The sequence below is a fragment of the Drosophila ficusphila genome, unplaced genomic scaffold (genome assembly GCF_018152265.1).
Source record: "Drosophila ficusphila isolate 14025-0441.05 unplaced genomic scaffold, ASM1815226v1 contig_791, whole genome shotgun sequence".
Classification (NCBI taxonomy): Eukaryota; Metazoa; Arthropoda; class Insecta; order Diptera; family Drosophilidae; genus Drosophila; species Drosophila ficusphila.
Genome location: NW_025064737.1, coordinates 3110204 through 3182292, shown reverse-complemented (window position 1 = coordinate 3182292; position 72089 = coordinate 3110204). Strand labels below are relative to the sequence as shown.

The window sequence follows — 72089 nt, the reverse complement described above, 5'->3', positions numbered from 1 at the left end:
ATACTTATTTTTATTTTAATCTCTTCAGCTTTAACTCTTCTATTTCTGCGATGGCCATTTCCATGCTTCATTCTCCCCAATTCAAGCGAATTTATTATGTTGGCTCGGCTTTGCCCACGGGTTTCGGATTAGATTTGACTTTGCCGGATAGTTTGACTGGTTTTTTGCAGCTTGCACATTTGGCATTGGCGTGCTCGCAAAATTATTGGCCATATATTTCGGCGCTTATGGCCGCACGAGCTGTGAAGGTCGTGTGGGTGTTGCTCTTGGGGAGGGAGTGGGGAAATGGGGGAAATCAGATATGCAGCAGAGCCAAAATCAATGCTGCCCCGCCACACACAGACTCTCTCTCGATTGTGTAAGCCAGAGATTGGAAACTGTGATAAATGCCATCTGAAAATGTTTTGTAATGCCCATTGGACAATAAAGGCAAATTGAATTATATAAATGGAATATGCTTATGGAAATCGAAGCTGGCTCTGCTGGAATTTCCCTTCGCAGAAGTGGTTAGCTAACTTTGGCAGAACTATTCTCAGGGTGAAATAGTAACTAAACTGCTTTTAGCATCTGTTCATTATTATATTATATTATTTTATTTTTAGTTACTTATTATAAAATAAGCGTATGATTGTATGATTAGATCATCGAGGATATTCCTAGATATATATTTAATTTATTTATGTATATTTAACGAACTTGTAACGAATAGCAAACGAATAGTTGAATTATTAGAAGTACAATTACAAACGAATATTCCGATAGCTGGGTGCCATTCATATTCAATTAGAATAGATTGGGCTCCATTGTGAGCGAATTAGACCATCTGCGAGTCCCCATTGTGTCTGCTCCCATTCCGTCCTCGATGGCTTTCTTCGCAAGTTGACAATTTGTCAAGATTTCCGTTGCGTCAGAAAGTCAGCAGCTCTTCTGCCCAGCTCATCCAAGCACATCGCATTCACTCGAAGGTCCACTTAAGCGCCATCTATATATGTTTATATATATATATATGGTAGAGTATATATCTTGGTCCCCGTTTGTGGGTGCCGGCAATTGAACAAATTGCCAAGGGTAGCGTTCCAACAACCCACGAGCTGCGAGCTGCGAGCCCAAGCTCATAAATAAAATGCCAAAAATCCTAATTGTAAAAGTTTTCATTTTTATGACAAAATTATACCAATATATCACGGGCGGGGGCTCAACCTCGACCCACCGCCCACTCAGCTCTTTGGTAGCTCGTTAGGCCAATAAAAACGACGGAAGAAAAATGAAATCAATGGCAGGGCAATTCGGAACACAAAGTGCTGCGAGGAATTCCGACTCACAATGAAAAGCTAGAGAGCCAAAGGAAATCCCACAGTTCGCACACAACAATGCCAAATAAATTAAATTAGTCACAAGCATATTTCAAAATCATATATAATATATAAGCCAGAACGGCCTCATCCACGACATGTATATATAAATCCTATCTCGTTCAGTTGGGCCAAGGATGCGGGCCAGCAAATAAAGCATAGAAAACGTGGAGGAGGGACGTTTTTATATATCATTTTATGTGCGCCGTGGGCGAATGTTACATAAAACTCGTTTATGGCCGAAAAGGGTTGGGTCCGAGAGTTTTACGATAGCCGCTCGCCAGAGTTGCCAGAGTTGCAACTATCTATCCGCCGACTGACTCCCTGATGTTCAGTCAAATTGCCTCCCAAACGGGGAGGGAGATATAAAAAGAAGCTCTACTTATTGCCGTGTTTCTTTTTTTGGGTCGCGCCTTTAAAGGAGTCTCTCCCAAGGACCAACTCCCCCGACACCGATACAGATACAGATACGGCTACGAGCACACATACAGATACAAATACAGATTGAGATACATATACACACGGAGCAGCCACCCACACATGCAGACACTCAACTGAACCTAACGACATAATAAAACCGGCATTTTTATGCATGTCTGAGTAACTTCATGAGCCAGACCAGACCGTTTTCCCCCTCCCGCCGACCCCACCTGTTCTACCGCCCACCGCCCACCGCCCACCGCCCACCGCCACGCCTCGCAGAGTTTTCCTGCTCTTCACTTCCAGCGCAGACAGTCGGCTTTTCTGTTTCAGGTTCACTGGAAGCGCCGCCGATTCCCGTGGGTTCAGCCGCAGAGTTTTCCTCCGAGGAGCGCTCCTGCGCACTCCCGCTCGCTTTTCTCTCGACTTTCCCCGGTTTTCTCTCCGGCTCTCCGCTGAATGACCAAAGGAACCTGCGCAGTGGAAAGGCGTGTCACAGGAGCAGCCGGAAAACAAAGGAACCCGAGGCAACAACAGCAACAATCGCCGCATTTTGGGAAGGTCGTTTGCCAACAGTTGTAAAACGGCCCAAGCCGCACAGCTGGGCGGCCAGGCGAAAGAGACGGGGATAGTGGAAGAGAAAGAGACGGAGAGCACCCGCAGAAGAGGGTCACACATTTATGCAACGAGGCGTCGACCGGCATGTAATTAACTTAGGCCGAGCCAGCCCGACGACATCGGTGGGTGGATGGGTGGATGGGCGGAACTCGGGTGGTGGGTGGGTGGTGAATCCCCCTCCTGCGAGTGGAGCTCTGAGGCTCTGGCGGAGGAATCCAGACGGGGCTTCGTTCGCTGCAAGTGTGCTATGTAGCTATGTATCTATATATCTACGGCTCGAGGTCGTTTGCCGGCACTTCTCAAACAAACGAGCCAGCGCTCCTGCCAAGATGAGCATGTACAATTGCCGGGGCCTAAAAAGAACTGGGAGCCACACAGGGGGAGCCAACATGGTAGCCGGGCTGCCAAAGCCATCATACAAGTGAATTAATCAAGAGGTAAACAGCGATAAAGCCGACAAATATCTGACATTTATTTACAGAAAGGACCATTTAGGGATCACATCCTAAAATTCAGGGCCATTTAAAAATCTATTTATTTTAGGAGACGAAATGGTGTGAACAGAAAAATGGGTAAAAATAAATCTAGGAATATGCAACAAAAATCTTAAATAGTACCTTAAAAGGTTTTTGTTCATATTAAGTTTGTATTTTTGTGCCTGTTGTTGTTTTTGAATAAATAAATAGTAATAAAAACACATAAGTTATATATATATATGTATATATATTAAATAAATGCTTTCCAAATTCAATAAACCTACTAAGGATGGTGTTTTCGCAAGCTCTTACATAAATTCTTAGCAACACTTCACGATTCTGGGTTCAAGTCAAAAAAAAGGATATGTTACAAATCAGAGCCATTTCTTACAGCCTTTACATCGTTGTTACTATATATACTATATATGTATAGTATAGCCATGTGTGTTTGCGTACAAAACATATGTGCTCGCGTTGGCCCAAGTTAAGAGAAGTGGCGGGCACATTTGCCTTTGTTGCCACTGCTGCTGCTATTATTCTTATAAAATATGCTGCATATGCCGCACGGATGATTGTGCTTGCACAACTTCGAAAATAAAAGCATACAGCGAGAAGAACGAAACACTTGCGACAACATTGCCGAGCAGGAACCAAAGGCCCGGGAAGTTCACTTGGCTCGGGGCACAACCAACCTCTTCTCCATCGCCACACACCACACCACATGTGTGTACACAACTCGGGAACTTTGCAAAGCCTTTCTCGACACGAAGTGACGGAGTCTCGAGCGCATGAATATTTCACGGAAATGATGATGAAACTAAGGAGGAATTCCATTAGCCTGCAACATGACGAAATTTGGACATTGAAGCATATTAATGGGTTTCTTGAATATTAAATAAAAGAAATAGCTGGCGGAGATCTTGAACTTTCCTTATGGACGTCTGAAAATTGCGCTTTGAATTGTTTTAATATTTTTATTCTCTCAAAAAACTATTTCCAAATGTAAAAAAAAAGATCGACTTCAAAGTTTAAATACTTGTTTGCTGGAACCAATGTGGATTATTTAGTTTGTTTATTACATCGTTATTAAGACTATACTCTAATCATTTGGTTTTAAATGGAGAGATCTTCGCTGCATATTTAAATTTAACTACAAAGTCAACATAAATAAACAAGCTCATCATTATTTAGGTTAATAAGCTCTTTCGAAAGAGTTTAATGAAAAATAGCAACTCCTTGCATATAACTTGTACTTTCGAATAAAATGCGTTCGTGGAAATGTAGTGATTCTTAAACAAATAAAATATATAAATATTCATATTTGAAAAACATCAAATTTCAATGGTTTGACTTAAATAACAATACCTTCTGAAATATTTTCTTACTAAATGAGCATAACTAAGAAAACATGGTTGTCCAAAAGTTTTCAGGTCGAGCCGAACAAATTACTAACTGCTATTTCTTTACTTGTATCTCCCAACTACTTTGAATCATCTATCAAAATTCGCATCAATCAAACGCCCCTCCACTCAGCATAGTTCCCAACTCAATCAACCGAATGGCAGCCACACCTTCCGATCGGACGACCTACCTCTGCGATATCCACCATTCATCTCCCCTCCCTGCCAACTCCAGAATTCCATTCGCAGGGCCTTAATTGAAAATTGCTGTCATGAAAAATACTCGTAAACTACGCTTCTAAGAAGTGGCCCAGACAATCGAGTGTATTGTGTGTGCACAATATAAATTTCTCATAACAATTGTACAATATGCATAACAACGCCGAGTTCCAGTTTCAATACACCGCACCTCATCAAAGTCTGGGGCCCAACAAAGAACACAAGTGTTCCGGTGGACACAAACTCGATTGGAGGCCCAACCGATCCGAACTCGAGCGGTACGAACCAAACCGAGCTGGAAATCGTAAAAGCCGTGCTGGGATTATGGCTGGAAAACTATTGTCTGGACCAGAGCTCTAAGGTAGTAAAACGTATGTATATTGCCGAGCCAAAGATGAGCTCAATATCAGCTGCACTTTAATCTTACACGGCGAAAAGTGATATATCTGAAATAATCAATGTGAAAACAGGGACCAGAATTGAATAGAACTTAATGAAATATTTTTCCAACAGGCTGTATTCATTTATTAATCCTTTGTTATGTCCGAGGGATAGTTATTTGTTTCCTGTGTAGAATTTTCGAGTGGCGAATGGCACTTCAACCCGTTCTCCGGGTCGAGGCCCCGCAGTCCGGCCAAGACGCACACTCGGGCGTATTCGAGTAGGACAAACAATACAGGCTTCAAAAACGCTTCGTTGCATATCAAATTAATTACAGAGCAGGCCCGAAAAAGAGGAGAGCGGCGGACCCGACCGGCCTGTCAGACAACCCTTGAAGATTGTTTTCTTCTGCAGGGCCGAAAACTTTTTGCACAAAGGCGAGTTAAGCTTTTGTGACTGCACACGGTGAGGACTTTCTGGGGTGGCAGGAGGAGGAGAGGGGAAAGGGGAAAGGGGGAGGAGGAGGACGATGCGACAGCTGACAGCCAACAACTCATGCACAGTGAGAACTGAAGGCATAATTTATGCCTTCAAAGTGGATTGTTCAAAGAAAACTTGGACCATTTTTCCCCTGAACAACAACATCAGCGGCAGCCAGAGCACGTCCTGTCCTCATCTTAGTCCTCATCCTCGTTGTCCTCGGTACGTTCTTGTCAACATTGAGAACAATAAAGTCGAAAACAAGATGAATAGCCAGCCCGGGGACGACGTCGAATTGGATATGCTCTCTACCTCGTTTGTTCCAGGGAATCTTCAGGGATTTCCCCTCAGAGGATGACTGGAAATCACGTCCTTTGATCGAAAATGAAATAATGCGATAGGAAAACATAGGCTGTTCTTGGGTAGAAGGTCTCCCTTTCAGGACTGGTTTTAATTACAATAGAGTTTATACTTTGAATTAGTTATTTGTGCATGCCCAAAACTGAAATGGGGATGAAAGAGAAACTTAAAATCAGGTACTTCCTATGGTATATTGGTGAACCCTTTATTAGTTAACTATCGTTTATTAAAAATCTAATAATCATTTCAGTAGCAGTCTTTACGCGCCTTGAAAGGGCATTTGCAATCCGCGGAGACAGTTTCCAGATCCGTGCGGTTTTTGTGTGTTTTTCGGTCATGACAAAACAAAATAAGAGCCGAGGAGAATGCAACTAAAACTGAAAATTTGAAACAAAGGGATGTGCGGCTGCAGAAACAAACCGAACCAGCAACAACCAGGACAGAGCCCGTCGAGAAACAGAAGCGAAACCCGGAGCAGAAACTCATTCACTCCCAGTTTGCTGTTCAAACAGAAGATTCTCGGGAAATGGGCCGAGAAGTGTACTTCTGTGGATTGGGGATTGGGGATTGGGGAACTGGGGGACTGAATGGGCTAAGCTCACGCACAGACACGCCCCCAGTCCCGAAAATGTTATTTTAACTACATTTCGGCTTTTTATGGCGCTGCCCCTCGAACCGTCGTCTTTTGTCTGGACGTTCCTTATGGCGAAATATCGTACATTTATTAATACATAATCATCTTTGTTGTCGAGCAGCGGCAACATGAGAACCGGCCGCATGGAGATGGCGATGGAGATGGAGATAGAGGCCCTCGAAGGTCCCCGCGGACGACTTTTGTGTGCTCCCCAGTGAGCTGTGGCCCATTCAGAAATAAAGCAGTAAAATCGTAATAGATATGAGGGCTCCTATCTCCCTGGTCGAGCCTGCGGTCTATTGTCGTCGTCGTTGGACGTGTTGTTCGGTCGGATCGGGTTCTGGGAAACGCAGCCTAGTTAGTGAACTCGAGCTGACTGGCCCGAAAATGTGTTTTTTGTTATTCTCCCTGGCTCTGGATTTGCCTTTGGCTTTTGTTTTTACTTTCAGTTTCCCCTCGCAGCTCTTTGTTTTTGTTCGGAGTGGTTGCTTAGTTGTGCAGAAAGGCCGATTACTCGAATGAGTATAATTTGTTCACGTTGCTCTGGCTTACTAGATGGAGTCGAAGTCCGCTTCCCCGAAATTTAGACTGGCGAGTATCGTATGAACACAGGCCTGGTAAATGTTTTCGTTTGAATGCATTAATCTGGGAATTAGTCGCGGAGGAAGCCGACACCGCATGTGGAGTACGAGGTTTAGGGGGCGGATCATCCCAAATTGACGAGCTGCATTGACATTCATTTCAGGTTTTCCACAGAATGCTCTAACATCTGTCGGGTTAAATAATAATTGCATGTGTACTTACCAATGGTTTATGTTGATTAAACCACCCGCATCATAAAACTAGATTTTAAGCGTTATAAAAAAAGAATACAATATGCAACTATGAGGATATTTATGGATGGTGAAAGTGTTATATTATAGATATAACTTAACACAGATAAAGGTTGTGAAAAATCACTGTTAGTGAAAGTAATAGTTATAGCAATAATATTGGAATAAAATTTTAATCCTTGAATAAAATGGTCTCCCATAAATCCCATAAGCACGAAAAAAACATTATCATTATAATTTTCCAACCTTGAATATGAACAACAAACAAGCTATAAAGAACTTGCATCCCGAGTCTTCCCATGGCAACTTAAACTATTGTGAGTATACGGGTATCCCATTATGTTAATGAGCCATTGTATAATCTCTTTCAGGCGAGTGTGCAAATCATTTCCGGCCATCTGCGAACGGCACACAATTAGCTGGCCACCAAATTATATCCAGATTGGAGAGCAGATGAGACTATACACAATCCGATCCGATCCCATTAGGCAAAGCTTGGGACGGGACAAGCGGCCAGTTCCTGTCGCCCGAAATTGGCAAGAAAGCGGCTCAGTGGTCCAAAAAAGAAATGCTAATGAGCGGCGGACAAGCGAGTCGAAACGAAAACTGTTAGCCAGTCAGTCCATTGTTGAGTGACTAGTGAATAAAGTAAATGCACCGAAAGAAAAATCGGGTTACAGAAAAACATCAATATTATAATATATTACAGTAAGGATTTTTAATAAGTTTTAGTCAGGATAGCTGTTTTTCACACTGACACTTTTTAAGAAGAACTAAATAACAAAGCTAAATTCGCTCAGTGAGGAGGTGAAGTATCAACCTTGGAACCTGTGCCTTTTTTCTGCCAGTGCCCTCGACTGTCTGCTGAATGCCCAAATGACCGACTGAGTGAGTGAAGGAGAAAGAGAAGCCAACTCCGTGGAGCGACGCACAATTCAATTGAAACTGTTGCCGGATCGGGACTCTGCTGGGCTCGAAGTGGGTTTTGGAAGTGGACGTGGACGTGGAACTGGAACTGTGGCTGCAAGAACTGCCGGCTTACCTTGCCTCTCAAATTGATGAACAGCAACAAAGGCTGTCCGGGGACAAAGGAAAGCCGGGCATAGAAAAGCGACTTTCAAAGTTTCCATCGCGACAATGCGAGTGTGTTTTATATACATTTTTCTTTCTTCTGCGAAATTAATGAACTATTCAAATGTCAAAGGATCCGAGGGCAAGAAACGGCGACGGTGACGGCGACGGCAAACAGTTGGTGACAACAAAACGGGCCAACAATAAAAATGAGTCCAGCGAAGGGAAGCCCATAAAAAGATTTTTCCCGTTTCATGAGGCTTTCCCCGATCCCCCCCTCATCGCCATCCGCCGATTTCCTCGGTGTGAGTATGCGCTTTTACGAAACTCAAAAAGCAATTTACCCCGGCATCGTGAGAGGTAGTCGCTGCCCCGCGTCTTGAGCTCTAAGTGCCTCCAAAGGACGATGCTCAGGTCGAAGCGTCAAAACTCGAAGAGACGAGGCGTCGCGAACCAGACAAAGCGAGTCTCCGGCGCACAGATACTCGTATTCTTCGTAAATGAGTCGTCGGTGCTGGGTTTTTATTGTCATTGCGTTTTATGGACAGTTTTACGAGCCAACGAAAGTGGTTCTGCCTGCCGGCGAAGGAGAGGTCCCGCGATAATGCCCCCCGATCCGATCCTATCCGGCATTTCGGGGTTTTACGATCGCGCAGCCATCGTATATACATCGTATATATTGTAAATCACACTTGCCTACGGAAAGAGTGTTGCCCCACTTTGGGGCAGACCCCCTCAACGATAAAACATCGCACATAAGATGTATATTAGCGTGTCCGTTAAATTGTTTTTAGTTGCCGACGCGTCTGCAAATGAGCCATTGTTGAAGGAAGGGGTTTGGGGAGGAGGGAATTGGGAGGATGGGAGAGGGGAGGGGAGGGGAATCTGCGGGTGCAGGGTAACACAGGGTACTTCAGCATCGACATGAGGTCTCCCCCTCCTCCCCCGAGTGGCAGTACGTAATCGTTTTGTGCATCTGCCACCCATTCATACCGACTTCGTGGGGAAGTGGGTGCCAAATGGAGGTGGGGAGGGGTGTGGAATGTGGGTGTTGCATGGTGTGAACTCATTGTGAATGGCCCTTCACCAGTGCAGTTGTGTTTCCAGCTCGCAACTCCCGCGGTTTTCGATAATTTACAGCGTGCCAAGTTCCTCATTCGCGAGTTTTCGTTAGAGGAGCGCCAGGTGAAAAGGCATTCCTTCAAGTGTTGCTGAAAAAATAATGAAGAAATGTTTTGATATATATTGGAAAAGTTATTTTGCAATAATCTCATCAGGAAGCTTTGAAGTTTTAATAAATATTTTCAATATCAAGACTTTATTTTTAAAATTCCTTTTCAACGCGAAGTTTTCTGAAGAGTTTGCAAATGAAATGAGCGTAACGTTTCTTTTAAACTTGTTCTTCCCCTTTAAATTAATCTTAGTTTCCCCTTCCGTATTCTGTATCTTCGCACACACTCAATTACACTTAATATGTCAATTTAGCCCCAACTACCCGACGATTCCCGATGGCCTCCCATCTTCTCCGGATTCGCGCGTTTGAAATGTTTTGCAAGCATCTGTTAATTGTGCCGCATGCATTTTTAATGTCATTTACCTGGCCACCGCCACTGGCCCTCGGCTGATTTCTAATTAAAATGCACATCGGCGGCGGAAGAAGCAGGAGAATCTTCTTCGCCGTATCAACAACTTTCAACCTCATCAAAGCGACTGGCACTTCGGAAATTAATTGCTGACTCCGCCTCACGCCACTGGCACCCTCTGGATCTCTTTTCATCTGGCTCTTGAAGACACTCGACACGTTGGCGCAATAAAAATAAAACTCATTACGATAAATTGCCGGGAAGAGGGAAACAGAAACAGAAAGCGAAGCGAAAAGGTCGCTGCCATAATTCAGGGAAATGCTCAGAAGTCGTTTCATCTTCGCTCGATTCGCCGTTCGGTCGGTCACTCGAAGCCATTCAGATTTTCATTAGAATTTTGAATTTCCAATTTGGGCTGTAACGTGGCTGTAATGAAGCAAAAGGCATCGCAATCGGAATCGAGAACCGGGTTGTGTGCAATCTACGGCTTCAAGAGAATCGGGTTTGCAAATCTCTTTCGCATGAACGACAGCACAGATATTGGAATTCTCCCCCGACGACGACCTTCCCGCTGATTGCTCGAAAACTTTTCATTTCGCTTTGCATAATTTACAATTTATTATTTTGCGTAATTTATTGTACGTGCCGCAATTTATGCACAAAATGTTGAACACAACGCTTCATTAATCAGAGTCCGAGCTTTCCCACAGTCCCAAGAGTCTACTGGCTACACCGGGAAAACTCGATACGTGCTGGTGAAGCTGGTTACAAAATTGTTAACATGGGATAGCTTGATTTCAATGGTTAAAATAGTACGCTGATATTAAGCTATTGCGTCAGGGAATTTCATGTACTGCAATCTATAAAAAGCTTTGACCTACTACGTCATTAAAATTTAATTAATGCATTCCTGTTCTGTAATACTTATTAATACTTTAATGTGTTTCTCTAACCAGATACCTCTTCAAAAAAGGAGAGTTTAAGAGTAAAATATAGTTAGAAAGATATATTCTATAGCTCTTACCCCATTTTTCTCAACAATAAACATAATAGTGACTGGTTTCGCTCTGTGTAGAAACTGCCGTTTCCTCCGGCAGGCAACTCTCTGAAATACTAATTAAGCTTAATGTAATGCACATATGCGATAAGTCGGCGGGGTTAGCCTATCCGAGATTATAACGACTGCGGACTCCGGCTGGCCTCCCTGCCAGCTCAATATATTTATATTGTATTTAGGTGGCTTGTCAGCCGGTGATTGATGTGGCAGCGACTGCTGGCTGCTGGCTGTTGGCTGCTGGCTGTTGGCTGCTGGCTTTGGCTTTTCAGCCATATTCGGCGCACAAAGCCGGGCTTCAATACAATCCGAGAGTCTGGCGGTGATAAATTGTTGCCCAAACAATGCGTATGACTTTTCAAAATAAATTCATAAGCTTGTAGTTTGAGAACGGAGCCTGTTTCTAGTGAGCTCATTGTCTGGGTTGGGTATCGTGTATATCTTACCGTATCGGATGGGGAAGATTACTGGCGCATCAAATGTGAGTTCACTGAACAAATCAGCTACCTAAATTCTAATTACATTCTTTTACACTTACTCATAGTTAACGAGTGTTAGATACTTCCACCGAATCTTTAAATGTTTGTAATTTAAAGCAGATAGTTATTTAAATAACACAGCTGAAAACATTCTTCTCCCTTTTTATTGGTAAATGTGATGGTGCCAAATCAATAATGAAAAGGGCTGCCATCACGCTACGCAAATGCCTCGATGCTTAGTGGCATAAATATTCATTAGACCGACTTACGAAGACTTCTTTCCGACATTTCAAGGGGCAACCCGGAGGGATTACGGACTTTAAATGAGCGCACAATGGGTCATCTTTCAGGCCCACTCGCCTGTGTCTCATAAGCGGGCAAATGCTATCTGCCGCCGCCAGTATCTTATGCTGATTCCATTCCATTTAGCCGCGGACCCAGACGCTTCCTTCCCGACCCTCATCATAACTTTCGAGCCGCAGTTTATTGTGCTCGCGCGTTTGTTTGTTTTCACAAAATTAAACGCAAACAGCGAGTGGCAGACAACTTTGTGTGCTGTGTGGCAGGCGCCCCATATGCGCGATGCGATGCGATGCGATCGAATGTCAAGAAGTTGTGCTCCCATCCGATGCTTCCCCAACTAAAAGCCAAATAAACAAACGGACGGTACGGCATTGAAGAACGCCAGATTCCGAGCTGGGCAGCAGAACAAAGGCCAGGAGACCAGAAAGAACCGGCCCGTAATTCAATTAGGTGCAAAGCGTTTCGAGAGCTTTTCCGTTGGTCGCCTGCCAGAAACCCAGAAAACCAGAAGAGCGCTTCTCCCAAAGGCGCGCTGACTTTCATCTATTAAAATATACAAATTGCTTTCGGTGGGTGGTTCTCTGTGGGGGCGGGGGGCTGAAGGGCGTTGCCTCCTGTCGCCCTTGTCACTTCACACGGTCTGATGCACAGGACGAAATGAGGTGCTGGGTTGTGGGAGGTTGGCAGTGGATGGCTGTCCCATGCGCGTTCGTCTTTGACGGTTTTAAATTGATTTTTTCGCCGCCGGCTCCATCGACAAAAGCCACATCAGCTCAGGTGTATCCGTTCACACGCCACCTAATTAGTTTTGCTGGCAGGTGGGGTCATTCGGTTGGGCTTTGCTCGGGGTTCGAGGTTCGGGGATGGCCAAATTGGCCCAATCATCGGGCATTTTTCATTTACAAACTAATTGCATCTAATTCGAGGCGCGTGTAATTAAAAGTTTCTTCAACAGCAAATGACTTTTTCATTGATCGATTCGAAACGCTGCACAGAGACAAAAAACTGTGAACTGTTCTTGGCTATTTTCGAACTAAAATTGCTAAGTAATTTCCTACTGTTTATAATGACAGGAGAATAGTTTACCTTAAGAGTAATCTTATTTCATCGCTGTAATTGGTTGTTAGGCAGATCGTAGAATATTTTCCCGTGTGCAATTCGATTCGAGGCGAGTTGGAGTCACTGGGGACTGGGTGTGACCATCGGCAGGGCGCTGCCTACAAATTGCAAATTGATTTTTATCGATTTCCCATAATCAGAATTATTATGGAGAACGCGAAATATCACTCGGCTCGTTATTGCTCACGTCTCTGGTTGCGGCAAGTCTCTTGTCTCGAATTGAAAGTTGATTTTACAATTTGATAAGCGTGCGCAAATTACACGAGAGACCTGCCCCGGGCCTCCAATCCCCCCTGCCCCTCTATCCCCCTTTTCCCCGCCCCGCGAACACTGATGTGTTGGCATACGCCTATAAATTTGTTGATTATCAGTCTTTTTTAATGAATTTGGAGAGGCCGCGCCCCATTCGAGTTGTTGAATGTTGAATGCCGAATGCCGCACGAACACATGTACTGCCATATGCAACAATGTCGGGGCAGACTATAGCTCTGGCGATACATATATCTTTCCTGATGGGCGAAGACACGCACGCGACGAGCTATCCGCCTCGTAGGAGATAGACGAGTCGGGCTGGGCGGGGCTTTATGTGCAGTTTGCATGTGGGGACCTCATGGGCAGGTTGCCACCGAGGGAGGGGAAAGGGGGTAGAAGGTGTTGCCCGGCCCCGGGGAAAGATATAGCCATAAAGCCGCCGGCCCAGAGTCGCTGGAGTCGTTAAGAGGTCTTGGCATTTAGCTAAAAGCAATTACCTGGTGGCAGATAATTGGAAAATTGCACCAAAAGCTTCGAACACAGAATTTGAATATTGATTAAAGGCCTTTTACTTTTGATAGCGATAAATATAATTTTGAAATTGGGAAGTACTTATGCCTAGTTAGCTTACTTTTCAGCGGTGATTTTAATGCTGGTTATGTTGTATTTTCTTATAAAATGATTCTTGAATAGCAATTGTCTTATACATTTATTTTCAGATCCTTTAAGTACATATTGTTGTACTTGAAAAGTTTATTTAGTATTTTACTGCATTTACTATTAATGAATTTATTTAAATTATTAACTAGTGATTACTTGAGAGGAATTACTCCGCATCGTTAATATAGAATTATTTATCTTTTGTCGCAAAATGAGCTCCCTTTCACTTGGCAGAGTAATCATTAGCGAACTGGAGTTGTCGAGCCTGTGAGCTTAATTTCCTGCGTCTTTTGAGACGGGTCAGGTCACGTTTCCCCACAGGTCGTTAGCCCCCTTCGAAGTTCCTGGCCCCCGCCTGTCCACGAAGTGCCGGAGGCTTTGTCCTTTGTTCAGTCGATTGCATTGATATCGGGGCTCGGGTTGCCTCCACAGTAGGCCGGCTTACTTCCCCTTCGGTGCACAGAGCTCCGCTTGGAGGTTGGCCTCTTCCCTCCTCCCTACCTTCCCTACACCTTCCCCATCCCCCCTCCGAACGAATGACAACCCTTCCGTGGGCACAAGTCCCTTCTAATTGCTTGCGTAACCCGAGGCGCAGCGAGGGTCCCGGCCAAAAGCGTTCATATTTCAAAATCGTGCTCGATAAATATTTCGCCGGTTCGGAGCAGATATGTATTCGCACAAGTACTACAGGGGAATAAAACATAAACGTGCCGGGGCCTCAGACATTTGGCAATGAGATTTCCGCAGAAGCGAGCGATTCCTGTGCGAATTCCCATTCGAATGGGACTTGGTCGTGTTTCGTGCCCAGAAATGAATGCATGCCACTTGCGAGTGGAGTTTGTCGCCATTCATTTCATTTCATTTCGTTTCATTTGAGCCGGGCTAAGTGTGTGGCAGGCAAAGAGGCGGAGCTGGAGGTGGAGGGGGTTACTCGGGTTCGGTTTGGTTGAGTTCTGCGCGACAGGAAACGCAGCTCCAACTTCAACTTGGCCCAAAGAGGCGCCACGATGCATGATTGAGCATGATTGAGGGCCCGCTTTCAGTCTGCGAGTTGCACAACTGTCGGGCGAGCATATCTAAGTACTCGGGTGTGCTGTGTCTGCCAGTGCAGGGGAACCCCCGTAACCCAAACCAGTAAATAGTTTGCAAAAGAACAGCTTACCGGAGCCATTGCGCTCTAAACAAGCATTGTAAAATACTATCAGGATGTTTAACAAAAACACTCCAAACAAAATCAATGGTATTATTGGACCTTTCAAAGTTGAAATATTTCATAAAACAATGGTAGAGTTATCTTTACTATTTTATTTAAAATTATTGCGATTGTTTTTAAGCAAACGAGTTTGTTGGCCATTTTAAACAATCCCCCCCAATTTAAAGTTCGATTCACAGCCGTACAATGCCCTTCCCCTAAATTATTGAAGAGCCAATTGAGGCCAGTTCGCCACAAGGAAGCTCGACTGTGCTGTGTGTGCGCTTCTGTTTGCAATTCTCGGTGGTGCCCATGAATGGCTTCGTTTATTTTCAACACGTTACTCAAACAATGTTTTTGGTTTATTTAAATTTCTTTCTTACGGCGAGCAACAAGGAAAGCCATGCAAATGCCGCCCGCTTGTATAAGTTTGGCCCCCTCCCCCGCTTCCCCCCACTCCCCTCCATTGAGGAAGCCCGCGCGTTGGGTAAACATTTGAATTTTACATTAAAGGCGGCGCAAAACATTCGCATTTTTCCATTTTCCCCCTCTCATTATTTAAACAAAACGGCGGCCCTGTGCAGAGCAAACAATTCGCTTGCCCCACGCAAACCTGTGTTTACGCTTTAAAGCGCCAATGCCGTCGGGGGTCAGGATACTTGTATCCTCTGCCAGCGCGGAGAGCGGATGCACATCCACCAGATAAAGATACAAAAACGCAATGAAGTCGGCGGTTTTCGGTCGCGGATTCCGATTCGGATTCGGGTTGGGGTCAGCAACTGTGTGCCAAATGCAAACAGAAATTCGAATTTAAAACTTTTTCTGCGTGTGTGCGGTTTGGCAAACAGGAACTTCAACTCCAACAGAATGGATTTTTATTTGCCCACGGTATCGGGCAAACAAGGTCGGAGTGGAAGTGGAAGCAGAGGTGGAAGCGAAGGGTTCCAGCCCTTTTCTTGTCTTTTGTCAGAGGGACATTTGACAAGAGCTTGTGAGCGAATGGGATTGGGTTTCTAGCCAGGCTCGATTTGCTTGACTTCCCCAGCAGCTGATTCCGATTTGTATCTAATTGTATGCAAACAGAATCACATGCGGGCGTTTTGTTCGATTTCGCCATTCAATTTTATGCATGAAGTTGATGGATTACCTATAACTGCCTCACGGGATCTCGGGCGGGGTTGATTGCGAACCGAGGCGGAAGAATAGCAGATTGTTCGGGATAAGCATAATGACCACAGGGAGTTCTTTTCGCGATTCGGGAAAACCGAAACTGGGCTACAGATGACTGAACTTCTCTAACGCGAGTTTTTGAAAAGCAACTGACTCCATAGAAGCCATCTCTCGCAGATGAACAAACAATCGATCAATAGAAAGTCAGTTAAGTGTGTGCTAATGCTAACCTGACTCATTAGGATCCAAAAAGTGCTTTGAAATATGTCACATGAGGTTGGGAAATATAAAAATTCACAGAAGAGATTTGAAGTGTAATTTCAAGGGTTGTAAATAGCAAATATGAATGAACACTTCTCTTGAGAGCCCAAACAAAAGATACCTCAGGGAAAGAAGTATATGTGCACTTTTTAATTTGCTTGTATTTTCTCTAAAGTTAAGGGTACAGTTTTTGTAAGTACGCAGTTTTGTATTCTTATCCTTTATGAACATATCCTAATTCAACGGTCCTCTTTGGACTTCATTCGTTGTACCGTTTCTAAGAACATGTGCTGAAACTTGTGATTTTAATAGGAAATAAGTATATGTGCATATTGAGATTATTCTGTTATTGATAGCGAGTAAGCTAAGAAGTGTGATCTAAAAATATTTTTTAGTCAGCGGAACGTAAGTAAAATATATTTTTTATCTTTGTATAATAAAATAATAAATATTTAGTTTGATTTTACGGTAAAATGCCACGTGGTTTACATTTGTCAGAGGAAGATCGCGGCATGATCAAAGGACTGGCTGAATCTGGCCAGACCATTTCATATATTGCTGCCAGATTAAATAGGCACAGGAATACAATTAGTAACTTCCTTAAAAATCCAGAAAGTTATGGAAAAATAAAGCGAAACGGCAGGCCCACTGAAATCGACGAGCGGTGCAAGAGACAAATTCGGCGTCCAGCAGTTCAAGACAACAAGTCTTGCATGGAGATAAAAGGTCAACTGAATCTTGAAGTATCCAAAAGACGTATAAACCAAATTTTAAACCAAAACAAAATGGTTACATATGGTTCACGCGACCTTGTACCAAGGCTATTAAAGCGCCATATAACCGCTCGTCTACAATTTGCTGAGAAATACAAATTTTGGTCGGAGGAGTTTAAAAAAGTTATATTTTCGGACGAAAACAAATTTAACTTAGACGGCCCTGACTCCTGTCAAAAGTACTGGCGCGACAAAAGGCAACCACGGCAGGTCTGCCATAAACGAAACCACGGTGGAGGATCATTAATGGTTTGGGCCGGATTTGGGTATGCTGGGAAGTCTCCACTTTGTTTTATACCCACTAGAACAAATGCAGAAATTTATATAGAGTTACTAGAAACAGTGCTCATTGAATTTGCTGGAGACATTTATGGGGATGAGTGGATATTCCAGCAAGACAACGCGCCAATCCACACAGCTCGCAAAACAAAAGACTTTCTGGCAGCTAGAAAAACACCGCTATTGCAATGGCCAGCGATCAGCCCGGTCCTAAACCCAATAGAAGATCTTTGGGGAATTCTTTCTAATAAAGTTTACAAGAAAGGTCGGCAGTTCGACACAGTTAATGACCTTAAAAAGGCTTTGATCAAGGAATAGGATCAAATTAATCCGACAACTCTGAAAAACTTAGCAAATTCAATGCCCAATCGGATTAATCAAATTTTTATTAAGAAAGGAAGTCATATAAATTATTAGGAAGTGTACTTAAAATTGTTGAAAAATTTTCCAACATGTATTTCGAATTTTCGGCCAGTATGCACATTTACTTATTTCATATGAAATTAAAATTCTTTATTTAATTTAAAGTTAATCAAAACGTTTACGAAAACTATATTGTTATTTTTTTGTTAATATGTATTCCAGCAACATAAATAAATTAAATCAAAAACCTAATATAATTATTTTATGGTTTTTTTTTAAATAATTTCAATGCACATATACTTCTTTCCCTGAGGTACTCGATATCCATGTTCCAATTCCGCTTTCATACATCTTTTGTTGTAACTGAATAGTTGAATCAGTTGAATTGGAAATTCGTTCATAAGGTAACAATTTAATTGTAGCTATTGATTATTTTTAAACATTTCCCCTAAATTTTGTAGAAATTCTTAGGTTCATAGAATTGTAGAAATCCGTAAATAATATTCAGTTTAATTTTTTCAGTATACAATGTTACGAATAAATTGATTCTAAGGTAACACCACCTCGGTAATCACTGAATTAATACCCTAGATAAACGCCGCCTTATTTATCGATACAAAATAAACAATAGCCACTTTCGTAGCGAACCTTTGGCCTCAGTAGACCGCTGTAATTGACCGTTTTAAAACCGATAGCACAATAGCCCCTGACCACTGACCTCCACTCCCCCCGCAGTGGAAAAATGCTCCATAGGGCAGAATGTTCCGAGGCTTAGTCACAGGTAATCAGGCCATTTATTATCCAAGCCCCTTCATGTATATAATTACAGCCGCGCTGCCTCTCAATTATAAGCCCACAATGCCCCAATGGCCCCCCCCTTGCCACCCCCTCGTTGCTATTTTTGCATTATTTATCAGATCGAGCGGCTGACTTTTACATTTGCTATAATTTGCACCATCATTTTGAGTAACTTTCGTCGATGGCCGCGTCGTCGTGTATACAAGTTAAATGAGTTTCTATTTTAACGGGCGCACGAAATTACAGGGCCGCCAGGAGCTTGTAATTAAGCGCCGTTCTCTTCTGTTCTGTTCTGTTCTGTCCAGGACACGTCAATCAGCCAGTCACCCAGCCAACATTCAGGAGGGTGGCCCAAAGGAATGGCAGCAGCCGGCGATTCCCAGGCTCGGGTTGCCACTGCCACTCGGGGTTGGCCAGGATTAGCGCTTACGTGGCCATTTGGCAGGCCAACTCCCAAACGAGGTCATTAAGCAATTTAATATTTTAAGAAACTGATAATAATCGAACCGAACCGAACCGAGCCGAGCCGCGCGAACTGGACCCATGGCTCAGGTAGGCCTTACCTTTCCGTATCACCCGAGCACTCTGCTAACTTTGCGGTTAGGAGACACTTGAAAAAAAGATTGCATATTTAAAACCTTTAAAAAGGACTTCTTACTTTGTTGCTTGGGTATTATTCTTGTGTGTTTTTGAGAACTAATGATAATGTAGTAGTAATAACATTTCATTTAGTTTACGTTTGGTATAGCTTATGAAAACCTTTCAAACATAACTGTGTATATAGGGTTGAGTTTTATAGGTTTAATCAATATTACAATGGTTAAAATGTTTACCTTTTTACTACCTATTTTATCACTGTGGACGGCATCTAAATTGTGCGAAAGCAAGTTTGTAAGACACACAGCCGCAGAATTTTATATGTGCTAGTCCGATCGAATCACATTAAATATTAATCAACAGATATTTAATGCTCTTTGAATTAAGTCACTTTCAAGGTGGATTTATTCAGGACAAAAAGTGGTAAAAGCGGGACAAGTTAAATCTAGTTATTTTGCTGCTGAAGTTAAATAATATAAAATGTATTAAATTTATAATTTAAATTAGATTCAATTGGGGTGGGTCTTGGCCTATAGTTGTTTTGTCTTAGTGGCTCGAAGGTAGGGTTATGCAACAAATATATACAATTAAATTTATTTGAAATATGACATTCAAACGAAAAAAATAAACCTAAAATAGAAGTAGAAATATACTGAGATTTTTTGGAGTGTTCTCACCATTTTTGGGATTGGGTTACGCGCTCGGTGGCACGAAGCGCTCAGAGTCAAAGTGAATTTTTTATGACATTTGCACGAAATATTAAGGTGTAATGGGTATTAAGCTGCGAACACGGAGTGGAAAGCTGACAACGCCGCAACCGCAACTAGACGGCAGAAACACCGGCGGACAGACGTACAAGTGCGGCTTAGTGACACGTCTCTGTCTTTGCCAGGGGCGTGGAGGGGGATTTCGGAGGGGAAAGCGGTGTCAGAGAGGTGTAATCTTCCACGCACCAAATAGCAAAGTCATATACGTCGGCCCCAGCCTCGGCCGCGTCTCCATTTCCATTTGCAGCCCCGACTTCGAAGATACGGATGGGTTTCGGTATGGGTTCTTGTCAACTTCAGGCCATGTGGTGAATTTCTTAAGAAATTAACATGCAATGCCAAAGAAATAAATCCAACTCAAGGAAGAGAGAGACTTTAAACAGAGATTAATTATCGTAAGACAATCTCTATCTGGGTCGAGTACAATGCTGATAAAACACGAATATATAAATATCCTGTATAAAACCCATTTGCCAGGTGATTTTGTTTTAAATCTTGTAATCCCACTGCCTGCCAAAACCCCGTGATGTTGCACAATGCGAAACAAGACTCCTTGCTTCTAAAGTTGTCATCGTAAGAGAGCTAGAATTCACAGTTCGGAGAATGATGACACGCAGATCTTCGAGTCCTCGGCATTTCGGTGGATTGTCTCCGGCATGGTACAATTATACAAGGTAGTCTCGTCGGCTGCCTAATCGTTCGGCTTTTTAGTCAGTGCGTTCGTGCTTGTTGAAGGATGAGCACGCGTGCGGACGATTTTTTTCAGAGTATTAACCCTTGTGCAAAGATGTCGTTCTGCCCTTGACTGCAAACTTTTTTTTGTTTTTTCACATGTCGTTTCAGATTATTTTAGTAAAACAAAAATGTAAAGGATAAACTATTAATAGCTGCTAAAAAACATTAATTTAGATATTACAAAAATTTACTTTAAGATTGACATTTATTTTGAAATTATAAAACCTAAACAAAGAAATAACTATCCAAAAATAAAAACAACGTTTAATTTTAAATTCAAAACTATTAAAAATTAATTTATAAAAAACTTCAACTCTTTTTATTATAAATGAGCAATTTAAGCCCCATGCACAATCTAAGGGTTAAACTAAAAGCTCTTTTGTCGTTTCACTCGCACTTACTACGCAGACTCCTCTCACTCGCACTTTTTGTGAGTAATGAATAAGGGAGTGCTTTTTGCCGACGAGACTACCTTGTATAATTGTACCATGGTCTCCGGTGCGGATCTCCTGCAGGGGGATATACGGAGATGTTCTCAGGTTATCTCGGGATATCTCACCTTTCGGGGCCCGTTGCCGGAGAACAATAAGACCAAACCCTAATCAGCTCATTAGGCACAGCGATCGAGTCGCACTTTTCACTCCGCAATCTTCGTACTTTGATCTCGGGGAAGAGGAGGCCTTCAAAGGCCCGCTGGTACCGGGATTTTCCGGGCTTATTCAGTTTTATTTGTTTTCCTGCTCGGACGTTTCCCATTTCCATTTCTCATTTCCATGACAATGCCACTCCGTGACCTCAAAGTGTTTTGTCACTCGCAGTGCCCAGAAGACCCGGACGGACAGCCCGAACGGACAAAACGGACGGACAACGGCAAATAGCGATGGCCACGCAACACGTGTGTTGTGGCATATGCAAGTGGCAGTACCTGTGGACCTCGGTGGTAATTAAAGACAAAAACAACATTAACAGCCGGCACAGTCAACCTGTAATTTTGTTTTTATGCGCCAAGAAAAGCCGGGGCGGGACTCACACGGTCGAACGCAGGCACAATTGCTCTGTTCTCCCTTGATACTCTTCTCCTTGGACTTAATTACACGGATTAAATATTATACGGCTTTAATGCCCCCAGGCAGTAGGTAACCGCAGCCGAGCCCAAGGCACTAAACCAACAACTTTTCTAGCTATACACGTAGGGAAAAAGGCAAAAGCTCCGAAAGCAAACAAACAATATTTATCAATTACCCTAAAAAAACATCGAACTCGAAAACATCTTGCAACTCGATATACCTAAATTGAAAGTTAATTCCGTATGATGAAGTTTTATAGCTTTTAATTCGACACTCCCCTTTATATTTTATTTTCTTATTGATTTTAAGAACAATAGGCAACTATTTTCCGGCGTGTATCTAAGCTTCTTCTGCCTCCAAAAGTCATAGGCGCAAATTGCAGTTTTATAATGATCCGCCTCCGTCCAAAAGTCGGCTGGGCAAAACCTCATATTTGGCTCTGATACAGGCTCTCTTAATTGCGCTCCGGCTACAATTTTATTTCGTTTTATGTATGGTAGTTTACTTTTTAGAGTCGGCTATTTGTATGTTGGCCATTTCGAGTGGCACTGTAAGGAGAGTGACGCTTCAGATTGTGTGTCGGCCATGCCAAAAGCGTCTTTCGGATAATTGTCTCTCGATTTGGTCGTGATGTTGAGGTGAAAATTGTTCGCTTATGAGTGTTCCAAGTACTCGGGGTCCCAATTAATGCCCGTGCACACACTCGGGCGCGATTATTTATGGGCATAATTAAACAAACATTTGCAGAGCGGGCTCCAGTCATATCTGAGCGAGGAACCCACTCGACCAGACGCCCACTCCCATCCCCACGATATCGTGGCGATTCGTGGGGACCGAAGGGCCTCCATCGAGTATTTTGGCGTCTAATTGAAGTTCATTAATCAAAACTACGGGCCGAATGATTGCGCTGCGGAGTCGTTGGCCATTTCCAATGGTTCGGGGGAGAGTGACATTTGGCTACCCCACCCACTCCACCGCCCACTCCAGCGCCCACCCACCGGCAATCAAAGTTTTTTCATCCACTTCTGCTTCTTCCGCCGCGCTCCTTGGCTTTTCCACGTTCCGGCCTTATCGCTTTATAACAATCATTAGCCGTGAGCCTTATTTATGCCATTATTGTGGCAACCGCGCTGTCCGCCTCACTGTTTTTGTTTCGGCTCAGGCAGCTTTTTGTGCCTCAAATACCAAATACCAAATAGCGACCAAGTCGAGCCTCATTTAGTTCTGGCTTGCCATTTGTATCTCAACTTTACCCAACACAATACACAATTTTGTTTGTTTATGGCAGGCCTTTTCGGCGAAGTCATTTTTCTGTTTCTGAAATTGAGGAAACACGTATATGTTGTGTTTGTTAATTGCCCAGCATGTAATTCCAAGACTTTCCGCGTCTGAAATGCCACAGCGAATACAGAGAAATAAACACAATAAAATTTGATATTAACGTGCTTATAAAGTATTTCTGGTTTTCTTTGTTTGAACTATTGCTATTCTATTTATAGATGGCTTTCGAAAGTGGTTTTTATCGTGCTGTTCAGCCGGCTTGTTTATCAATTTATGGCTCGGCATTAGAATAGACTTTTATTATTATTACTTTATGGCGGAATCAGTGGAACACTGTTGCTTCAGTACTGGAACTTCTTGGGCGGCAAAAGAAGTGACTCTCCCGCATGAAACTCCCAAGATAATTTCTGATAATTGATAAACCAGTTCGAATCAAACCACTTCCATACTTGTATCGAAATTAAATTTCTATGTATTCCCCTGATTTTCTTTAATGTTTGTCTGCCACAAAGGCAATACACCACATCCCCGTGCCACTCTTGAGTTTTATCAATTCGAAAACTCCGCCCTTCTCTACTTCATGTCAGTCCCCAGTCTTCACTCTTCACTCTTCATTCCTCTGTCTTCTGGCTTCAGTCCCCGTTGGGCGTTTACCGCCTGATGTCCATTAATGTTCGAGAGGGGAAAGTGGGCGTGCGGAGGGGGGGGAAGCACTTTTGGGGTAGAACGACCTCCAACTGCGAGCCATTCAATGCACTCGCTTGATTATCAGCCGGCGTAATCAGAGCCGCAGAACGACATCATCACTGAACGCCGAATGTTGCCCCTCGACTTGGTTTGAAGTTCTTGGGAACATGTTTTTGCACTTACATGCGGGAACATCTCCCGCGACGAAACTGTTTGACGATTGTCAAACGGAATTAGCTGCATCCATGTTGCATTAGGCCATCCACCCATCAACCCATCGGGCTCCATTGGTTTTACGGCCCTGGCTGAATGGTAGAGAACTATCCTAAACATTTTCCCATCATCATCGGTTGGTGGACGGTGATTTGGCATCCGCAGCACGTGTCGTGTGGAGGCGTCCTGGGCAGGGGACACTTTTTGCCGACGTTCAGATAAAATTAATTGCAAGTAAATGCGCAAACTGCTGACCGAATCCCGCTCCGCAACCTCGGATACTCTTTCGCATCCGCAAGATGCCAGCGGCTAGATAAAAACGTCCGTTCAACTTGGGAAGCGGAGGCCTCAAGCTCCATAAATAGAGATGGATCCGAACATGAGCACACATAAAAAGGTTACTGTGTTCGGTAGAGGAGAGGAGAGGGGAGGGGGACTGAAGAGCTGGCAAACATTTATTTGAAGCGTCAAACTCGTTTGTCTTATCAGATTATATGGCCATACTCAGATCTAACTTCTCGCAGATACTCTTTCCACTGGGAGGATGAGGAACGAAGGCTGTTGTTCGAGCTCAGAGTGGAACAGATAATAAACTGCTTTTATTATTTGTGGAATAAGCTCATTATATTTTATTAAAGAACTTAGTAACATGAATTATGTAGTTCAAAATAAATACTAATAGGTAACTAATTAAAGAAAACTGTTCATTATTATTCCATAAAGAAGAGGAATAAGTACCTAAGCATAATTAGAGGTCATTAGCAAATAGCCCTCATGCAATTGAAAGACCAATTTTTGCTATAAATGTTTGAATGGAAATACCTCTCGGGTAACTTTACTTTATTATGTTTTCAAGATCATGCTTTAATGGCATAACACTCGTGTTATTAAGTTTATTAGATAAGCCACCGCAATAAAGAATATTTTAACGGTTGAAAGAATCCCTGAATGCTTTCTGTCTGTTTTGTTTTTCTGGTGGAACGGATAATTTATGCTGATGCGAAGTATCTGCCAGAGTATTCTAACTTCGCCTCGTGACTTTCCAGTTTTGCCCAGTATCTTTTTGCCCGCAGTTGCACGACAACAACGACAACAACGACAACGTCGACGATGACACGACAAGCTGCGCCGGCGATGTCGTAGTTTCGGTTGTTTTTATAGTTGTTGCCAATCTGGTTGTTGTAGCGGGCCAGCGGTGTTAGTCATGCGCCTAACTTGGCCCAGTCGCGGAGCAGGGGGATTGCAGGGGGAGCAGACCAGGGGATCGGAGCAGACCAGGCCAGGCCAGACCAGACCAGAGCCGCACAGCCATTCATTGCAGCCAGTCCGCACTATAAATACACGAGAGCCCCCGGCTATTCCCCCGGATGGCCGGAGATCGAGCGCCCATTCATACTCATATATATATATATATATATATATATACTCATACAGGTAGCCGTCGTCGTCGTCGTCGTCGTCATCGTCGCTTTTGTCGGAGTCATTATCATTTTGTCGTCATCAGCGACGTCGGCGCAAATGAAACATAAATGAAACGCCCCTTAATGGCCGGCCGGCCTTTTGCGTATCTCTCGGATACGTTTTCAGCCGCCACCGTAACCGTATCTGTGTTTGCTTTTTAGCACAAGATATTTACTCTTCATCCGCCTTCCTCCGCGCCTCGGATTTCGTTTCTGTTTGCACTGCGCCAAAAGCCCGAGCAAAACCGCAACTGGCAACTGCGCTAACGTAATCTCCCCTGGCCACAGAAATGGCCCAGAAGTCGGCCCATAAGCTGCGTTATTTGTACTAGCCACCGGGTTCGGTATCCGTATCTGTATCCGTATCTGTATCCGTATCTGTATCTGTACCTGTATCTGTAGCTGTAGCTGTAGCTTTTGCTGTTGCTGTTGCTGTATCTCTAGCTGGCTGCGTGACATTTGTGCCAGTTTTTCGGTGCTTGCACAACTGCCAGTGCGAAAGCGAGCGCGAGTATCTGCATCCGTCAGATGCAGCTGACTGCGACTAATCCAAGATACAACGCGGCGTCTCTGGCGTTTTAATTAATACGAATTGCATATTATTTACGCCTGGCGTTATAATTTAATTAATAAGCCTTAATTAAAACCTAATTAGGCTTTAATTGTGTTGTGTTGCATGTGGCAAAGACATTCCGCCTTGCCACCCCCTTTCCCCTCACCTTCCCCTCCCTTCAAGCGAAAATGTGTTGTGTAAGAGCGATCCTGGCCGGGCTTTTTGCGGCGTTATTTATGATGCCTCCACCCGGTTTCCTCGCCATTCCAACGGGGGTGACTCCGAGGTCTGGCATTGATAATAAATTGTGTTATTGGATTTGCTTGTTGCCTTTGTGCCACGACGACCAAACGAGGGATGGCGGGATGGAGAGATGGAGGGTGTCCTTTGGCCAGGACCACTGGACTACGGCTTCTGGCCTTCAGTGGGCGTTGAAGCCCGTCATTGGGGGTGCGTTTACCCTCCCCTCCTTCCCTTCTTCTCGCTCTTCCTCCCCATTCAATGCCAATCAGACGACCATAAGTGCTGTTTGCTGTCCACACACTAATTGATTAATATTGGCGGCATAAATTAAACATGGATGCTGTCTGGCGGGGAATAGAACGGAATTGTGGTATCCCAGTTTAAATTACTTATTTAATCGATTTAAATTAAGGAGGGAAATTAAAAACATATATAATACATTACTGTATTACAAAAACCCTGCATTTAAGTTGGATAGAAGTGTAAAGAACTGAGGTTTAATCCAATGAATTGGAGTTAGCTTGCAACAATGGAACCTTTTTTCAATAATTAGACATTCCTATGAGGTATCCATTGATAGAGCAACTATCAATTGATCAATTGATCTATTGTTGTCCGCAGACCAATTCAGACTTAAAAGTGCTCGAACCTAAATCGATCCATTGTCCGCTTCATTAACTTCCGCTGGTTCAGAGACCCTATATTATTATGGGATTACTTCGGGGTAACGGAAAGAGCTCGACTTAGCGGCAACCTGGGATTGTCTCCCACTTTCCGTCGTTTTGGTCTAGTTTCCAGCATTTAACCGCCAAGAAGTGGAGCAAGTAACTGAAGAGAATAGGATGAAGAAGCTCCTCGCGGAGCAGTTATGAGCTGGGCAGCTAAGCGACTCAACTGGGTTACATTAATTAGCCGAAGCCTCGCACTGAAACCAATTTTCGGCGAGAACCCCACTGCATGTAGCTCTTATTGCTTTCGGTCTGGTGTGTGGTGTGTGGTGTGGCGACCCCAAACAATGTAATTCCATCATTTATACCAATTTCGCCCATTTATCCGCAAACAGTTTGCAAAAAGAAGCGGCGGCGGCGGCCACAATGGACGGACTCTGATCTGGGCTTGGTTCGGAATCGCCTGTCTGCCTCTGGAAGCTGGTGATGCGCACCTGTCTCTTTTCCAGCCAAAAGTTGGATGGCTCTTCAGCTTTGAAAGTAACGGAAGTGGTCAATTATTATAATTATTATAAGTAAGCAGTACATCCAGATAAGATTTAGAATTGCGAGTGCAGCTGTTAGGTCTAAAACCCATATGAAGTATCACATAAACGGGGCTTGGTAATTCAACACCATGTACGTTTAGCTATTTTAAGTTTTAAAGTTAAGCTGCTTTTACCATCCGCCTTTGGCATCTCGAATGGCAGTGGATTGCCATGTGCATGGGAATGGATATGGGATTGGAGTGGGTATATAGTATGGGTATGGGATGGATATGGCATGGGTATGGGTATGGGTATGGGCTTGAGTTCGACTATGGATGCATTGTGTGCAGCTTGTTTCCGCTGCCTGTCCCGCAATTGCTGTCGCTTTTTGTTGCTGTTGCTGTTGCTGTTGTTGTTGCTGTTGCATTTTATGCGAACGTGCGTTACGTTCTGCTTACAAAACGGATTAAAAGGTTACACAAGAGCGTGCAGCAGCCGTCAATTCAACCAGCCGAGGAGTCTGACTCTTCGCCGGGGTCTCCGCCTCAGTCTGCTTTTGCGTCTGGACTCGAGTCTGCCTCCGAGTTCGAATCGGGCACGAATGCCACATCCATACCGCAGATGCAGCTATAGTCATATGGTCTTAGCCAGCGATTGGTCCAAGCGAAAGGTGCACTTGGAAATCGAATGTTATTCTTGCGTACAACGCTTACGTGATGTTGGTTTTAATAAGCTACTACCAAAACATTGAATAATTTATTTCGAAGTTCCTGTTCTGATATATAGTTGGAAACACATTAATATTTAATTAAATGTAAACACATAATTAGACGTTCTTTTCAGCTATGCTAAACATGGAGTTACATTGTATCTCGTTTTATATAAATTTAACATAGTAAATAAACATGCAGAAACCAATAAATGTTAGTTTCTGCATGTTTTTTTTTTTTTTTTTTGAAATAAAAATGTCTTAAGTCAATCATACTTTGCTAAAATCAAACATCTACTTATTTTAAATTTTTAAAAATACATTAGCTCAAAAAAACTATAATAATAATTTAGGTTAAACAGTATTATTTTTCGTTCTGTAAACGAAAATTATATAAGCATTTATAGCCCTTGCAAATCATGTTGTACCATCCATCAACTAGGTTGTTAAACCAAAATTTCAACAAAAAAAGGTATTTTCACAGTCTGAAACCGAAATACAGTTGTACCTGGTGTTCTTTCCTCATGAACTATTTATTCGGAAGAATAACAAATCCACCTATTTTGCACTCCCAATTTCTCCCAGTGCACCCGTATCCATGGCCCACCACATACAGAGACAGTCACAAATGCAGTCACTTTATTTGCAGGCAGTCGGCGACTGGAGCTGCCTCTCCGCTTCTTTGGCACGCACATGTTGGTCACGTTATCCACTTGGTTGGCACCAGGGGGTTGGGGGTACATAACCGGGGATTGGGGAGGGGAAAGGGAAAGAGAAAGGGGGTGGGATGGGGGGCACTGGACAGCCAGAGACGACACTTCAGTTGTGGCTTGCGGTTTCTTATCTGTCACGACATTGCTCCAGTTGCCGCAGCCGACGATGCAATTTCTTTATGACACTCCAGCCAGTCAGCCAGTCAGCCAGTCGAACTTCAGTGCTCCGTGGTGGTGGCGGCAAACCCTGAAAAATAATCATAATAAAAACAGGGCATTAAAAACACGCAATGACCGAGAGAAGTCCATTAGGAGCGACTGCAGTCTGTGCATCTCCGGCTGCATAATTAATTTGCTTTGCAGGCGGCTTCTCCAGCTTCTCCAGCTTCTCCAGCTTCTGCTCCTCATCTCTTCTTCCGAGCCAAAGGTCAATTAAGTGTTTTGTACGGCAATTAGTCCGCACCCAACTCGCAGCTCCCAGCTCCCAGCTCCCAGAATTCCATTCCTCGAGTGCTTTCCCCCAGCTACAGTGGCTCCTCCTTTCCTTTCCTTTCCTTTCCATTCCGCGTCGCCTTTTATTTACTTTACTTCCGAGCGATTACGCGTATTGACATTGCTCTCGTCGCTTCGCTTTGGCTGCCACGTTTAATTGATAATTCCTGTGCGTTTCTGGGCCGTCGCCGATAAAGAAAATGGGCTCGCCGCCCAGAGTACCTCCTTCCCCCTTCCTTTCCCCTTCCCCTTCCCATTCCCATTCTGCTTACCCCTCCGCGGCGCTATTTATTTATAGTTTATAGTCGCTGCCCCAGGCGTCCTACGATAGATTTAGCAACAAAACACTCGAAATTGTTTCGTTCTTATCGCTCACGTCATATATTTCCAGCTGAAGAGGATTATGGGTTCGGAACATGCAATCTGCGCACTCTGCTATTAACCCATGGCTCCGGGCGAAGGGGAGGGGCTTTGTAATATTTCCAGGTCCCAATGACCAGGTCATCTTCAGGTGGTGGGGCCCTATTCTTCTTTCCGATGACTACAACTGGCGATAGTATCTTTCGCTGGTTCTGTTGTCATGTATTGTAATTTCTGACCATAAAGAAAATATATGCAATTGCGTTTCTGATATATAATAATTTGATTGTAAACCCTTAGAACTACACTATATGTGAAATTTGTTTTGGAATTAAAGGTTGCAGTCACGAGATTATTTCCTCTTTTGTAATATTTGGTCAATTCCAGATATTCTTTGTCACTGCGGCTGGTTTCCCCTCAAAAATACCTCATACGTGAAGATATTTCCCATCTGCATGTTGGGTTCGCATCGCAGCGATTGGAATCCGTTCGTGTTCTGTCTGCAGAGGCGAGGTGTAAATTCCCCGAGCGTTTTGGGTCATCTTTCACTGGACTGACACTAAGCTCTGGAGCATCTTGGCCATCAATTACGTTGGCCGGGGGCAGCACGAACACGTGACTCGGCTCCTCCGGCTCGGCGGTTTAATTTTCACTCGCCGGGGCTTAAAGACGCGACGCAAAGACGACCTCCGCCCCAGATTTGCCCGCCAATTGTTGCCTCACCGTGGCCTTGGCAGCCCACACAGCGCGGCACTCGCTTAAGCAGCGCCATGCTCGAATAATTTATGTGCTACTTAATTTTGATGAAATAATTCCTATAGATACAACAACACTTAATTTCGCACATTAAATATGCCATAATGTGGGGCCGGGGGCCGTGGGGGGCCACTCAATGGCTTGTCATTCATCAGCAGCGCGCAGGCAAATGAAAATGGGGAAAAAATAAGGAAAATAAAAAGCGAAAACGCAGCCGGAGGAAGAACAGAACAGTACAGAGCTGAAAACACCCAGAATTTAATGGTTCATGCGAAAAGCTCATCGCACACCGGGGCTGATGGGGAAATTTCCATATATATATATATATATGGACAGCTATGGACAGACGAATAGAAATGCCTTTCAATCGGAAGTTGAGACCATATAAGACATACAGAGGCTTTCCAAAGTTGATGTAGCACTTAACTATTTTACCGTATGTTGCTTTATGTTAGTCCTAATCAATAAATACCATACAAATCAATTACCAATTTATTCCCTTTCAGCATGTGATAGGTACTTCAATTTTAGTTCTCTTTATGAAAAAATTAGCTGGTGCAAAATGATTTCATTTTAAACAGTGGGGTTCATCTGCATGGAAACGTGCGAACCTTTCAGTGACTGCTGGTATTTTCCTGACCAGCAATGTTTTCCCAGTCTACAACCGCACTTTTATAGTCGCTTGGAATTTATTTGAATGACACCGACTGTCCGCAGGGCAATATAAGACCGCTCGTCGGATATGCGGCTATTATAATAAATGTGAACTTAACAGAATTATGCGTGTAACTAAAATGTGGCATGCAGGCAGCCGCTGATGAAGATACGCAGATCGTGCGCATCAGCTGCTCTGCGCCTTGAATATCTTCATTGTGTGCGCATAACGAATGAGCTGGGTCCGAGTTTTTGAGTTTTTGGGCCCGGAGCTTGTGGACATGGCCTGGGAATCGCCGAGGTTGAGGCCGAAGCTGAAGCTGAAGCTGAGGTTGAGGCTGAGGCTGAGGCTGAGTGGACTGGAGTGGAACCGAGAGAGTGGAGGGCCACGCCAAGTGGAAATAAAGTAATTTAAATATGATGGCAGCACAAAGGGGCCGCAGCCTGAATAACTGCAGTCGCCGACAAGGACTCCTGCACAATGGGCACAATTGTCGAGGAATCGTCGAGGAAGTCTGCGGATAGTCATGGCTGATTGAGTGCGATGCCGGTGATGGTTTTGGGAGCTCAAGTGAGCCGGAAAATCAGGTAGTTTTCACACGGAGCGTTTTGCGGCAACCCAGGTAGCGATGCAGCAGAGTGTGTCGCGCGTATCTGTCGGATATATGGACCAGATACACATCTCGGCCGACGCAGATGCGATAGCGGCTTTGTCCCGAGCTTAGGCTGCATTATCAATCACCTGTGTCTCCGCCAGGTAGTTGCAGCTGGGATCTGGGAACTGAGAACTGGGAGCAAAAAGCAAGCGAAACCGAAGCGATTCCCGGCATTTCATGCTTGTACATCTCTTTCTGCCTCGGAAACCTTTGCGGCGGATCTGGCGCGTTGTTTTCGTTTCTGGCCATCTCTCCTTCCTTCAGACGACATTGTCTGCGGCATTTTTATGGCTTTTGAAAATGGCTCGTGAAAAACTTTTGACCAAAACACACACTGACTGTGCGCAAGCAGAAGGAACAAAGCGACTGTCGAAAATGTTTGAAATTGTTTTTTTGATGGCTGGCGATTAAAGTATCTGGCAGATACCCGCCGCACGGGCATGCAGACGTGTGATAAATACATCCGCATTACCCGTAAGTATCTGCCAGATACACACCGAGAATCGGGCAATAGAACGGGCATAGATGGAGTGCAACGAGCTAAGAGCAGTTGGCAGATAACTCCGCCCGGGCCAATCATTTACTTGGCGTGACTAATTGCCTGCTAAAATCGAATAATGCCGGGATACTGGCGGTTCTGGGGATACTGTGGATACTGGGGACTCTGGGGGGAATAGCTGCAAAAACGCCGCTGGATAAAGTGCCTGCCAGATACAATAGAGCAGTCCGCAGACCAGCGGAAACATAAATGACAAAAGATGAATGACTCCGGCTCTTCGGCGCTGCTTTCCCCCCATTTTTGCCCCTTGGAGTTGAGGCCAAAGTCAAAGGCTAATGACAAATTAAGCGCAGTGCAATTAAAACAGTTGGTTGGGAGTCGGAGCCCAAGAAAAAGCCACTAACCCCATCGCTGACTGTCTTTTGGGTTTGTATCTATATCTGCATTCGTACAGAGAAGAAAATACGTTCTTAACCTGCGGCACCTGACTCATACCAATTATATAGCCATGGGTTTCTTTGCAATCAATGAAAGCACCAGCCACTCAATAATGTGTAATAGCTCTGAAGTTCAAATCACGCAATACGCCGAGTTCCTATTTTTTTTGGCTCAAGATCAAATTCTACAGATTCTGAATGAAGCTAGGCTGTAGATTACTTATACAACTTATTACTTCAAGTATAAGAAAAGCACATACAGAAATGTAATTTTTCCCGGAATTCACAAATATGATTTGTATAATATCTAACTATGTTATCCCAAAAAAATATATGTAACATATATTGAATTGGATTACATCATATTACATTTATGTGAGATTATTGGAATTTAATAATTTTAATTATTTGTAGTAGTGTTAGAAAAAATACTAGAAGTAGTCTCAGAAAAGTAAATTCAATTTGAGATTCATTAAAAATTCAATCTGAAGAATCCGTACCATTATAAATATTGTATGTTACCTGACAAAATCAGTTTTTATTCCCAGTGTGCTTCTGCATCTGCGACATCAACTGGGTGTGTCCGCATCGCCGACAAGGCGATTCGCTAGGAGAATTTATTTTCGCACGCATTTGTCGCAGACGGGACTCCCAGAAAGAGACATACGGACAGGCGAACAAACGGACGGACAGACGGACGGACAGGCGGATGGACGGACTGCGGCCCACGTTCCTGTCTCGTCGGAAACGCGGCTGCTTGGTTATCAGCAGCGAAGATGAAATGAAATTGTGCTAAACTACAAACGAGATCTGCCCGTGTGGGCCGTCGCCTTCAGCCTGGCCAGATAGCGCAGATAGCCGCACTACGTACCCGTACCGCCCACTCACCGCCCGCTTTCTTTGTCCGGCTTTCGGCTCTTTGGCCCCCGGCGGTCGCAACATTTCGGACAGGCAGCACAAAATGCTATTCGCTATTCGCCGTCGCCACAAATCATTTCCAAGTGCCAAAAGACAGAAACAGAGACAAAAACAAAGCACGACCAGCAGCGAACAGAAAGCCTGGCCAAAACCCCCCAGAGAGCGTTAGAACGGCGATGTTGTGAAGGAGCACGCAATGTTCTGCGGGGTGCAGAGTGCGGGCTGGGGAATATCCGCAGAAATGTAACCTGAAAGGAGTGGGGAAACATGTAAAAAGGTTAAGCACGGAAAAACTCTACCTTGTTCGCAGGTTCGTAGGAATGGGTGAACAGTTTTTGTGCTCCAATAAAAGCAGAATTTTAGATTGAAAGATATCTTAAAGTTCTCGGAGAAAATACATTTCCTTACGTTTCACTCTTGATTGACCTGCATTAAAACATAACAAGTCGGTCATTTAACCACACAAGCTAAACGGGAAAATGTAATCTTGTTGAAAATAAATGTTTACCGCCTGGTTGATTTCAGCTTCATTTTGCAACTAAGTACAGATAAATATTGCAGTGAAAATGTTCTACAAAAACAATTCAAACGTCACGCCGTTATAAATAAATTGAAGTGGCAATTGCACTTTACAGACGAATAGCTGACTTTAAAAAGTCTTTAATGAATTAACATCTCAGCGACGTGTGCAATCCGATTCGGCATAAACGAGAAATGATCAAATAGCCTGTCCATGGGAATTAAAAAAACGCACTTAATGCGCACTATTCGAAATCAATAAGTGCTGAAAAGCCAAAGCAATCCCCCCGCAGCCCCTTTTTGCTCCACAATTCAGCTTTGGTCAGGTGATTTACAAAATACTTTCAAAATATTTGCATTTATGCATACATATCGTAAAACAAAATTGTATAATTTTACATTTAAATGCGCTTAAGCCAGCTTTTAATGAAATGTAAGCTCTTGATTTCGACTTGGGGCTTGGGATCGGATTCCGACTCCGACTCCGATTTCGATTACGATTTCGATTCGGGTTCAGAATGGGGTTTCACCTTCGGCATGCGTGCGAGACCTTCCAAAACTGCGGCAAGGCAAAAATCGAACGCAAATGATTTATAATTAAATATTTTATGGTTATCAAGAAAGAAACTGAAGGAAAACACAAAAGCGCCAAGCAATTAGCAGAAAATATACGATACAAAAATCGAATTAAGCGACGTTGCAGAAAATTTATGCTCAGCATAAAATTAAATAATTTGCCTTTTCAGCGGTTTTGCGCCTCGTTTTTATGGTTTTTGTTTCGTTTTGTTTTTATTTTTGCAGCTCAATTATAAAACATTTTCAGCTTATAATTAAGAAGGTCTTTGTGCCGCGCAGCTAATAAAAATGATCAACAAAGTGCAGCTCAGTTGGTAATTCCATTTAGCGCGCATTAAAAGTTAATGCAAACGAAAATAATAAAATCGGCGGCTCAAATGCATGCGCATCGAATTATGACCGTTGGAGAAATGCCACTTCCTTTCCTCCCTCCTTTTCCCCTTTTCAAAATGTCGCACAAGGCTGAAAATTAATAAAACACAGCAGGCAAAAAATAATGATTCCAGTTCGGGCGAGTTCGGTTCATTAGTTTTCCACGCAATTTCCTTCGTCATGCTCAAACAATTTACACAGTGCGAAACACTCGGAAAGTAGGAGGATTAGTTTGGGATGCGAAATCGGAAGTGCCATTATAAATTCTCATAACTTATGGCACACAGATACATTTTATTTCTTAACATGTAAGTTGGACGATGAAGAAAAACTGAAGAATATTTGTTGTTCTCGAAAAGCATTTAAAAATTATTTATATTGTCAAAGACCGATAGCGTTGCATGATTTGCCTTTTAATTTATACTGGTTTTGATTTATTCTTATTCAATAAAAGTTTAAAATAGTTCAACGTTGATCTAGAGTTTTCGTCTGTTACAATATTTAACACCCTATATTACGAATAAAGAAAACGCGGGCTTCGATTTGAAAATGCTTGTGGAAGTTGATCTTTCCCATATACAAAGGCAAAAGTCTGGCAAAAGTTTTTATTTGTGTTTGTGTGTTGATTTTGAAATTTGTATTCAGGCGTTAATTGGCTTTGCTCATTAGCGGGCTTTCTTTAATGCTATTAACTTTATTTGCTGTTTATTTTATTAGTAATGCGGCATTGTATTTCCTGCGGCCTAAGGTCGGCTGGCGACTAATGCGATTGCTATGCCCGCGGTGAATATCGCATGATTGATAAGTTCGGCTGTCCAAACAGAGCGGACTGACTGCCCAAAAACTCCGGCCAAGTGTCCAGAATTTCAAGTGGAGAGCTGACCAAGGTGCCGCATTAGTCAGAGGCCTAAAAAAGCGAGCTGTGTCAACGCCACTGAATTCATCACTCCAAAAAGGCGAAATCAGAGCGAGCTACTTTCCATTTCGTGGATTTTGTGCGCCATAAAAAGGCCTTTCGATAGCACAAATTGACAAGAGTTGCCGCCGAGCCGTCGGCAACCTTCGGTCGCCTTCAATTGCCGCTTTCAATTAGAATCAATCAACTGTCAAATGCATATTGAGCAGCATTTCGGTGAATGCTAGCTAGACCTTTCTATTTCAATCATCGGTCAGGGAATCGCACTCGACTTCAACCTTGGGCACCCAGCTGAAAAATGAAAAGCAGCAGTTGCTCGGCTGTTCGTTTCGCATTGATTGATTTATGCTTCGACTTTTAGGATTTTAGTGTAATAACTAGAGTTATTTGCAGACACAAATCTTTGCATGATGGTACAAAAGAATCCCTTTTGTTGCGTCAGTTGTGCAATCGTGTAATCGCAATCAATGAGTTAAGCTTGAGTTTTGGGTAAATACGTCTTAGCAAAAGTGTTTTAAAAATACAGAGTTGTTTAACTGAAATTCTGCTTTAATGCTATTCCATGAAACACCGCTTATCAAATTATTTACATTAATTTTTTATTCTAAATAACTTAGTATAATGAATCTCTTATGATTTCGAAACTTAATAATAATAATACATTTTAACTTATTAGACTGAGCTCAGAATTATAATAATTTTTCTTAACTTCTTGTAGATGTTTTCGGTCTACTACTAAGAAGTTCTAATCGCATTTAACAATAAATCTGATCTAATACCTCTTACATAACTTAAGTAATATTAAAATTTGTTGAATATTTCTATCTTTTTAATATTCTCTTACTCCAAATGTTATACATCAATTTTACTTTCGATAAGATGTCTCAATATATGTATTCCCAAGCGAATATTTTAAATGCACACATTTTGGTTGGCAAGCCATTCGCTGACATTTTATCTGTGTGGCCCCTGAAATGATCTGAGGATTTGTCATTCAAGTGAGAGGCATCCACGGGATGCAAAGCTGCTCTTCCTGCCCTGAAATGCGAGAGCTGAGATTCGAGTCGGGGAATCGAGGCCCAAGACGCTGTATTTGTTGCAGTTGCATGTCGAAAGTAATAATTTTATATATGGCACGACAAACACACTTATCGGCGACATGCGTGTTCCCCTTCCCGCAGCTCACTTCACCAACAAGTGAGCGGATGTTCGAGTGTGTGTGTGTGTGTGTGTTCCTTTTGAAGTGCACAGCATGTTAAATTCGTAAAATTCATTAAGATTCCGTTGCCGATGCCAACCAGCGACTGGCAACAACAGCAACAGCAACAACAAAAGCAAAAGCAACAACAGCGACAACGACAACGACAACGAAACGGCAACGTTGCTGATGTCGAAAAGTGCCAAGAGCAGAGCCAACAAGCAGCAACCAAACGACCCACAAGACCAGAGATGCCAGCAGCAGCAGCAACATCAGCAACACCAACAACACCAACAACAGCAGCAGCAACATTAGCAGCAGCAATGAGTACACTGAGAAATATATTGGCCTTTGCTCGATTACAATTTTCCTAGATTCAAAAACTTAAATATCAATTGAAAAAAAGTATCGTCTTTAAAAAAAACACTTTTTTTCAAATATTTATAATCAGTATTTAGCAATAACACTATAATTTTAAAGTGGTAATAGCTTTAAATAAAATAATTTACTTGTGTTATCTATTTCAAAGAATATTAACATAGGCAGCTAAATAAATATTAAATATTATTATGTATATTATTTGAGGGTAGCATCAATTCTTATAAAAATTGTATTTAAATTCCGTTTTCCTATGACTGACTTTATAAATGAAAACTTACCGACAGAATTCACATTTTCAGTGTTTGTTTGCTTTTGTTGCTGCTCGATGGTCGTGCTTCGTAAAAAGCATTTGAAACAAACTCAATTATGCCCGGTGCAGTGCACACAGCCAACAACCGACATTCAGCATCCAACTACGAGGAGTCTTCCCCGCGGATCCCCCGCCCACTTTTGTCCCGTCTTGCACTTCACGTGGAAGCACGCGGCTCGGAAATCTCTGAATTAAATGTAGCGTCTGTCTGCCCGAGTGTGACTGTGACTAAAATGCGGTCACATTGTTTGCCATCTGCCCCCAGTCCCCCACTCCCCCATTCCGCCGCCCCTGGAACCTGAAAAGTTTGCGACCCGCATGTGTCACACTATTTTGCATTTAAGCGAGCCTTAAGCCGCCTCAGCTCGAAACTAAATCTGCCGGCAACCCTTGAGCGAACGAAGAGTTGGCCCCCTCTCATCGCCCCAATGAGCGGATCCACTCCCCTGGAAGCTCATTATACGCCGGCAAACGCAATAAAACTTCAAGTTTGGCTATCATCTAATGGGGAGTCTTTGAGGAAAGACACTAAATCATAGATTTAGTAAATGTAAAGCATTAAAAAGGGGAATTGCATCTTCCATATTCTTTTCTTCGCATTTAAGAACTCTACCTAAAAGTATTTCAGATTTTATTTTTAATTATTTAAGATTTCCGGTAATAATATATCACGTCACTTGTTTCGTTTAAACCTTTTCTGTCAATATCAACAGCTGCCCTTCACCGATTTCAAATAATCTTTTCTCATTCGTTGGACATTCAACTCATTTCAACCAGATGCCAAGGAAGGGAATTCACAGTCGCGCTATTCGAAGGCAGTTCCCCTGGCCATTTCTTGGCCCGGTCTTCAACCGCCTGCTCTGTAATTCTATTTGACATTCGATTTTACCTGCTAACAACCATTTCCTGGCCTCGTCTGCGGAGAATCGAACAGGATTGGCAGGAGGAAGAGGGCCGATTCCCCAGTGATTCTTAGAGCGTTCCGCAATCTCAGACTTCTTTGATTTATAAAAATGAACAACGCCCCGAAAAGAGAAAAACGGGAGAGGAAGCCTAATAAATATTCATGTTCGCTGCGACCGACAAACTATTGATTAAAAAATAAAATTAAAAAGTGCCGGCAGCAGCAGAAGTCTGACTTCCATCAGACTCGATGCCAATTTCCAGCCGGCTGCCTTAATGGCTTTTCGAGGCCAGGAAGCCGAGGAAAAGTACGGGCTGGAGCTGAGAAAACCCGGCCAGGTGAGAGTGACTCACTCACGGGCAGAGGGACGTAAATTGCCATAAATTAGGAGTAATTAAAATATTTAAAGGCTGAAGGCAAACAGTGCCAAATAGCCAGCCCCCCGGCGGGCAACTACATATAACCCCTTATCAGCCCCTTGGGAAAGTGTGTCATAAGGCGAAAACCGAAGAGCCCGCCGCCTGATAAGCGCCGGTTGGCGGCGCAGTTCGAGTGAAACGTTAATGCAGATGGCTCAAGTGGTCAAGGCCGCCGGGGGGCGGTGGTCCGCCGGGAGCTGTGCTCCTGCATAAATCATCGGGTCTCCATTTCGTGACCAATCCGGGAGCTCCCTCCCCGGGCGGGAAACATTTGTTTGGGGAGCGCGACCTTCGGCGGGAAGAGGTTCATGGACGGGGGAGGGGGCTGCAGGGCTGGGTCTGGAAAACAGAGTGCAGGGGCCTGAAACTAAGCCGCATTAATTTTCATTAAAAGGGCTTAAATGTCGCGCCAAAGTTACTTGCTTGTTTTATTTTTTAATTAGCAGCCAGCGACGGGAAGCATGATTTATGGAAGGCACCAACGAAAACAAACTGCAGCCCGGAGCCACAGGCATAGTGAGTTAAGCACTTTAATTAATAAAACACTCAACACAAAACAAATTGACTACTTGACTGGCAGCAACACAGAAATAAGCCAAAAACGGGCCTTAAAACGAATAAAAACAAAAAAAATGGGGAATAAAAAACGAAAAGCCTCAAGATGAGGGCACAATGGCTCTCCACAGGCTGAAGTGGGCTTTTGCAATCTTTACGATGCCCACTAAATGATATTGACAAAAGTGTTCAAGTGGGTAAAAAAACAAAGCACCAACAATTATAACCGCTCAAGTGTCTGGTACAATCATCAGTCATGGCGCAAAATATGACGGGCGAAAAGGCATTTGTAGATTTCATTTCCCCAAATGCGATGCGTAATCATGGGTGTATGGAAGGGGTTCCATTTCCATTCAGGCGGTTCTTGGCCCGCTTTCCCATTAATTATGGCAGCTGGCCATAATCAGCTCCAACTGGCATCTGCGGGGCCGTAAACAATTACGACCGTGGCCTTGAGACTGCGGAGTGCCAAAACTTCTCCCGAATCACTTTATTGGGGACACACATCTGCTCCCCTCGCACGTACTATATAGTATATATGGACTTTCGGAACTCCGAATCGGTCGAGGCGGTTGTTGGGCAGTACCCCGGGGAAGTGCCAGAAGTGGGGCTCTTCAACTCGACGAGGAGCTCTCTAGATTAAGTGTTCTCGCCAAGAAAAACCCGACGCAATTTTGTGCGGCGTTTCGAAACTTTGATTGCGGCCCACAAACCGATTTGAGTTATCTTTTATTTTTTAAGGTGAACTTTTAGCGTGAAATTTTTTAAATACTTTAAAAACCTGTCAACATAACTTACCAAAACTCTAATAAAGAGCATCTTTCAAAAGCTAAAACTACTTTATTTACGTGGCCATCTAAAAAGAGGTTTGAAATTTGTTCATGCTGTCATGGGTAAATTAATTCTCCTGCAATGCTAATCAAGAACTTATACTTTATTAGAACTTAAAGTTACAATCTGCCGACCCTCTGCAAGGGCACAATAAATAGATAGATATAAATTAAGCCTTTCATCTTAACTTGAAAGGCCACTTGGTTGTTAAGAATTCTTTTAGGTGTCACGGTTCCTTTAATAAACTTTTATGGCAGAACTATTTGAAGATTTATATTGTGTTTTTTCCCAAAACCGTGTGGGAACTCAGCTGGTACAGAAAAGGCCACAGAGAAAACCAAAAGACGGCGTTACATTGTATCGCGGAGTGCCCCACCTTCGATGGCCAACGTATTCCGGCCCACGTCTTCCAATCAATCCGAGTTGTGACGTGCCCCACTGAAGCTAAAATTGAGTTTAAAGTCGGGGTTCCAGTTACCAGACAACCAGACAACCGAGCAAATGGAAAAGGGGAACACTTGACCAGCTATCAGCGTCATAAATCCCTAAACAATCCACTTGAAATTGAAATGCCGCAAACGAAGGCGACCAAATCGAAACCGAAATGCTGTCGCTGCTAAGTAAAATAAATGAGTTAAAAAGCCCACAAAGCGAAAAGCAGCGATAAGCGGACTGGAAACGCTTCGCTTCTACTAGCCACAATAATAAATGAGCTGGGGGCGGCTATCGGGGGCGGGGGCGGGGCAAGTTCCTCTGCTTAATCACACCTAAGCGCAATTGCGGCTTTTGACCGATATAGCGAGCCACTCGACTATGTCGCCATTCACCTAGACGGCTGCGTCAGCAGTTCCAGATAGTGGCACTTTCGATACCCTTCCTTTATGGGGGGTACTTGGCACTATTCGTAATATAACCCGTAGCTTAAATACTGCATATAAGAACCCTTATACAACGGAAAATAGAACCATGATAATAAGTTCTATGGTTAAAAGTAAAGGCTCCAAACATACAGTCTTCATACTTCTTTTTTATATACATTATTTATAACTTAGAAAATGTTGGGGACTTAGAATGTATATAATAGTTTATATATTTTAATTTTAATTTTAATTAATTTATTTATTTTAACAAACTCTTTCCCAATTAAGTATTTCAATCGTTAATAAAAGGGATTAAAGGGGTCTAGATATAGTTTGGGTATCTAGGGGTATTTAGTTTGTCGCAACTTTAAAACTACCTTTCAATCATGATTCTCATTGCTTTGAATATATATTTCCCCTGTAATCAGTAATTAATTAAGATACTTTTGGCCCGATAATTCCGACAGGCGGGCGAGGCGAGGCGGTTTTCAAAATTACATTTACGTTCGGCGGATGGGAGGCTGGGCGGAGTGGCGAATTGGGGGGCGTGGTCGGTGGGGGTGTACCAGATTTACGAGCTGACGGGGCAGACTTAATTGTATTTGCTTGTCCCGCGTCAGACGGATTTCGGTTTTTACTGTTTTTGCTTGGCCTGGTAATGCCTAGATTTATGGGACAGCTCACGATCAGATTGCGAACGCGCCCCGTGTGGGCAGGTATATGCGTCTTATCGCCGGAGTCCGGTGCTCGGGCACCCAGGAATGCCCCGTCTAATTTATGGACTCCATACTTCCCCACTGCCTTTAATTAGTCGGGAATAAATATAATCGCCAATAGAGCGAGATCTCAATCTGCCCGGCTGCTCGCTGCAACAAAGTCGCCTGCAGCCAAGTTGCCGATCACGATGATATCGCTATCGACTCGGGGGTCTCAGTCCATACCCAAATCGGGAAATCGTAACCAGGGGGGAGGGCAGTGGGGAACGGGCCAGCCTTTGTGCTTAATCACCCGGCGGACGGTGGACCTTTGAAGTGGCCTTTGGGGCCGCCGAGGGTTAATTGCGAGCCGCTCATTGGGTGGCAAATCAATTAAAGAGCAACAACAAACGATGGCCATAACCACGCTACGTGGCCGACAAGTGGAGCTCTGTTCCAGGAATATCTCAAGTCCCCGCAGAATGGTCAGGTGGTCAGTTGCTTCGGAATCGAAATCGGGCGGCCCTCGATGTCAGCTCTTTCGATTTCCAAATGAAAGAAGGCGAAGCCCCTTTAACACCGCGGGAACTCGTTGCGATGCAAAATACCTGGGAATCAGCTGATAGTAAAACGGGGATCATAAAGCATTAAAATACCCATACCCGAAGAGGTGTTTTTGCTTTTATGCTTCAAGTTAAGTAACCTCTTTAGAACCTATTAAAGTTAACAAACAAACTGTAGAGGGATTCGGGTAGGAAAAACTCTATGATTCATAATTTTAATTTCATATTCTTATGGTTTGTCAAGTCGTATATGTAGATTTCCACTTGGAATTGAGGAAGAATGTGGTATTTTATATTTCATTTCCGTTTCTGATTACTATGAATTGGGGCTAGCCCTAATAGCAGTACTAATTGGATTATCAGAAAAGGGTTGCGCAAGAAACCCAAAGTGATTCACGGCCGCATTCGAAACTCATCGGGTAATTAAAATCGCCTCCTTAAAGCCTACTCCGTTTTGGTGAGGCCAACTCCATTGCGCAGTCATTATTGCCAACTCGAAGTGGGCAAACCGAAAAGTCCCGACTTCGCAGAAGACCACATTAAATGGTTTTTATTAATGATTATGATTTTGCATACATTAACCCCCGGCTGTAAAATTACTCTAAATTCTAAATTCAAATCGAAGTGCGGCCGAGGTACTTCGGTCCGCCTCAGAGTCTGAGTGTCTGAGTGGATTTCTTTGCATAGTATAGAGTATACCATGCCTGGGCACGCCGGCGACAACTGGGGAACTTAATTAAAACAAACGTTTGCGGGTCAAATTAGCATATCAAAAGACCCAAGTCAGCCTTAGCCCAGTCACTCAAGTCATCCATCCACTCGGCCAGGAAAGCTGGCTGGCTCGGACCCTCGATGTTTCCCGGGAATTTGCATTACACGTAGATTTGTTTACGCTCCGCGCTCCGTGCGTAGTTTGATTGCACTGGCTCTTTTTCGAGGCTGGGCGGAAATTGCAATTAGTCGTTGGAAAAACGCCGTAAATTAGATTACCAGGCGAAATGCGACGGAAACTTTTGCCGATTATCGCCTGCTCACCGAAAATACGCAAAAAAAACCCCAAGCTACGGCACACATAAATGTAATCAGGGGTTTGTATAACTGGAGGCGCACAATGGGGCCATAATTTAAGGCAGAATGGCCAAAACCGACGGGGCCCGCACCGCACCGGGTAATTCAGAAAACGTTTTTGTAATTTAATAAATTATTTATGTACTCGATTCGTTTGCTGGCGCGGCGGCCTCAGTTCAACGTATCATTTTTATGGTCGTATTATGTGTTTTTTTTTCGCTTTTTACCGAGACATTGCAGTGCCTAAAAATATTTTTATCTCCTTGTTCATTGGCATTCATTAGAGCGCGATTGTTGTGTGTGCGTACGAGTATAGATTGGATTCATTCATTTCGGAATTAAGTCTAAAATTTGTGTGTTTTCGCAGTTGCCCAAACCAGTTTAAGCTGCGAGGGGGTGAGGGGTGTGAGGGCTCCGATCCGTTCAAGAACAAACAAAACAAAGCCCCTTTTTTATGCGAGGCGCGCTATAAAGGCGAACGAACAATAAACTTGCCACATAAAGCATTCATAATTTAATTATATAGACCCCACAGACACAGGCGCAGACACAATGGGCTAATTCTTTAGAAAATAGCAGTCTTAATTTGATGTAATAAGTTTCGAATGCGATATATATTCGAGCCAGAGAAACTGGTGTCTATATCTGGTGAAACAATGACTGCGTAGAGCCAGCATTCTTTTTGAGACTACTGCTTTTGAGGCATGAAACAATGGGTTGGTTGAGGGTCTGAACCTACTGTATTGAGTATCAAAGCTCGACTACGTATGCCTTGTCGACTTTATACTCCCATTAAATGCAATTAGCTGTAATAAAAATCTCGAATCGATTAAAACACCTACGTATGTCTAGATTAATGGCCGTGATTAAACAAGGTTCACCAGCGATTACTTAATCACTTTTTCGGTCTTTGGAAATTCTCAGGGGCACTGCGGAAAATGTAAATGAATTGCAGTAGTTTAAGGCGGACTATTTTACTATATTAACATTTTAATTGGCTCTAATTTGTTCCAAGCGCGATTTCAATACTTCAATCAACGCTGATATTAAGTTGGATGCATTTTGTATCGGTCAAATAAAAGTTTGCTGCTTTATGTTTTATTTATTTAATGAAGCTGCAATAATATAGGTAATAAAAAAATGTATTGAGTACAAAAATGGAAAAATGTCAATTACGAGAACGAGTTCTTGTTCCAAAATATACAAACAGATAAATTTACAAAATAAAATTCTAGGCAGTGGAACATTGCGCTTAATTGCAAAGAGCACTTATAAAATACTCCCCGAAAATAACACCTCTAATATTCTGTAAATTATGAAAACACTTTGGCATGGGAACGACGAAACTTCGTGTCAAATGAACACCACCCACACCCCACGTCACGCGAATCCGAATTGCAGTACGTGACCGGGGAGCGAGTTGGCCAGAAAGATACACTATCAGAATCTGGTGTTCCGGAGAACAAATCGCTCGGCAATCGTGTCACAAGGTTCCCCGATCGCGGCATTCCTTCGCACCCATCTTTGCATGTGGTCGGTCACGTCAATGACCACTATAATGTCGATAGCGATTCACGTGCCCTCTGGCTATCGGCCAGATAAGCCAAATCCAGCTGCGGCGCTTTCTTGCAGTGCAGGCAAATATTTGTTTATGAATTCATTCGCTCCGCACATTTTTCGTGTGACGTGTGTGCTAATGCCGGGTTATTTATTAGTTTTCGGGTGCCAAGTGTTGGCCGAGCTCATTAGACGGGGCTCCAAAGTCTCGGGAGTGCTGATTGAACGTCACGCGATTTTATTAACGCACTTAGGCGATCCCAACTGATCCAGAGACGTGAGCGATTTCGCTGATTTCGATTTCGAGAAAGTCGGCCAGGAGCGATAAAAGCTCGGAAAATAATTAAGTAAGCGCATTAATTGGCCCGAAATGAAACGGGCAATATTTGCATATTCACACAGAAATTCCGCACTAAGGCGATGCGAAAAACATCAATATCAGAGGCCTGGGGAATGGGGAATGGCGTAATATTTGTTCATTGCAAAATCAATTAACGATTTCAGGCAAATTGATATTAACGAGTTCTCGAAATAACAACTCAAATAAAAGCCCCGAACGAATTGCAGCCGCCACACGGACGGACGGACGGACATGCCAAACTGGAAAATCACGAGACGGGCCGGGATATCGAAAACAGAGCCTGGAGAACCAACGAAGCCAAGTCACGCAGGTCCATAATACTAAAGTACGAATACGAATACGAATACGAATACGAATTCCAGCGAGGCGGAGCGGTAATGGAAACAAACGCCGCTAATAATAGCTAAAATGTTTTTAATTAAGTGCAAATGCCAGATTAACGATTACAAGAAAAACACGTTCCATTAAAGCCAACGCAAACACACACGAATAATGACACATGGCCGCATTTGACACGAAATTGGCTATAGGCTATAGCTCCGAACTGGAACCGGGGATCCGATCCGAGTTGGAAGTGTGAGTTTTGCATTCGAGCGAATCGAACCGCGGTCCGCGGTCCGGGAATCGTGACAAGATGATGCTAATCCGATAGCCATCGGAATCGCTCTCCGGATCGTGTTGTAATTGTTGACGCCGAACGAACTTGATTTGATTAACGTTTCTTATTTTTCCATCCCGCTTGCATCGGAAATCGAGCCGGGCCTGATTCTTCGACTGGAATATCGGGTTATAGAATGGCGCAGAAAGCTAGGTGATGATTAGTTGGAATTATTTATCGGGTAGACTTGTGTACCCATTCCATCAGCCAGAAATTAAGGTGGAAAATCAATCAGTTTCAAATAATTTGTTTTTGAATAATTTTTTTTTACCATACAAATAACACGATTTATTGGGACACAATATTCACATATGTATATACTTACGGAGACTTAAATTGCCATCACATATTTTTCCACTAATAAAAAATACTTACTAGGAATTCTGGCATGGACGACTCATTTCTAAGGCAGCCATAAAAAGCGGCAGTCAATGACTGAGAATTGCCATAAAAATTGTTGACACAAAATTTCTTGGATCTGAATTTATGCGCGGGAATCGAGAATGCGTATAAATCATGTTATAATGGCTGTCTTCAATAAATTAAAATCATTAAAAGCGGATTATCAGCATGGGATGGGAAAGTTTGTGAAAGAAGTGAGATGGGTCCGCGATATCTGGATCGTGGATTCGGGTTAGATGTATGCCATACCTGGCCGACATCTGGGGCCTTGTCCGTTCAATCAGCCATCGATTCGGCAGAGCTCCCCGATCCCTAATTACGAGAATCCGGCGCTGCGAAGCGTTACGCATTCGTCAGTTCCATCCGCTCGAAAGAAATCTTAATTAACGCATAAACAATTAACGCGTATCTCATTATGTTCTGTTTGCCGGCAATCTATCTAACTTCTGTCTGTCTCTCCTCGCCTTTTGGAGTCATTAGGGGGCTTATTTCTTCGGTCGCCGTCGTTATTGTTATTTTCGGTATTTTCGTTGGTCGGGAAACCATTCATAAATGATTAACGTTGCCAAAGTGCAATTAACATTGCAAACAAGGGCGGAGTCACGAGGAAGAGGACGGACCCCACAGATACTTCTGCCAGATATACTATATGTTTGTGCCATTTCCCCCGGCCGCTTTATCGCAATGATAATCAGAAACAACGCAACAAAAACTGAGACTTCATGCGGCCATAAAAGCCATATAATAATAATAATAATACTTGTGCCCACATGGTCCGCTGTCTGCGCGAGTGCGCTTAATTTTATTTCGTTTTCCCATTTTTTTACCATTCGAATTTGGCCATATAAACATTTTTGTGACGCGCGGTAATTACGCTGAAAAACTCATTTGACGGGTCGCCCATTCAGTCGCCGTGTAATAAATCTCTCGATGTGTATAATTTGGTGTGAGTGAGCCTGGCCAACGCACGGAAAATCGTATCTCGTAGATACAACCGATTGTCCGTGCACTGGGTGCTCTTTTTGTATTTCGGCACAGAGAAAAAATATGGCTGGGATTTTCCTCTAAGCCCTGCGCTGTTTTCTTTCTGTATCGTGCCAACGTCAACTGCTGAGATGACACTTTAAATTGTTTTTGTACTTACATATATGAGTATTACTTCAAATCAAATAAAAACAAGCAACTTAAAATTGGTATAAGCATTCAAAGTTATTTTTTATACATATTTATTCTGCCTTGTTTAATTCTATTAATGTGTGAGAGGGGTTTCTAACCGGTTTGATTTAATAAATACAAAACTAGTGAATAGTTTTTGGTGAAACTTGCAATAAACGCATAAAACAGATGGAATAAATTAGGAACAAAAAATGAACTACCATAGTAGGTTTTTTCCAGTGCATCCTTGACACAACAGGCGACTCAACTCCGGGGATGGGCCGTGCTGTTTGGGATGCGGACTGGATCGCTCGTCTCGGTTGGGATCTGCTGGCTTCCAGGTCTCTAAGCTGCCCGCAGGCAGTCATCCACTCAGGCAGTCGGAAAAAGGAGAATGGAGAAGGGAGAGGGGGACCATTAGGTGGAATGCCTAGCCTGCAATCATTACTCATCTGAGGCCTAGGGTTTCCTCGCATTCGACTATTGTCAATGGCAAAACAATGAGCCGGCAAGCAAATGCAGCGCAGCTAGCGGGGGGCAGACGGCAGATATCAGATACAGCCGGAGATTCAGATGCGGCACAGCCAGCAGATACAGATGCAAACTACAAGCTACACGCTACGAGCTACACACATGTGGGAAAGTATCTCTAAGTATATGCCACAATTTATGGCTTCCTACACGGACACATCGTGGCCCCAAAAAAAGCAAATATGTATATGACAAGTCATAAATGCCTCAACCTCACGGACAAAGTTACAGCAACACAAACACAAGCAGATACAGAAACAGATACAGATACTTTTGTTGTTGCGGAGGCCATAAAAAGACACAAAAATCGACTGACACATCGCTCAATAAACATAAATTATAATTTATTTAACTTTTGCACTTTGTTTCATTTAATTCCCGATGCTCGTTTCCAATTCGAATGGGATTCATTTGTTTATTATTTGTTTGCTTTGGTTTCGTTTCGTTTCGTTCCGACGGACTCATTTATTCGTCGGAAATTCAATGAAAAATTCAAGGAAAAACGTTTTCAGCTGGCTGGCTCATTAAAAGACGCGCCACGCACAACTATTCGAAATATTTTAATTATTTTCCACTCGCACATATACATTGGTTAAATGCGATTCGTGGGCGTAGCAGGTTATTTTGAATTATTTTTTAAAGCGATTTTAATTGCCCCGCCGGAGACCAATTGACGTATGTTTTTTGGACCGGGCTCTGTTTTCCGGGGGCACTTTGGGGCTCCGTCATCTGGGTCCGGATTGTGGATTGTGAAAAGCACTTCGGTGCAGTGTTGAGTTCGGTCCGCTCCGCTTGAATTATGAGCCCTGGAAATCCACAGTGGAAACATGAGCCCCGTGAGCGCTGATAGTGTGGCACAAATACTCAAAGGGGAGGGGGAGGGTGGGGAAGAGGGCTGCGGAACAATGACAAATACGTGAGCTGATATTTCATGCAACCGACAGAGACAATCTCCGTGTTTTGTGCAACCCAAAAAATGGGAGGGGGAGGGGAAGTACCTGGGCGAAGTCCCCTGATCGCAATTACGAACCCCCTGGGCCAGCAAAACTCATTTGACTTTATTCAAGTTGCTCAAATTAATATTCAATTAATTTGCATTTTTATTGTGTTCGGTTCAGTTGTTCTTTGGGTTTTTTCTTACGCATGCAGCCCAGTAGTATTATAATTCCTTTATATCCATAATATGCTACAAATTTATTCCGTTTCTACCGCTTTACATCGTTATATTTACGAAATAATCATATTTATATGTTGTTGGTTTTTTTTTCGGGGTTTCCATTTGTTAGGGACTCTAAATAATTTACATGAAAGTTGTTTGGCTTCAATCGGAACTGAAATGTTAATATCCATTAGAGACTATGTGAGTTGCTTGTGTTGGTGGCCCTACAAAAAATACCATAATTAATGCAAATGTTCGGCTAGCGTATGTGCAAAAAAAATGTTAGTTCGCCTTCATACATTATTCAAAGTACGATGCACAATAATTATGAATAAAACTACTATCACATTGAAATACACATATATATGATACATGCCGGGAAACAATAATAATAATTGCTCATTAAATATCTACACACGCAAAGCGAAAATTGAAACAATTTAAGTCCGATCATAATGCCACAAAATTGTTCTCTAATTTAATAAATTCCCGACAGCATTTCAGCACTTCAGTAGGTCTTGCTGAAATTCGCTTGGCTTTTTGAGGTCTCTAGAACGAACAGATATCGTTGTCTTGGCAGTTTGGGCAGATTATATCCTATGCTAACCACATTCAGCGGCCTTCTTAAAAGCAACGGAAATGCTGTGCGGAAAACGAGGATTTCCAGCAAATTAGGAAATGCTTAATTGTTAATGTGTTCACAGCAGAATAAGTAGTTCTTGGTTTCGCTGAAAATATAGATTTATATCTGGCCAGCACTTTTCACGCTCGATAAGTTCCGCTGAAAACTGTTTTCGTTTCACATTAATAAGTAATCCGATTTAGTGCTCATATGCAGCTACGGCTAGCCAATCCCCCACCAATATCGGATGGATTGCATATTTAATTCGGTATATATATTTAATTTGCTGATGGCCTAGATAGTGGTTGCGCTGCGGCACAGGCGTAATTGGTTTCTATGCTATATAGATCGTCTATATCAATTTGTTTAGCTGGCTAATTTTGCTTATTTCGCTGGCTGATTTTGTTTGTTGTAAGTCACAATACGGTTGGCTAATGCAAGTTTATGTACTTAGTTTAGTTAAATATATACTTGTGTTTGTGTTTGTGTTCGTATGTGTGTGATGGCTGCTCGTTTGCCATATACTTATGTTCGTTCGTGTCTTCGGCTGAGACCCAGTTTCGAGTGGAGTTTAATTTCCCAGCTGAGCGCAGACACGTCTGAATTGCTTTTCCTCTGAACTGCACCCCTGGTATATGTACACATCTCATCGAAGTTTGTTTGCATTACCCCCAAAACATTTGGCTTGCCATCTTAGATATAATGCTTGTTACATTGTTTTTCGAGTAGGTTTTACCTAATAGTTTTCTACATCTTTGGCTTTTATGCCTCATATTTCTCCGCGAAACTGGAGCATGAAAGCAAAGACCAATACAGTGCGCTTCGGAAAAAGTTTAACAAAATGTATTTAAAAAAAGGGTTTGACCTTCCGAGTTGAATGATTAAATAAGCTTGCGTTTTCTTAATGAGAGCTTTATCAGGAATTGTTTCTCCTAGAGTACAAAACAAGTTTGGGTATCCAGATTATCAGGTAATAAAGAATCCCTTTAATGCGTTTTGAATGTTTCAAAAAATAACCACTTCCCTTGAACCATTAAGCAATGGCTGGTAGCAAAGCTTCCCTATCGCCTTGAAACGCACTGTACCCCAGTGCCACCGCACTTAAGCAGCTGTAAGCGTTAATGCTTTTCAATTGTTTTTGAGTGTGAGTGTTTTTTTTTTTTTTTGTGTTTTATTTTTAGATATTTTGCGCTTGCTAACTAGTTTTACACGTTGTCATGTTTGTTTGTTGCTAGGCCAAGTCTAAAGTTTGTAGTTCAAGTTGGTTTTTTATGTGTTTCGTAGGCCTTTTGAAAGCGTTTGACCTTCCCTCTCTATTTCTAGCTGTCTCCTTCTGCTCTCTTGCCCCATTGAAAGGCGGCTAAGTGATTTGACTTTGGCTCAGCAATGACTTCGTTAACACCTTCTGGGCCAGCCAAAAGTTTTCCCCATTACGCAAAAGTGGACGGGGTTAAGCTGGACTTTTTGAATTCAAGGCGGCCGAGCGAGTTCCCACTGTAGTTGGGAATTAGAAATCAATGAGAAATCGCTTTTGACATCATCTCGTTCGCTGAGTCACAGCAATTCAGCTAAAATCCACTAACTAAGCGGGGACGAAAAAAAAAAAATCGAAATTCCCATTTGGGGAGCTTAATTGTTTTTAGTTTGGTAAGCTGTTTTTGGGCTTGGCATTTGCATATGTATAATAACACGAATTATTAATTTATTTTTGGCTCATAATCTTGCGCTCGTGGAGAGAAGTGGAGAGAGTGAGGTCAATTAAGTGCCATTAATTTGCCTTTTTAATTAATAATTTATTTTTTAATTTATTTAAAGCCGCTGCTCAAATCCCGCCGTCTATCTCATTCGGCGCTGCGCATTCGTGCATATAAATTATGCTAATTAGTTACAGCTACCGCCTGACAATTTAATACATATATTGGCATTCGCTTTTATCTGATCTGTTATATTTTTTAATTAAAGCTTATTAAAACTGTCGCTCGCGGACTGGCGTCTCTTTCTCCCCCGGCGTCTTATCATTTGGCATGAATGTTTATTTACTTTTATACTTAATTTATGGCCTTAGCACTCAGGAAGGGGGAGGGGAAGGGCGAGGAGGCTGGGAAACTGGCTTAATAATGGCCGAAAGCCTAGAAAATATTTAAATTCATTTTTTACTTTTTCTCCTCTTTCCGTTTTATTTTTTTTTATTTTTCTGCCCGCTGAAAATGTTTTAATTATGTCAGAAGTGATGTAGCCCGCCGCTTGCCAGCAGATTGAAGTTGACCCAAAAAGTGAGCAAAACGAAGAGGCTGAAAAAACGCGATGACGACAAAACCGGTTGCCTAGCTCTCAAATCGGAGGTAGCCGCTGTCTGAAGTCCGAGGTCTGGGAGTGGAGTCTCCTCCGCCTCGTAAATATCGGCTTTATGACCAGCCTCAATGCGAGTGTCCTCCGCTCTTGCCGCTCCTCCTTCGGGGCTGCCACTTAGCCCCTGCCACGCCCACCGGCCGCCCCCACAGACAATGTTTGGTCAGACAGCTTCCGAGGCAGTGTTTCTGTTTCAGTTTCAGTTTGTGTTTTTGCGGCCCGCATTTCAGTGTTTATTTTTTGGCGCTTGACAACCGCCGTCGCCGTTTCCACTTGGCGTTGTGTTACTCTTTTTTCCGCTTTTTATCCCCAACGCGGACTATGTTTAATGCGATTTGAACAGTTTTCGTTACTTTTGCGAGAGCACTCCCGACTTTTGTTTAAAAATAACCAGCTCTTGCATCTGGGTGTCTCTGTTTTCGACCGCCTTTTATTTGCATGCTTTTCCTCCGCCGGCTTTTCAGTTTTCCGTTTTCAGTTTTCGGATTTCGGTTTTCGGCTTTTGGCTCTCGGTTTTTGTTTTACTTGGCTTTTTGTTTGCTCTGCCGGCCATTATTGGGTTTATTTATCTGTTGATGACTTTTAAATGGCAGCTGCTCTCCACTCGACTCGAAAAACAACGTCTAAATAAAGTCAATTAGAGGAGAAAACCTTTTAGTTGACCTATCCAGCTCAATAAGGCGATTAATCGGATGCGGCATTGGGACTAGCAGTCAGCAGTTTGGAATCAATTTGAGCCAGAAACCTGATTTCTCAATTTCATACTAAAAGTTTTTAATATCTCAACGAAAAACACATTTCTGCTGAACAAATTCTGGTAAAGATCTATAAAGTAAAAGGAGTACTTGGAGGTGCAGAACATAATGTATTCTCTAGTTGGAAGATCCAAAACGAATTTAGTTTCATATGTATCATTTCCCAGTGAGAAGCACAGCCTCGTACGATCTGCAGCCCTTCCCAAGTAACGAAATTCGAAACGAACACAGCCCTCGAAACAACCACTTATCACTGGGCTCATTTCAGAGCGGGCGAAAGCACTCGAGCACGGCACTCGAGCGACTGGACATTATCTGCGATGCCCACACATGGAACAGTAATGAAATCGGATGTGACTATGCGAGTGCGAGTGCGGATCCAAAGTGCAGTCCGGTCCGGCCCGGCTTAGTAGTTCCAGACGGGCATCGACGAGGGGAGGAGGAGGAGGGTGGAGCGGCACCTGCCCAGCGGGACAACGGGGCGGATGAGTGACGACAATGGCGATGACCTCGCAGTCGAAATGGAAGGTGGGCCAAAGGAGGGGAGCGGGGCAATCGCTCACCCAGCCGCATGCAAATGGCCCAGCAGCTGATAGTTGATTGCTCGAACGAAATGAAAACAAACAACCGACGCTGTCAGCTGGCGAAGCGATCTGTAGTATATTTTAATTACACTTGTGTGAGCGCCGCCGACGGCAATTGAAATATTTTTCCGTCTCTAATCTACGACCAATTTAATATGAATTGAATAGATGAATAGATGGCAATCGTGTCTTGGAGCACCATTCAGGAAACGAGCGGTGTCTTGTTTAGATTTGGGGCCCAGGAGAGATTGCTTTATTCAACGCGTGTTGATTGATCAACAGAGCTCTACTTTTCACAAAATTGTAGGTTGAATTTGTAGAAGATTATCAACGAATGAAGTTCAGAAATAAAGAAACCACTTTTTGATGTCGAGCAGCAGAAAGGTAACGAAATCTGGAACGGATCCGCTAACTTATTACATTTTCTCAGAACCAGAGTTCGGTTCAAAAAACACAATTCAAACATCTTGAAGATGTTTTCTTAATGCATAAAAATAATAAATTAATTTATTTAGGTAACAGATTTATTGAATAAAAATAGTTTTTAAAAGAAATGGATAAATTTGTTGTCTGGTGTTATTCATATATTTCCCAGACGGCTTTGGCCAATTCCTTCTATGGTACCGATGTGCTCCAATTGGCTGCGTCGCCTTTCCTTGTTGAATCATACATAAGTGGATTCAAGTCAACTTGGACGTAGACTCGGACTCGTTTTTATTTGGGGCAGCCTAAAGCAGTTGAGTTTATGTCGGATGAGTCAGTTTTTGGTCGTCGGGCAGCGGATGTCGTTCGTTTCAGTTTCAGTTGAAAACTCTTTTCGGTTTAATTAACTCGTTGGCTGGGGCACTGAATCCTCGGCGGACAACCCTTGCCTATGCATAAATTAATCAGTTACTTGCTTCCTGGAAGTAAGCAACTCCCATGAAGCCGTCGCCAATCGCTTCAGCCTGCAATCAATAATGGAAAATTCACATTTTCCCGAGGGACCTTGTGGTGGAGCTAAAACAATTTCAGCCGATAACATCTTGCATTTCCTGCCGAACCAAACTTCCAGCTTTAAGGCATCAGATTTCTGAATTCTCGCTTTCTAACGGAGGCTTTATGTGGAGTAAGCATTGCTTTGTGGGGGAATCGGAGAGATAGAGAGAGATAGAGACAGAGAGATAGACGAAAGCACAAAAAAAACCGTTAAAATTACTGAGCTTGGATATGGATACAGTAAGGCCTTGAAGTGGATAATAGGGGAGTTTAATGGGAATTATTTCACTTCAGAAGCAGACAAAAATATTCTCTTCAAGAACTTTTCTCAATTTTGTAGAAATACACTGCAATTCTTGTTCAAATCATAGTTTGTTACAGTTATCAGCACAAATAACTTAAGTTAATACAAAACTATGAAATTATAATTACATAAATAAAAAAGTATTATACAAAAAATAGAACAAGTTTCTCCGCACTTCATGGATAATAATAATTTATGCCTTCAAAATATTTCAAATTCCCCTATAATGGTTTTATCAAGAAACGTCATTCTCTTGGTAATTACTAATTGTTAACTGTTAAAAACATTTTTGCCGGTTAACAATTATTTTCCGGAATATGGCGGTACAAGCTACACTTGAGAAGCGTATTTAAAATGTTCCCCCACGAATACACACAAATCGGACACAAGCAATTTTCGAGATTCGTCTCGGTTCAGAGTTTCCCATTAGCGAGGGACCTCTGTGCGCAGACGTGGTCCCAACCCCGAGCCTGGCCAGGTCTTCCATCAATGACAATAATCAATCACAGCTCACCGCAGATGAAAAAACCAAAAGCCGGAGCCAAATGAGGGGCGAAGCGGAGCTGAAAATCAAATTAAGGCGAACAAAAAGCAAAAAGGGGGAGCCGATGATGGGAAGTGCGAAAAGTTGGCCACAAAAGCCGACGGCAAGAGGAACTTTTCTTCGCCGCAGCCAAATCACTTGAACTATGCTTTTCTCTCGCTCTCACTCGCTAACTTTGAAAATTGAAAACACAATTTACTTAATTTTTTGCATATCTCGCTTCAAATTACGTTGCATAATTTTGAATAATTTTTATTCGTATTTTTTGTGTTGCTTTTTTCTGCTTTACTCTCCTCTCTTCATCGATCGGTAATAATTTTTGCTTTCGTATTTTCATATTCTTTCAGTAAATGGTTGTTATAACATTTTGTTGGATTTTAATTAAATATGCGTATGTGTAGTTTTTAGCAATTTTTGTTTGGTTGGATGTTCTTGTTGCCGTTGTTATTGTTGGTTTACACAGAGCGGTTGCTGTTGTTGTTTGTTTGTTGTTTTCTTGTTTCTTGTTGGTTGTTTAATTTAAATTAAATTAATTACTAAAATTATTTTATAACAAATATCACTACAATAGTTTGCATTTTTTTGTTGTTTGTTTTTGTATCGTTTATCAATTACTACCATTACTAAAAGAAAAAAAGATCGCTCGTTTCCTTTCCTTCTTTTCTCACCGTCGGACAACAATTTCATGTAGCAGCTAAACAGAATGAATTTCATCTCTTAATATGTTTAGAGTTAATTACTTTTGATTCTAAAAGCTTTGAGGGGGTGTGTATATATAGTACTGTTTAGGGGGAGGAGGATCTATTGGTTATTCCTTGAGGCGGCTATTTCATCGACGCGTACTTGGTAGGCGCCTGTCTCATGTGTTGCAAGTTGCATGTTGCTGCTGCTGCTGCTGCTGCTGCTGTCGCTGTTGCTGTTGCCGTTGTCCTTCTCGCATGCTGCTGCTGCTGCTGCATCACACGTTGTAGCAGGAGATCTGCGGCAGGTGCTGGAATGTGGGCGTGGCCGAGACCGCCGTAGCCGCCGAGCTGAACGGCACGAACGACGTCTGTCCAGCGGCAGCGGCGGCGGCGGCCAAGTTCAGCGAGGCGGCCGCCGCGTACGGGTGCATCCTCTGCGACCTCAAGTACTGGCGGTACTTTCCGCTCAGCTTGTCCGTGGCCGTGGTCACCGCTCCCGACGCCCCCGCACCGCTGACCGCCCCGCCCCCACCGCCGCCACCGCCGCCCACCGACGCCGAACCGCCCGTGGCCGCTCCGGAGGTGGGCGTGGCCGAGTAGAGGCGCATGGGATTGGTGTCAGGGCCGGCCTGATAATTGCTAGGAACTGTGGCCATCGGCGACCGGTCCATCAGCATGGACGTCGCGTCCCAGGGGGGCGGGGGCAGGCAGTGCTGCTGCTGCTGCTGCACCTGCGACTGTTGCTGCTGCTGCAGTTTGCTCGCGGCGGCCGCCGTCTGTCCGTAGTTGCTGCCGGAGATCATGGCGTCCCGCTTGCCGCCGCCTCCGCCTCCCCCGCCCCCACCGCCGCCGCTCCCCTTGGCCGCGTAGTGGCTGTGGGGATGCAGCATGTGGTGGGGCGTGAGGGCGGTGCGGGCGGCCAGCGCCGCGGCCAGCTGGTCCCACTGACCGGCGGCTGCGGCGGCTATCGAGGCCTGCGCCTGCACCGCCGCAGCTGCCGCCGCTGAGTTGGCCGCGTGGCTCTGGCTTTGGCTTTGGCGTTGGCTTTGGTTGCTGCTGGCACGTTGCTGCTGATGCTGCTGCTGCTGCTGCTGTTGCTGCTGCGTCTGCTGCTGTCGCCGCACATGCTCCAGACTAGACTGCTGCTGGGGATAGTGGGCCTGCTGCGACATCTGCGACATTTGCTGGTGCTGCTGCCGCAGTTGCTGCTGCTGCTGTTGGTAGCGCTGCTGCTGCTGCTGTTGCTGTTGTTGCTGCTGCTGCTGCTGCTGCTGTTGGCTGGTGGCCGCCCGAGCTCCCCGCCGTGCGGCGCTGCTGCTGGGCGCCGTGGCCACCGCCGCACCGCTTCCACCACCGCCCAGGGCCGCTCCACTGCTCAGCGAACTGCTGCTCACCGCCCGCGCCGTCGCGTGCATGTTGTTCACGAACGGACTGCGCCGCTGCGACTCCATCTTGCGGAAGTAGCACGGGTGGATCATCAGCAGCGGCTCCACCCGCTGACCCGCCGGAGGCTTCGGCTGGTTGGGCAGCTCGTACTCCACGCTGCAGTCCACGTGCAGCGGGATGCTGTAGTCCTTCTGCGGCGATGGAGCGGACGCCGAGTTGCTGCTGTTGCTGCTGCTGGCGGTCTGTTGTTGTTGCTGCTGCTGCTGTTGTTGTTGTTGCTGTTGTTGTCTGCTGTTGGCCACGGCGGCGGCGACCTGCGTTTGGGCCGCCGCCGCGTGGCTGTGGCGCGAGTTGTTGCTGCTGTTGCTGGCGGGCTGGTGGAGTTGTTGCTGGCGGTGATGTTGCTGCTGCTGCTGTTGCTGCAACAGCTGTTGTTGGTGAGCAGCCACTGCAGCGTGGTACATGTGTTGCTGCTGCTGCTGCTGCTGATGATGGTGCTGCTGCTGCTGCTGCGTCTGACTGTGCTGCTGCTGCGCCTGACTGTGTTGCTGCTGCTGCTGCTGTTGCTGCTGCAGTGCGGACAGGGCCGACATGCCGTGCGACAAGGACGACATGTCGTAGTTGGCATAACAGGCGGCCATCGTCATTGCTGGTTTTCGGGGCTCTTTTAGCTTTTGCTCTCGTTTAGATAACACAGAATTCGCTTTTGGTTGCTTGTTACTTTTGTTTTAGATTTTTAGCATTTTGCGGGCGTTTTTCGCTTTCTTCACTTTCGAAAAAATTCACTTTTGTGGTTTTTATTGGCACTGGTAATCCAAAAAGAGCGGCTAACGGTAAATTGCCGCTGCAGGTAATCCGTGAGTGTGTGAGTGTTGTGTGTGTTGGTTATTTTACTTTAATTCTTTTACTTTTATGTTTTTGAGATAGGAGGAACCTTAATCCATATGTGTTTGCTTGCTTTGGAATTCGCTTTAACCCGTATAATATTTAGCGGCTGTTCGCGTGTTTAACTTTGTTTCGTTACGTTTATTGTATATATTTAGCGTTTTAATCAGTCTTTGTTTGGTTTTACATAAATGCAGCGAACAGTTGGAGCTGCTGGGTGAGTGTGGGTGCGTGTGAGGGGTGTGAGTGAACAATCCACGTGTGTTTCAGTCTTTTAGCCCGTTTTCGCTGGCTTAACCGTTGATTTCCTCAGCTCCACCTTGTCCGTCTCCTCTCTATTTTCATTCGGTTCTCGCGGAGTGAGTTCGCGGAGTAGGAAACTGTGTAGTTCTATGTAGCGATAGAACTGCCGACCGAACGTCTCGTCCACTCCGAAGAAAAATTCGATCTGTTCAAACCGTTGTGTTCAAAGTTCCATCGCGAACTGACTTCGTGTGTGGATGCTCTTAGCTCATTTCCAACTTGGCCAAATCGTGGTAAAATATGTATAAGTGGTCTCGTCGGGTACGTCGGTCCGTTATAATGCACTTCAATGAGTGCGAGAGAAACAGCATTTGTCTAACCCCTATGCGGTGCAAGGGGCTTAAAATGGCCAGTCGTATCTCAATAAGTAAGATTATTTTATAATTTTTTATCAATTACCAAGGCTAACCGGAAATTCTGCTTTTTTAAATTGCACTCTCTGCTGAAATAAATCCAATTTATTATATTAATATTATTATACAAAATTATTTGTTTTATAATAATTATTGGAAACACGGATTCGGCCTTAGTCAATATCCTACGGTTGATATGTTTGATTGTTATACAAACTTATCAATCGGTTCCCCAATCGGTTGGTCAACGTTTCCCTTAAAGTTGGACAACGTTCTCCCAAACGTAGGACAACGGTTAAGTTCTCTCAGCGAGCCGGAGAGAGCCGAGAGAGCCACCCGGACGATAACGGACTGAACCCGAATGATTTGTCGCTGCGCTGCTGCCCTTCTGCCGACGCCTACCTGCTGTTCGGCACAGCTGATGTTCCGTGACGTATTCAGCACGCACACAGGCGCATCGGAGGCCCTTGTTATTGTTGCTTTCCTGCTGAGAGCCAATTGCATTCAATGGCAGCATATGGCCGCTCTCTCTGCGGCGACTGTGTGTGTGTGTGGTACACATTCAGCCATGTTACTACACGGCGGCCATCTTTACAACTGTTTGGGCGAGACAGAGAGCCTGCGAGAGAGCGAGAGACACTGAGCGCGCATTATTTTGTAATACGATTTTTTCCCGTTTAAGTGCTGCCCTGCTTTAATTTTTTACGGCAAACGTTTTTTGGGGGCAGCTTTATGGCCTCGTAAAAGCAGATGGGGCCTAAAGGGGTTAACGGCGAGTTGAGAGCTAATTGAGTCGCACTAAAACTGGGAATATAATAAATCCATCAGAGTAGCCAGTTTGGCTGGGGTTCCCTAGTATAACGCGTTAGATACTCGTAGATACGATGCTATCAATTAACATCCTGAAACTTTAAAGTAATAAAGTTGTAACTAAAATTAAGAAAGCAAACTCCATACAAAATCCCTGAAAACTTACTAATGCAACCAAGACACACCTAGTTCTTTAATACACCAAAAATTATCAAAAACCTCCCTGGCTTTGAATACAAAAACCTAAACTGCGCACTGAGAGACTTTTCTGCTGCAAAAAAAGAATTACAAAAACTCAAACAGACAGCGATATTAAACATTTCTGCACTAAAAAGTGGGCAATTTAAGTCGGGAAAGGGCACTATCTCTGGCCCTCTCTCTCTCTCTTTCACACACACACACATTCCAAGAGCGCGAGCGAGTGAGTGAGAGAGAGAGAGAGAGAGTGCGGCAGAGGCAGACGAAATTACACACATTGTAATAAATAAGGAAGGTCGTTGCCATAGCAGCAGCCGCCGTTGGCGTCGTTTTTTCCCCCACTTATTGTTGTTGCTGCTGGAGAGCCGCAGTCGTACTCTCTGCCTCTTTCTCTCTTTGTACTCTCTCTCCCTGTTGGGGCTTATTCAGCGGCTGCTGATAACGAATCAGCTGTTCAGTTATTTGGGGAGGTGTGTCCGTGTGCCTGTGTGTGGGTGAGTGACGACTGTCTGGCTGCCTCTCGTTTATTGTACTTTTTTGTTGTTTTTATTGCGAAGCATATGTTTGTTGGAAATTGCTGTTGCCGTTGTTGTTATTGCTGTGGGGTCTGGTGCTGCTGCTCTCATATTGCTATTGCCTTTGGTATTTTTACATTTTGTTATTGCTTTTGTTTTTTCAAATGAAAACTAATGATTTCGCCTATCACATTAAGCCAAATACACATACATACATATTTAAATTCGAAAAATGAAAAAACCTACGAGCTAACACATTTAACATTAACTTCATTAGGCAGAAATGGAAATATTCATACTTAGTAAAACTAAATCTAGCTAGGCCGTTGTTTCCGCTAATTTATAGATACTCTTGGACTTAAAGTTGCTGCTGTCGATACTACTTTCATGTTGCTGCTAAGTTGTTGCACTTGTGCCTCCCTATGTGTATTTATTATTGCTCTTGTGTCTGCATTTGCTGCTTCTTCTTCTTTTTTCTGCCGCCGTGCTGTTGCTGTTGCTCGTGGGCTTGATGTTGCTGCCGTGATGTTGCTGCTTGCGTGCTTAATGACGAGTCGGCCGCATTACAGTTTGATTACGGGGCCGCCAATTTGGAAATTACCAAACTGCTCGAATTAGAGGAACAGACGCTCTGCGGCCGAACCCATGGCTCCAACGAACGGCAAAAACAGAAGAACCAAAACAGGCACAGGAAATTGGCCAAGAGTGGCACCAACAACAATAACAACCGAAACTAGTAATTGTACAGAAAATTTAGTGAAATTAGAAATTCTAGACAGATAATGGTTTACTCAAGTTGGTTCGTTGAATTGCTGGATAAAAGAGACATTGTGGTCTAACTTGGAGTTACAGTTCTTAAAATTATATTCTTTAAAGTATACCCCTTTCCCTTTATCCAGTCATATTCAACAAAACTCTTTGAGCTTTACTTTTTACATAAATCTAAAAAGCTTTTGGTTATTTGTGAATATATCAGATATAAATAATTTCTAATTTATAGTATAAAGAACAGAAAATACAAAAAAGGACAAAGCCAGAACCAAAAACTGAATAAACTTTCTAAAAAAAAATGCTAGATTTTAGATTGAATTTGAAGCTAAAACCTTTGCAATTGCAGGTGTTTTGTTATTATATAAAAACCCAATAAAACCAAACAAAAAACCAAACCTATATTAAATATGAACTAAAAAATGCCCTTATTGCGTTCTATAAAGAGTGTAATGTTTAGAAAATGTTTTATCTTGGCTCTCCTCCATATTATAGTTGGATATTTCACAGATCTCACCTTGTAATTACGTGCAAAGTAGGCTAGACTCTAAATTATTATACTTAGTACCACGATTGAATATCGCATTTCATATCTGAAATATATAATTTTGTACAATTTCCATTTAAATGCAGTTCTATGATAACACTCTGCGCTGCTGGGTTCGGGTTCTCCCCTGGGCCATTCTTTTGATCTGCAGTTTTCGGATTTCTGGCATTCACTCATTAAATCGGTCCAGCCCACATTTCCTGTTCCTCTAATCTCTGTCATCGTCTCTTTTTTACTGTTTCCTTTGTGTTATCGCTGTCCTTGTCCGTTCCTTCGTTCCTTCGTTCCTTGGCTCCTTTTCTCCCTTCTGGCATATCGAATTCATAACTCAACTGCCTTTCTCTTGTTAAAGTCACAGTCCTCCGATCTGTTTTCCCGTCGGCCTGGTACAGTGAAGCCCGGGGAAACCTGTTTGCATTATTAAGTAACCGCTATGCCCGGCGATTGTGTCCGAGTGCGACCGGTTGCGCTGCATGGCTTCTTCTTAAGAAGATTTTGTTCTGCCGCCGCTTCTATTCCCCGATGTCTGCTCGAAACTTTCGTTTTTTATACCCGGTACCCGATGGGGGTTAGGGGTATACACGGTTCTCAAAAACACCTTTTCGGAACTCTCTTTGTGTGAGTTCCAATCTTTTTGTCTAATATTTGGTTTTTTATAAAATATGATAGGGATTCTTTCAGGATATGGTACATTTAAAAGGAATATGTGGCTCATCTAGACAGTTTTGTAGTTCGGAATGAAAATACAAAGTAAAATTTGTTAATTGAGGTTGATGAAATGATTAAAACCAAACTATTTCAACAATTTACTTCCAAAAGGCCTAATGTCTAGGTGGCATTATTAATATAAACTCAGTCCTTTCGTATTTAGCATATGTATATACAATAAGTAGCTTAGTAAATATTCATAGCAAAAGATTAATGTTTTTAAACCTGCTTTTGCTCAACCAATCCCAGCTATTACTCATAGGCATGTATTTTGATCATCTCCTGCGTACTAAACAAAAGTATGTAGGGTATCTGACGAGCGGGCGATGCGATCTTGGCAGCCTTTCCGTGTGTCCCCTCTTGCGCTGCTGCAGTTGGCTTGTCTGTTTGTCTGGCCCGCTTGTTAATTCGAAATAAAAACAGGAAAATTTACTTTACAATCTGTGCTAAAATCGTAAATTTTTAGCCCGGCTCAGGGGAGCGGCTGTTTCCACGTCCACGTCCAGTTTCGCAGGTAAGACGAGGCAGGCAGGCAGGCGAGCTAATCCGCTTGGGCATGACAACGATGACTATTTGTTCTGGGCCCGGATCTCCTGCCACCCCACCCCTCTTACCTCCCCTCCCCTTCCCTTCCCGCTGGCCGTTCTGTTTGCGGTTCCACGTATTCTCGGGCTCTCGAGTTCTTGGCCGTGCCTAGTTGTTATCTTTTCTTATTTAATTTTGGCTGCCATTGCCGGAGTTGCTGCGCTGTCGCCGTCTAATCTCCCGGCAATATCATCACGAACGCTGGATGCCCGGCTCACCAGCTCGCCATCTCACCAGCTCACCATCTCACCAGCTCAGAAGTTCCTCAGCCTCTTGGTGCGAGAGCCTGGCCGTTGATTGATGCGTTTCCCATTCGGAATTTATGCCATGGACCATTTTGGGCAAGCGCTAAGCAATTCATTTTTTTCCAGCCCAACAATCCTTGTCCTCTCCGCGGGTCCCCTCTAGTGCGATTAGGACTGCTCACTCGGCCATTTTCCCGTCAAAGCGAAAACGAGAAATAAACAATTCTTCCTTGGTTAAAACCTTCGCATCCACGTCATAAGTACAATTATAAAGAGAACCTTTTGCAAAGTTTCTTCTGCAAAAGTAAAAAAATTTAAAGGGGAAAGCCAGAAGAAAGCTCCATTGATACATTCGCTTTAACTAGTTATCACTTCCCAATGATGATAAAATAATCAGTGGAAGTCCACCCTTTTGAAACCAAAACTTCTTTCCATATATGTAAATGCGTTTTATTTATTTGATTAAACCTGGTAAATTTTAAGTCATTAATATGTTTACAAACGACTGATGATGGAATGTCTTAGGGCAATAACTAACCTATTCATGTAATTATAATTTGTTTTCTGTCTGAGAAATATTTGTATAATTTTAAAAAATATTGTTTTTTTGATTAAGAAATAACAAGTAATGATTTTAAGGCTTTCTTTATCAAGTATTGATTTAATGATAGCCCCACTAGTTCAACATTTTTAATGTCTTTTACTTTGGTTACCCCGTTTCGTAGATGGGCATCACTGATCGCATCCCCTCCAGCTGCAATCAGCGACTTGATCGAAGCGTGCGATACTCTGCCAGGAACAACAGCACCGCAGCGGCAGCAACAACATCTACCGCAGCAGCAGCAGCAACATCTACGGCAGCAGCAGCAACAGCAACAGCAGCAGCAACAACAGCAGACACAACAGCAACATCCGAGTGGCAGGCACGTTGCCCGTGGACTTCGGATGGCGACGGCGTGCACGTCGAGTGAATCTAAATTGCTAAATACCTTTTTATGGTTACTGGCAGTCTCCACTGTACCGCTCCCCCTCCTGCTGGCGAACCGCTGCGCTGCGGAGCTTCAATTTAACATTTTAAAATGTATCTTCGTATCGCCGCGGCGGCTTTCGCAGAAGCGATCCATAGTTGCCTCATAATGTGTTGTATACATTTTGATTTTCCCTGAACGCGAACTGGCCTCCTCATTCCTGTGATTCATCATGGAGTGGCTGCCGCTTTTGGTAGTTGCTCCTTCGGTATGTTTTTAATAGCCCTTCGGGAATTATTCATTTCCATTGTCTCGCTGCCCCATCCGATTTCGATTGCCCATCGCCCATCGCCCATCGAGTTATAAACAATTTCAATTATTTCCATCGTCTCCTTTTCCGTAGCTCGAAATGATGCAACTAATTGCCGGGAATGCGGAGCATCTGACTCCCAAAAAGATGCCATTTCCCCCTCCCCAACGCCAGTTGTCCGTCAGCTGGCAAATGCATAATTAACCTGACCTTCGCTCGCCGGAAGGGATGGCCAAGAAGGCGGCCAGATAGGGGGGTTGGCCAGGGGTCGAGAAACTGCAGTTATACGACTCGGAATTTATTATATTTTTCTCGTTTCTGAGAGGAGGATGGGTTCTCCAGTTCTGCCCCCTGCTTCTCATGTTATGTTTTTTATTGGAAACGCCATTAAACGGATTCCTCTGAAAATACTTTTGACGAACTGGATCCCGGAATGCCGTTCAAGTTTGGGTTCAAACAACAAAACAAAACACTGCGAAACAAAAACCTATGGCAGTCCAACCACTTTGCGAGCAATTATAGTTATGTCTCTGGGAATTTCTGGAATTCCATATAAAAATGCCGTGTATACCGTTCGCTTTTTGGGCAGGCGCAAAATGATCCTCAAATTTGTCGGCGGAGCTTTAATTGAAGATCGAAATCGCAGCGAAATACAGGTTTCAATAATGCGTTTCAGAGGGAAGGTATTTAAAGATTTTAGGGAGTGCTTGGTAGGAATCGTGATTTCAACCGTGATTAAGCAAATACAAAAAAAAAAACACAATCATTTTAGTATTTTATTAAAAGATCCAAGATGATTAAACTATTTTCTAATAAAAATAAAAAATATTTACTTGAAAAAAAACTATCAACCAAAGTGTCGGCTTATACGTAGGTGTCTTTAATAATACAAATAACAAAGTAAACATATTTGGTATGGATATATTATTATGCTCTAATAGCTCGTCCGATATCCACTTCACATAAATCCACATACCACACCGATTTTGTCAGTCGTGATAAGACTGCAAACCCCATCATCCCAGCCACACCCCACCCCAACCTCGCAAAAACTACAAATTCAGGGCCCAGAGCGCCGCTCCCCTGTGAGTTAGAGCCACTCGCAGCGCATATATTTAAAATAATTTCCGAATAATGGCAGATCCTCTCAAAAGGCTCCCCAGACAGTTGGCGGTGCTCACATAATTCTGCCAGCATTTTACAACAATTACTATATTCTATACGTCGAGGCGATAAAATGAAAAAAGGGAGAATACGTCGACTTGGAAGTGCCGGCAGCGATAAATGGCGAAAAAAACCATTAAAGGTGTATAGCAAGTCTTCCCTTATAAAGGAAGTGCACGGATCCAATTAGTAAACAATTTATATGCACTTTGTTAAAAGCCATCGTATGACTTTGGACTCTGTTCTCTGTCTTGTGTATGAAAAGAACAGGGAGAACCTTGATGAAAGTTACTTTCCGATAACGCATTCATGTTCCCAAACTTTTTTTAAAATATTGTTTGCATGTGTAGATACTAAGGATCCCAAAAAAGAAAAGGTTACAAAAAAGGAAAACCCTTGGGCGATGGTTATAAAAAAAAAACATCTGAACCGAAAGTACAAAGTTCTAACTGAATGCAGAATTTTGTCAATAGTTGTTATGATAGAATCACACATTTTAATCGAAATAAATTTATGGTTTTTCTTCCCTAAACAATAGAATATTTGCTATAGGTAATAACAAAGCAATTGCAATAAGAGGTTTTTTTATTTAAGAGCTGAATTTTATAACTTAATAGATTCGGTTCAGTAAACAAAGTTGGTTCAACGTTCTGAAATAAAACAAACTGGTTTCTTTATTTAACAATTTTAATCATTTCAAAAATGGCTAAAATATGTTTTGAAATATGATACAAACTGAGTTATGATTTCGGCTGGAAACAGGCAAAACATGTATATGCTATTTTAGAGTGTTGTTGGCAGACAGGATTATTGCAGGTGGTGCAGAAAAACCGAGTTTTTCGACGAAGTTTATCGAGTCCTTTTAGGCAAAGGCGACAGTCTCTCTTCGCTGCGATTGTATCTGCTCCAGATGGCTGATTGACAACGATATTTTTCGGAACATTTATTGGTTTGCCGAAAAATGATTCTATAGCCAAACGAGTTGTGAATTGAGAGACGATCTTTGGAGTATTCATCCGATTTTCGACGTTGGCAAGGACCAATGAGTTCGATAAAGCCGTCAAAAAACTGCGTCTTGTATCGCCTCTTTTGAGCCCATTCACTTCCTTGCAAATGCAAAACGCTGCCAACGCCATGACATCCAGGATGTTGCAAAAGAAGGCGAAGGTCCACCGACTTGTGGGCCGCTTTGTTGTGAAATGTGTTAGCATTTGATCTATGCAATCGGCGTCGGCTTTGTGCGCATTGTAATATAAAACAGCCTCGGGCTTCCTTGCCTCTCCTACGCACAATTTTGAGAAATGTACGGTGGAAAGCAAGTTGACCGCCTTGTTCTTTCTGGGCACATAACTGCAGATGGAAACAGAGTTTCCATGGAAACCAAACACGGACGAGAGCACTGGTCTAGAGCTGCTCTCCTTCATTTCGGGGGGAATACAACGCTTTTTGGATCCAATGGGGCCGACCAATTCGAGTCCAATGGCAGCCAGGCGCTTGGCTCCGTCCAAGGTGACAAAGGAGTCATCGGCTATTATCGTTCGGCCACTCTTCTGGTATCGGTTGGCCAACTGCATCATCACATTTTCGTTCTGACCAACCTCTCGCTCCCCTTTCTCTGATCGGCCACAGTAGAGTTTTCCCTGCAAGGGATACCTCGTCCTGGAGTCACATGCCCACCACACTTTGATTCCATACTTCGCCGGCTTTGATGGAATGTACTGAGTGAACTTAGTTTTGCCCCGGTATGGAAACAGTTGCTCCTCGATGGTGACATTCTCGTGCGGATCGTAATTGTCTTTGAGGTTCTCGTTCAACAATTTCCATATATCCCGAATGGCTGCTGCTTTATCGACTCTCTTTCGAAGTTCGCGAGTTCGGCCGTTATCAAACCGAATATATCGAGTCAAAACTCGGAAGCGATGGTAGGACATCGCCGAACGGAAGATGGGCAACGCGTCGGAGCGCCACAAATCCGACGCTTTCTGCATATTGTTGTGCGAGGCACCCATGGCCAGGAGAATACCAACAAAGGCATCAAGCTCGGTGCTGCTCAAGTCAACCCAATGTTTTCGTTTCGAATCTGGATGAGCTTGGTTCCACGACTGAACTGCCTCTCCTCCGTAACGATTCGTTTCCGAAATGATAATGAGTGAAATATTTGGGGTGAACAGTTTTTTGAACACCTCTCGAGGATCGGAGAGCTGTTGCTTGGGACCGGAGCGAAATCGCAACGTGTTGTACTGGCGAATTTGAACAGCCGTAGGAGGCTCATCCTTACTCCACTTTGTACCATCGGTGCCGTAGAAAAAAGAATCTTTGTCATCCGGATCGTCGAATACATCGCCTTCAATTTCCTCATCACTCTCATCACTCTCCTCACTTTCCTCGATTATTTCTTCCTGTTCGATGTCGGAGGCATCTTCCTCAGGCAAATAGTCAACGTCTTGATCATCGTCAATGGTAGGCGGATCTTCTCCTTCATCGAACTCTGCATCTGGGTTTTCGAGACGAATATCATCCATTATAGTTGACGAAAGCTAATGCTACGTAATCGGAATCGAAATGATGTTTTTGGCGCGTAAAACGTTCTTTTTTGGCACAGACGTCTTTTGTGTTCGACGTTTACTATATGACTGACCCGCCAAGTGTATGGATAACCAAAACACACAACCACACACGATTGTGTTTCAGAATATTCGTGGGTATCGCTGGGAATCACAAGTCGTTAGTCAAATAAGAAATGCGTTAATTTCGTGTCCAAATTCCAAACAGGTCTGGCCAGACCCTGTTGTGCAACTGAGGGTAAACAACTTGTGAAGGGAAGGGGGTGGTGAGACAGGTAGTTCTGCCACTCCGGTTGACACATGGGGGTTGATTCGCCGCCCTTCTCCTCGTGCTACACATCCATATTTAGTTGCCACTGATGCGGGCGCAATATATTTAAACAAATTGTTTTCGTTCTTATTTCGCTGGCATTTCGCTATAAGGGTAGCACCTGCCCACCAACAACACACTCAAAAAATATATGAGAACCCAATATATTTTTCACAATGTGAAATACTTTAATCCAGGGGTGCTCAAGATCGTCTTATGGCAGTGCGTTTACTAACACATCCACAAGAAAACGTGTACATATGTAGCGGCGCGTTTGTGTTGGGGCGCAGCTGTGCACTGAGAGAAAAAAAAAGTTTTAAATATTTACTACTAAGCATATTACACATTGTACTTCGCCTTTAAAGTTTTTGCTAAAAAAACTGCTCTCTATTTCATCACACATTTTGATCCGCCAAAAAATTTAACCTTACACTTTCGATGGTCCACCACGAAATAAATCAAAAGCCAACGCAGACAGAAAGATAAGTTTCAGTGCATGTGCTCGAGGAAAAAACAAAAACAAAATACATTGCGATCAGATAAGCGTGACGACGGACAGAGATGTAATGAAGAAACAAGCAAAATTGTTTTTGTTTCGCATGCAAATCGAAGCCCATATGCACGGTGCTTATGCGCGCACTACCCATAAGCACAGAGCTCTACAAAAACAAAAGTGCACTCGGTGCATAGGCGTTGAGCACCCCTGCTTTAATCCATTGGATGAGGATTATTTATAGAACTAAGAAAAACATGACAACACTTGATATTTTTTGCGTACTATATGAGATAAAAAGATTAATTAAAAGTTTATCTATATGATTATTTTGTAATGATAACAGGGTAATATTTTTTATAATCGAATAGTTAAATAAAAATTATTTACTACATTTGTTTTTGAATTTAGTTGTTTTGAATTCAGTTAGTTTAGGAAATAGCTTCCTGCTTCGACTGGCAATTTCTCCGCGTGCACCCTAAAAAACAAACGTACAGAGCTATCTTGCAGATGGTGCGCTCGTTTGGCCAAAGTATCCAAGGGATTAAGGCTGCGGATGAAATGCTTTTGGCAGCGCTTGCGTTTCGCCTGCACGCTATAATTTAGCATAAATTGTCCATGCTGTCGAGATTAATGTATCTAATGACCTGATTTGCTGATTTACAGTAATTTCCAGCTTATGGCACACACTCCGTGGCCCTCACATGATGGTTCTTAGCGGCTACCTGCAGATACATTTCGCCTGCCGCCCGATTTCCAGGAAGTGTGCGCCAGATACACGGGCGATACGGCTGCGAATCGCTCGTCCCGCATCCGCATTTGAATCCGAGATGCCGAGTCCACGAATCTCTGGAACACAAGTATCTTCGGTGCCCGCCGCTCCAACCTCCTGCGGAAATTCATTTCCAGCCATTAATCATGCGGCCAATAGGATTTTTCTAGCAAGCTGCTCGGATGACCAAGCCCAATTTCTGGGCTTTCTGGCCTAATGATGGGTTAGCTAAAGGGATTGGGCACCAGGTCTGTGGGTCTGTGTGATGGAGATTGGGAGTTTTGGATTCGATTGTTGCCCAACCAGATTTCGTGCAGGCCAGCCTCTAGTCTTTAATGGGAAAACAGCTGGGACTTTGAAAACTCCGAGATGAATAAGAGATTCCCCGAATCTTTGAGTCACCTCAACTGGTATGAGTCACTAATAGTTGGCATATAAATTTGCATAATCGAAACGCATATAAGGAAAGTGTCTGGTTGATTGCCATCTCCAATCAAACTTCTCTAAAAAAGACTCAGCTGATGTGGGAAGGAAAATACATAAAGATTCAAAAAAGCTCTGGAATACATTGGATTATGTTTTTTAAGATTTATTTGAAAATGTACCCTTTAATATTTGGTGAACTAGATAAGCCTGTAAGAATGTTAGACATTTATATAAGCATGATTCCTCTCGGTGCATTCTAAATGAAGTACACTGTCTGCTTTTCCCATTGATGATGACCAAAGTGGATTTCTTTTATCATTTTCGAGCATAGCCAATGTATCAGGCATAATTTGGCGCTCAATCCATCCGCTTCATTCGCATTCCCGCTGCACATTCAAGCGGCAAAGGGGTTAAAAAAGGGGCAAGGGGGAGGGGCTGGGATCTCGGCTTACTGAGACCCCAATCCCAAGTGAACCAAATCGAATCGAATCGCATCGAGTGGAAACGAAACGAATGGAAATCGAATGAAAATGGGAATAAAACTCATTGCACGGCCACTTGAGACGCCTTGAAACGCCTTTGACGGCTGTCGGCCGAAGTCGCTGCCGACGTCGACTGCGCTGCTCTGGTATTGTGCACACAACAAAAAAAATATGTTTTTAGTTAAAATAAATCTTTCATATTGTGAGCTGAAACTCCGAGGTCCCCAGCAAAAAATATGACCAAATAAGCTGTGTACATTTTAATACATTTAATACTGATTATAGAAATTCCATTACCTATTTATTGTAAAATATCATTTATTTTCCGTTATTCATTTACTCTTGTTGAATATTTTCTTAAGATTAAGAAAATATAAGGTTTTTTTTACAAAAAATGAGACGGGCACGAATTAAATTGTATTGGGGAAATGTATCTAAGGGTAATCTAAATATTAGTTTTAGTTAGTCGATATTTCTGTTTAGGTTAATATCTTCTTTGCGAAAACTATACGTACCTCAGTTTGTAACTTAAAATTGAACAGTAACGCAATGTTAAGTTTGAACTTCGGGACTCCGATCAAATAGCTTTCAGTGTAGCAAACACAATTTAATTCTATTTTTTATGTGCGCCCCCGACTCTCTCTTTTACTTCCTGTTCTGATCCAATAACAAATCGATGGCAGCGATAATTTCCACACGCAGCTGCTGCCGTCGAGCTGCATCTATTTATCTTGCTACCCTTTCCCAGGTCCGATTCTCCGATTCTCCGATTCCCCCCTATTTGCGAACATATATCTCTCTTTTTCTTGCCATTTATGTATTAAGCCCTTGAGTGCGATATTGCGGCTCAAGTGCGAAGGCAGGGAAGCCTTAAGCTTTTCATTTTGCGAGCGGAAATAAAACATAAAAGTAACTCTTGGATGTTTAATGATAAAGTTTGCCCCCTTTTCAACCCCTGCCCGCTTT

The 72089-nt window shown here is 43.3% G+C and overlaps 2 protein-coding genes and 2 long non-coding RNA genes across 4 annotated transcripts; 2 read left to right on the top strand and 2 right to left on the bottom strand.

The window, feature by feature from the left end:
• The first annotated feature begins 4348 nt into the window (after positions 1-4348).
• LOC108090090 lies at positions 4349-6600 on the top strand. The gene is made up of 2 exons (XR_001771327.1): positions 4349-5882; positions 5957-6600. It is a non-coding gene; the product is annotated as an uncharacterized LOC108090090 (long non-coding RNA).
• A 39504-nt stretch (positions 6601-46104) lies between these two features.
• Positions 46105-50359, top strand: LOC108090166. The gene is made up of 2 exons (XR_001771337.2): positions 46105-46418; positions 46644-50359. It is a non-coding gene; the product is annotated as an uncharacterized LOC108090166 (long non-coding RNA).
• Positions 50360-56567: 6208 nt separating this feature from the next.
• LOC108090167 (centrosomal and chromosomal factor) lies at positions 56568-59104 on the bottom strand. The gene has a single exon (XM_017188739.2). The coding sequence runs from the start codon at positions 58362-58364 to the stop codon at positions 56607-56609; it is 1758 nt and encodes a 585-aa protein (XP_017044228.2). The 5' UTR covers positions 58365-59104; the 3' UTR covers positions 56568-56606.
• On the bottom strand, positions 58877-68598 carry LOC122320770 (piggyBac transposable element-derived protein 4-like). The gene is made up of 2 exons (XM_043209214.1): positions 67384-68598; positions 58877-59050 (listed from the first exon to the last, which is right to left on the bottom strand). Exons 1-2 carry the CDS (start codon positions 68596-68598, stop codon positions 58877-58879), a joined length of 1389 nt encoding a protein of 462 aa, XP_043065149.1.
• Between the last annotated feature and the right edge of the window lie 3491 nt (positions 68599-72089).

Bases quoted from the DNA above. Each gene is read 5' to 3' on its own strand.
- LOC122320770 (XM_043209214.1), bottom strand. From the start codon at position 68,598: ATGGATGATATTCGTCTCGAAAACCCAGATGCAGAGTTCGATGAAGGA. The intron at 59,051-67,383 runs GTACATTTCTCA...CGGTTTGAACAG, and splicing joins CGGTCAACTTGCTTTCCACC to ATCGAATTTTTCTTCGGAGT.
- LOC108090167 (XM_017188739.2), bottom strand. From the start codon at position 58,364: ATGACGATGGCCGCCTGTTATGCCAACTACGACATGTCGTCCTTGTCG.